Source organism: Salminus brasiliensis, chromosome 16 (assembly GCF_030463535.1).
Source record: "Salminus brasiliensis chromosome 16, fSalBra1.hap2, whole genome shotgun sequence".
Classification (NCBI taxonomy): domain Eukaryota; kingdom Metazoa; phylum Chordata; class Actinopteri; order Characiformes; family Bryconidae; genus Salminus; species Salminus brasiliensis.
Genome location: NC_132893.1, coordinates 10,777,454 through 10,849,542, shown reverse-complemented (window position 1 = coordinate 10,849,542; position 72,089 = coordinate 10,777,454).

Sequence of the window (72,089 nt, the reverse complement as noted above, 5' to 3'; positions counted from 1 at the left end):
TGTAACGTCCATCTGGTGGAGGTGAAGGTAGTACTGTGCGGTCATCTGCATCAAAGTGTGTATTGGTGTAACATCTGCAGTTGTGGTGGTGTAACACCACTGCATGTTCAGCTTCTGGGAGGGGGGGGGGGTCAGAGTAAATGTGTCATTTTCAATGAGATATCTGTGATGTTGAACACCTTGCCTCTTTAAAGCTCTGTGGTACGTTACATACCCTGTATTACTGATCAGTGTCTGATCTTCAATATCTGAAACTGTCAGCTAAGTACTGAGGTGCTTTCCTTTCTCCCTTATGGATAACATGTGCTATGTCTCCCTCAGTTTGTGCACCATCTTGAACATCAGTTTGAGATTCTAAAACCTCTTTTGGAGTCTGAACACAGCTGTTGGCTTTCCCCATGGAAATCCTCCACTGCCATTGTCTGGTCAGTCTGGGTTTGGTGTTCTGTAACACACGTAAGAAATTTCACAAGCCTGTGATTAAGGACTTTCCCTGTGTCTGTAGGGTACAACAGAGTCCATCATATCTAGTCAACTATCCAAAGACTCCCTTTCACATCTTGACTCCTGCTTCTATCTGTCATGTTTGTAAGGGTAGCGTGCTAATCTGAATACTCATCTTTTGAAAGGTTAGGCTTTCAAATGCAAATGACTGTATTGGTCATTGCAGCATATGTCCAGAATTCTTAAGGAAAATTGCTTTATACTAGCATGCATATTTCCATATCAAATAGGGTTCTCAAATTTCTCTCTGTTGCATCATTTTGATGTGATTTAAGGTGTTGGTTTCACACCTTATGCCCTTCTTACTAAGCAATGACTGACAATCCCTTGCTGTGAACTCTGTACCATTATCTGAAAAGACATTTTACTGTTCCATATGGAGAGGAGTCTGCCAAGATTCGCTCAGTGGCTTTTACAGTGTCACTCTTCATTTTCAGGAAGTACACAGACTGCACCTGAGTAATCCTCAGTAAACTTCAGTGTATCTTACCCTTGATTTTCATGCTCTCTACTGCATAATGTGAATCATAGTTACAGTGAACAAGGATTTCATGCTGTTTGAATATTGTAACACCCTGCAACCATCACCACTGTGATCATTGACCACATTCAGGTAATAAAGCCTATTGTACTCTTTAATGGGGAACTTAGTACAGTTTTTATGGATATATTCATCTTGTCCTTGTTGTAAGTTCAGAGGCTGCTGCTGTTCCATTCTGAATGCATCGACTCCAAGGTTACGTGGAAGTGATCGTGGAGGCATCACCACAATTTTTATGGTTCAGTTCTATGCACAACCCAAAACTCATTCTAAAGCGAAATACTTGACAGCTACTGTTTTCATTAATAACTTTCCAGATTTCTCAATCTTCCCATTTCACCCTAAATATATAGAGCGTGTAACAGAATCTGCAGACTGTGCTCTGTTGTAGCCTTGAAAATGTTGTAATCAGAATCCAACAAATTGGCTAGAAAAAGCTAGCACTGTGGTATAATGCCCACACATGCATTATGAACCCAGTTACTCGTAGCTGTCAACGGCAATGGTGACGCAGAATTTGAATTTCTCTGCCCCTATTTTATAGTGTTTAATATTAGATTTTCTTCTATCTGAGCCAGTTGTTGTGATCCTATTGCTCTCTGCTCCCTGTGTTACAGTACTGTACAGGTCTGTCTCACTGACCGTTGTTCCTTTTTCTGTGTTTACCCTGGAGGAACATGACGACCAGAGAAGGACGAGCTCTGCGGGGAGGTCATCAAGCTTGAACCAGCTGCTGTTGTAGAGGCCGTCCAAACTGCACAGACGGAAGATGGAGCGTCAGTGTGGCCACAAAAAAGCCAAGGGTATCTCCACCACAGTTGGTTTTCACCTCTGCTGGTTTCAGGTCCTTAGCTCTTTGCCTTCTCTTTCACCTGCTCTGTCACCGAGGACAACACCTTAGGGCGATGTTCTCATTGTTGGAAATTCTGCTTTAAAACGAGTTCTCAACGAGTAACACCACAATCTCCTTTTTTTCAGGCACCCGTTTCCTGTATGGCTTCGGCACTATCTTTCTCCACTATTCTGTTTCTGGACGTCATTTGAAAAAAGACCAGGATCACCATGATCATTGTCTGCCTTGCCCTCTTTGCCCACCTACCAACGAGTGAGCAAGCTGTTTACCCACCTTTTCACGATCCACTGCTGGCTGCGGGACAGGTGTATCAGCGCTGAATTCGTAGGGAGAGCTTTCGGGAGTGGCTGGTCCTTTACTGCAGAAATGAGCTTTCTCCCGAGCTGCCTGGGATCAATCGTTCTCTCCAGGAACAACAAGAAGGTGCTACACCAGGACTGACTGGCCCTCCCAGTCAGGTTAGTGAAATGCATAGTGGGCAGGTAAGTGTTTTACGTGATTTACTCGATTTTATAGTAATTTATTGTCATTTCTCTGTGTCTGTCTCCCACATGGTTTGTAATTGTAACACCCAGAAAATTTGCTTTTAAAAAATTCAGTAAAAGCAGTTCTCTCTTTGAATTTGGGCTGTTAAATATACAATCTCTAGCCTCTAAAGCAGTAATTATCAGTGACAGGTTTCTACAGGAGGACACAATGGGGAAATCTTTCCAGGGTATTTCACCTGAACAATGGTCCATGCTTATCAAGGCAGTGCAAGAATGTACAGAGGTTTTTAATGTCTCCGTCTGCCCCAGCTTTAAACTAATTTACCCAGCCACTTCTGCCCATCTGTGTGCCATCAGTTGAGTGTTTAAGAACCGTCTTTTTGTTGATGTTCAAATGAGCCAACAGGATTTTTAATTTCTTGTAGACACAGTGGCTCAGGTCACTACTCTTTCCGAAATGCTTTGCTCATCTTTAGGAGTACTTTTAACAGACAGACAGGGATTGGGTAATGCTGGAATTTCTATCTTCACTCATAGATTTCAATCTAGGACCTAAAACCGTCTCATGGCAATTTTGGGTAGGAAAGGTTTAAAAACATTTCTTTGTCTATTAATACTGATTCTTGTGTTTGGAACATTGCCTCTTTGAAACTGTCTGATTTGGCTCATCACCCTATTTGGTCTGTCAAGGATGATTGTGGTCTTCTAGATATGGATCCAGTTGTTTTCACAGGCCATCAACCTCCTTGTGCTAAACAATATCCTATTAACAAGGAAGCTTTGCAGGGTATCAAGCCTATCACAGAGCAGCTTAAGAATAGAGGTATCTTGGTCAAAACAGTATCTCAAACAATCCTGTGTAGCCAGTTCGTAAAGCTAATGGAACTTGGCGGCTAACTGTGGACTACAGAGTATCAGCATATAGACAAGCTAACTCGATTAGTTACTGACCCATCCACCATTTTTGATGGCATTCCCATAGCACACAGGGTTTCTTCTGTCATTGATATGGCCAATGTTGTTTGGTTAGTTCCATTAGCATCACAAAGCCAGCCATGGCTTGCATTCACTGTGGGGAATGTGCAGTATCAATGGACACGGGTGCCACGGTTTTCAAAACAGGCTGGATACATTTTGCAGTCATCTGAATCATCATGTTTTGTTGAGCAGTGAGAATGAGATTTTTGGGTAGCAAGGGACACTATGCCAGTCATGACAAAGCTTAGTTGTGGTGGTCTGGTGTGCAATATTTAGGACAGGGGGTTACCCAGGGTTCCAGAGGAATTTTACCTGCTAGACGATCAGCAATTAATGCAGTGTCATTACCAACCGCAGTGCACAAATTGTGAGCTTTCTTAGGCCTCTGTAACTACTGTAGACCTTGAATGAATTCTTATGCTGCTCTTTCACAACCACTATACAATCTGCTTTAAGGTATCCCTGGACAACATGCCCCTCTTATGCACACAGCAGACACAACCACTGCTTTTGCAAATTTGAAATCAGCCTTCATATCTGCACCAGCTCTTGGTCTTTGTGATCCAAGCAAGCCTGTCTGGGCATGAAGGCACTGGTTTTATGACATCCTGTCTGAATCAGGAACATGGTGGTATGCAGCGTCCAGTAGCTTATCATTCAGCTAAGTTAGATTCTGTAGCCTGTGTGGGTACATGTTTAAGAGCAGTACAGGCCACTTATCTGGCACTGTTGGCATGTGAGCCGCAGACACTAGAACAAAGAGTCACAGTCAAATGTCCTCATTCTGTGTCTGCACTGCTGAACAATGTCTGTATGTTTTTAGTAACGGCCTCCGGATGGGGCAACTGGCTTACAGGTTTGACAGCTCCTCATGTGGTGACTGAGAATGCACCCATGAACAACCCTTCCTCCTTTATGATGTCCTCACTGGCTAATGCTGAGGAGTGGGGCTGGGGCAACGCGCTGACGTAATGGGCATTAAATTACGAGATTACGTTGATTTGAATTACATGCATTGATGAGTCGCAAAGATGGCCGCGCCTACTGAGCCCGGGATTTATCCAAAGCTGCATCTACAAAAAATTGCCTGCATGCGTCTAAAGTGTGGGAGTATTTCAGTCACATTGCTAACCGTTTCTTAATCGTTTAGTGTAGATAGCTGGTAAGGTAGATACCTAAGGCTTTTCATGGTACTGTGGGAGCTTTAATACACACGTAGCTGGTTCTCAAATCGCTTTCGCTCTCTCCATAGATTTTCTATGGGATTGAGGTCAGGAGACTGGCTAGGCCATTCCATGACCTTGATATGCTTCTTATGGAGCCACTCCTTTGTTTCCTTGGCTGTATGTTTTGGGTTGTTGTCATGCTGGAAGACCCATCCACGACCCATTTTCAGTGCCCTGGCAGAGGCAAGGAGGTTGTCACTCAGGATTTTGTGATACATGGCCCCGTTCATCTTCCCGTCGATGCGGTGAAGTTGGCCTGTGCCCTTAAAAGAAAAACACCCCCAAAACATTATACTTCCACCACCATGCTTGACGGTGGGGGTGGTGTTCTTAGGGTCATATTCTGTATTTTTCTTCTTCCAAACACGTCGAGTTGAGTTGAGACCAAAAAGCTCAATTTTGGTCTCATCTGACCACAGCACCTTCTCCCAGTCTCTCTCAGAGTCATTATGTTCATTGGTGAAGTTTAAGCAATACTGGACATGAGCCTTCATAAGCAGAGGAACCTTGCGTGCACTGCAGGATTTTAAACCATTACATCTCAGTGTATTACCAATGTTTTTTTTTTGGAGACTGTGGTCCCAGCTGCCTTGAGATCATTAACCAGCTCCTCCTGTGTAGTTCTTGGTGATTTTTAATCTTTCTCATGATCAGTGAGACGCCACGAGGTGATACCTTGCATGGGACTCCAGGTCTAGGTCGACTGACAGTAATGTTGTACTTCTTCCACTTCCGAATAATTGCACCAACAGTTGTCACCTTCTCACCCAACTTCTTACTTATGGCTTTGTAGCCCATTCCAGCCTTGTGTGGGTCAACAGTTTTGTCCCTGACATCTTTAGACAGCTCTTTAGTCTTGCCCATGGTGGAGATGTTGGAGTGTCTCTGAGTCTTTTGGCAGTTGGCCTTTTACACAGGTGACAATTTGGGACAGGTGTCTCTCATGCAGGTAACGACTTCACTGAGATTAGGGTGTGTCAGTGGTCTGTGGGAGCCAACATTAGTCATGTTTTTTCATCAAAGACTTAGTTCCCTCAATTATTTTTATTTAAATATTATTCCTTTTCTAGATTTTCTTTTTGATGTTCCATCTCTCACTGTTAAAATGAAGCTACCATAAAAATCATAGACTGTTTAATCATTTGTCAGAGTACAAACTTTCAAAATCAGTGATGATCAAATACTTATTTCCTCCACTGTATATATAGCTGCTGAGGTCTCACGCCTTATCCCCTGCTTACAGAGCAATAACTGTAAATGTGTTGCTGTGAACTCTGAACCATTATGTGAACAAATACATTTTACTGATCCATATGGAGAAGAATCCGCCAAACATCGCTCAGTAGCTTTAACTGTTTCACCCTTAGTTTTCAGGAGGTTCACAGACTGCATCTGAGTAATCCTCAGTAAATGTCTGAGTGGATCTCCAACCCTGGATCTGTCCACAAGCTCCTTAAATCAGTGACCTCATTTAATATTCACGAAGCTTCAGCCGCATTGGTCAGTATATAATGCGGAGTCTCAGCCAATCAGGAGCCTCAGCTGTCAATCAGCAGCGTGGTCTTGTAGCAGTGTGCAGGACAAACAAGCCGGTGTGACCGAGCTCTGTAGCTCCTCTGGAAGACTGAGCTTTAGAAACTGCTCAAGCTGTGTGACTGTGGGTGCCTTTAATTTAGAGTCTGAGACACAAAGTAAGCTGCTGTTCATTTAGTTTGGGAATGGCTTAGTTCCGTTGCTATGCTAGCTTTCTCCTTAGCAATGTAGCTTAAGTATTTACCTATGCATTACTGAATCTTCATGGTTTCTGTTATTTCTTCATGTTTTGCGCTACTGAGCTGTTTTAGGTTAGTATGGATGATGTAATTCTGTGGATTTGTGCTAAATTTGTGTTCTTAGTCAACGTCCTGGTGTTTATTGAACTGCTGCTCAGAGGCTGTTGCTGTTCCTCTTTTCGTCCTTGTGGGGGCGCTAAAACCCCATAGTTTAAGCTGTGGAAACGGTCAGAGGCATGTTAAAGCTGGTGTCTTGCTAGAAGCTTTGAGTGGTAATTATCAGCTTTGTTTCTCCTGCCTGTTGAGCGTATACACATCTCTCTCTGAATGAACTCATTTAGTAGCACTATGATACAGACCTGGAACCTTTCTGAACTTTTATTTAATATTGTGCATGTATTCTGTTTATTTCAGAGTCTTTATTCCTCAGCCTGTCCTCAATTCTTCCTCACTTATTCATCATTCACCCATAACGCTGTCATATTTCTAATGCCCAGTGCTCCATGCTTCAGCCTCATTTTCAATCCAGTCTCCTTCAATACAACAATTTCTAGGAGCAGCTAGGTCAGTATGTACTAGTTCAAGTACTGCTTTTGCTCGAGCATCAGGTTCTGTTTCTACTCTGAGCAGATTTCTCTTGTCTGCAGACTTCACAGTTCAGTTCATCAATCTTACCCTTGATCTTCATGCCCTCTACTGCATAATGTGAAACATCATAATTACAGTGAACAAGGATTTCATGCTGTTTGAATATTGTAACACTGCAACCATCAGCATTGTGATCATTGACCACGTTCAGGTAATAAAGCCTATTGTACTTGGTACCGTATTTTGCACTCTTTAATGACAAAGTTGGTCCCATTTTTGTGGCCATGTCTTCTTTTTATTAGCTTTGTCTTCTTATCTTATCCAGGTGTTGTGATCCTTGTGCTCTCTGCTCTGTGTTACTGAGTTTCTGTCTGTGTATTTACTCTGAGGCGACCACAGAGAAACGAACTCTCCCGGAGGTCGTCAAGCTTGTATGGCAGATCCAGCTGCAGTTGTAGATGCAGCCAAACTCCACCGACGGAAGACAAGGCTGGAGGCTGCCTGTGACTCCTCTAATGCGGCCATCTTAATTCCAGCACTAGCGTCTCCACTCCCGCACCTGAGATGACCTGGAAGCGTCAGCATGGCTAGGAAAAGCAGAGGCTAACTGGTTCAAAGGTCCTCAACTCTTCAACTTTGCCTTCACCTGCTCCGGTACCAAGGACAACTCCTCAGGGCGGTGTTCTCACTGTTGGAGATTCTTTTGTAAAACACTAAAAAGTATCGACCCTAAAGAGTAATGTCACGGTCTCCTGTTTTCTAGGTGCCCGTATCCTGGGCGTCACCAGGTGGCTTTGGCACCATTGTTCTCCACTATTTTCTGACTGATGCAGCGTGGCCCTGAAGAAGCACTGCCGTACACTTCTGGACACTTTTTGGAAAAAGCCAGACACCAGGATCATCGTCTCCTACCCCCTGAACACTTAACGATGAGTGAGTGAGCAGTTTCCCCAGCTCTTCACACTCCACTGCTGGCTGTGGGACAGGTCAGTCTGTGCTGAGCTTTCGGCTGGGTCTGATTCTCTAACACAGATGAGCTTCACCTGAGCCGCCTGGCCAGGACTGACTTATTTATTCTTTTCACTTGTATTAAAAAGTAATATCAGTGTTACTCATAGTATTATAGACACATTCTGCAGTATTGAGACTCTGGCCCCTGCATGGTTTTTAATTGTAATGTTGGAAAATCTGAATTTATATCATTTCTTCCATCTTTCCGAGTGCAAGCATTTCTGCATTGAGCTTGGGATATTAAATATACAGTAGGGCAAAAACATATTTAGTCAGCCACTGATTGTGCAAGTTCTTCAACTTCAGACAGATGGTCAGTAATTTATGAGAGACAAAATGAGAAAGATTCAGGAAATGACATTGTAGGATTTTTTTTACGAATTGTTTTCGAAGTTATGGTGGAAAATAAGTATTTGGTCACCCACAAACAAGCAAGATTTCTGGCTCTCAGACCTGTAACTTCTTTAAGAAGCTCTTCTGTCCTCCACTCGTTACTTGTATTAATGGCACCTGTTTGACCTCGTTATCTGTATAAAAGACACCTGTCCACAGTGTCTAACAGTCAGACTCCAAACCTCCAACCTGCTTAAGCCAGTACAAGTCCAGACCCGTCTGAAGTGAACCATCTTAGTTCACTAGATCTCTGTGAAACTAAATCAAGGGCGCAGGTCTGTTTATTACATTGGTGGGGGTCATAAAATCGGTTCGCACAGGACCCCCTGGAAGCAGAGTCTTTTTACATTTATTAAAACTCTAATTGTAAAAATACAGGTAATTTCTGAATATTAAGTTATAAAAGCACATACAAGTGTCCAAAGAAACGCAAAGGGTAAAAGAGTAAATGTAAATGGTTGCAGAATTTTAAATAGTGAAATAGATTTCAAACTGGGAGCTAACCAGCCAATTAATCCTCAGAGGCCATATTGTCTATTTAAGTCAAGACAGGTTGCCAAGTAGTATTAAATTCACCACTGTACCCAATTTTAGGTAGGAGGGTTTTTCTCTTTCCATTTAAGTAATCTAAATAGTCAAGTCAAGTCAAGTCAAATTTATTTGTATAGCGCTTTTTACAACTGTTGTCGTCACAAAGCAGCTTCACATAATTAGTACTTAATAAAGAACAGAGACAGAGAAGAAAGAAGGAATAACATGAAGCGTCAAAGACCCCCGTGAGCAAGCCAACGGCGACAGTGGCAAGGAAAAACTCCCTCAGAGCTGGAGGAAGAAACCTTGGGAGGAACCAAGACTCACAAGGGGGACCCATCCTCCTCTGGCCAGACTGTTTTAAACATTATTGATAAAAATTACCAAAGCAGATACAACAGAAAGTTAATAGTGGTGATATTAATAGTGTCAGACAGGCACGAGTCCATCTAGGTTTCAGCACGGCCACCAAACAGGCAGCAGCAGCTGGCGGGTGAGCCATGGGTGGTGGCGGGTTGGGGGGGGACCCGCTGGCCGGACTGGTAGGTGGCAGCTGGTTAGATGCAGGTAGAGGGGACCTCAGCGGGCAATCTTCCTGCAGATCGGGCTGGGTGGCCATTTACTCGGGGAAGGTAAAGAGAGAGAAGTTAGTTCTAAGAGGAATTTTATGGAGTGCAGAGAATGTTGAGAATCAGCATCTGGGTATGTCTGACGACTCCGGCAGGTCTGATTATCACAGCATAATTAAAAGGAGAGAGCCAGAAGGTAACACGGACACGGGCGTACCCTGAGAACACCAGCATCTGTCTGCTCCACCGTCAACAAACCTGAGTGATCGCGTGTAAGCAGCGAGACGACAGCTCCAGCATCTCAGTGTACTACAATTCCCTGGGTCCGCGAACCCCTGGACCTGCAGCCCTTATCTAAGAAACATTAATTACCAAAAGCTAAACTAAACATATAAGTTTTCAGCTTAGATTTAAAGATTGAGACTGTGTCTGAGTCCCGAACATTATCTGGAAGGTTATTCCAGAGCTGGGGGGCTTTATAAGAAAAGGCTCTTCCCCCTGCTGAGGTTTTCTGAATTTTGGGAACGCGTAAGGCCAGCACCCTGAGATCTAAGTAGTCTTGATGGTTCGTAATATACTATAAGATCCTGCAGGTACTCAGGAGCGAGGCCATGTAGGGCTTTATATGTTAATAAAAGAATTTTGTATTCGATACGAAATTTAACTGGGAGCCAATGAAGTGCTGATAGAACTGGACTGATATGGTCAAATTTTCTAGTTTTAGTAAGGACCCTGGCTGCAGCATTTTGCACCAGCTGAAGTTTATTGAGGTTCCTGCTGGAACAACCTGACAGTAATGCGTTACAATAATCTAGCCTTGAGGTAATAAAAGCATGTACTAGCTTTTCTGCGTCTTGTAGTGATAAGGAGTTTCTTAGTTTGGAGATGTTCCTAAGCTGCATAAAGGCTGTTCTACTAATATTAGCTATATGTTGCTCAAATGATAAATCTGAGTCGAATGTGACGCCAAGATTTTTAGCTGCTAAACCAGGAATGATGGAAGAATCAGCCAAGTCTAACATTAAGTCTGATAGTTTATTTATTATGAGTCTTTTGGACCTAAAAGGAGAACTTTGGTTTTGTCACTGTTGAGGAGAAGGAAGTTATGTGACATCCAGAGTTTTATATCCTTTACACAGTCCTCCATTTTCTGTAATCTAAATTTATCTTCAGGTTTGGCTGATATATAGAGCTGTGTGTCATCTGCATAGAAATGGAAATTAACGCTATGTCTGCTTATAACTGAGCCCAGTGGTAACATGTATAGTATAAGTAATAGTGGTCCTAAAATTGAGGCTTGCGGAACTCCATATCTTACTTCTGCGTAGTTTGAAGATAAATCATTTATCTTTACAAATTGGAAGCGTCCCGTTAGATATGATTGGAACCATGATAGGGCTGTCCCTGTGATTCCAACCATTTTCTCTAATCTTTCTAGTAATATAGAATGATCTATTGTATCAAAGGCTGCACTAAGGTCTAGTAGGACTAATAAAGATACGTAGCCTTGATCAGAGGCAAGAAGGAGATCATTCGTAATCTTCACTAGGGCTGTCTCTGTGCTGTGATTGAGTCTAAATCAAGACTGGAATTTTTCATACATGTAATTTTTACTCAGGTATAAGCAGAGTTGTTGGGCCACAGCTTTTTCTAATATCTTAGATACGAATGTTAAGTTTGAGATGGGTCTATAATTAGATAATACGCTAGGATCAAGATTTGGTTTTTTGATTAAAGGTTTTATAACTGCTATTTTAAAGGTTTGGGGTACATGCCCAAGGCTAAGGGATAAATTTACAATTGTTAAAAGAGGTCCGATTATAATTGGGAGAATTTCTTTTAGCAATTTAGAGGGAATCGGGTCGAGTGTACATGTTGTACAATTAGCTGAGGATATAATTTTTTCTAGTTCAGGCTGTGGAAGTGGGTAGAAGGCTTCCAGCCTTTGTTCTACAACTAAGTTTTGTTCTAAAGCAACTACATCAGGTGACGGCCATGTTTGATTTAATAAGCAGGGTTGGATTTGTTGTCTAATATTTTCTATTTTATTATTAAAATAGTCCATAAAAACATGACTAGTTAAAGATGTTGGGATCTGGGGTTGAGTATCTGCCTGGCTTTTAGTAAGTTTAGAGATCTCATTAAAAAGAACTCTGGGATTGTTTTTGTTTTTGTTTTTCTCGATCAGCGAGGCCAGATACACTGAGCGAGCTTTAATGAGTGCCTTTCTATATTGACTAAGGCTGTCCTTCCACGCAGAGTGGAACACCTGTAGTTTGGTCGTCCGCCATTTACGCTCTAGTTTCCGCACTGTTTGTTTTTAGGTACGAGTTTGATCACTGTACCACGGTGCGAGCCTTTTTTGCCTCATCATTTTATTTTTGAACGGTGCTACTTTGTCTAAGGTTGATCGAAGGGTATTCTCTAGATCGTTTTTTAATTTGACGAGCTCCGTTTGGTCTGACGGAGTGTAAGCTAAGGTTGATAGGGGTGGGAGATTTTTAGTATACTGTACAGCTGTCATTGGTGTTATTGTGCGCTTTAGGCAGTATTGTGGAGAAGAATTTACATTTTGCCTAAGATGTAGCTCAAAGGAGATTAGATAATGATCTGATATTACTGAGCTTTGAGGTAGAATATTTAGCTGATCAATGCTAACACCCAGGGTCAGGACTAAATCTAGGGTATGATTACAGTAATGTGTGGGTCCAGTTACGTTTTGTATAATGCCAACAGAATCTAAAATTGATACAAACGCCTTTGTTAATGGATCGTCTGCTTTTTCAAAGTGAATATTAAAATCTCCTACTATTATAACTTTGTTGCTGCACACTGCCAAGTCTGCAGAAAAATTACTGAATTCTTTTAAAAATTCAGAGTAGGGCCCTGGAGGCCTATAAATATTAATCAGTGAGAAAACATTTTTATTTGTGGCCGGATTTGATATATTAATGTAGATAAGCTCAAAAGAGGTGAAGGTGTTACAGTGTTTATGAATAATATCTAGTGTATTCTGGTAGATTATACATACTCCACCTCCTCTGCCTGATAATCTAGGGCTATGTACATATTTATAGCCTGCGGGGGTGGCTTCATTTAGAGCTACAGTGAGTCCAAGAAGTATTTGATCCCTTGCTGATTTTCTTTGTTTGCCCACTAATAAAGACACTATCCTTCTGCACTTTTAATGGTAGATATATTCTAACATGGAGAGACAGAATATCAAGACAAAAATCCAGAATATAATTTTAAAGAATATATTTTAATTAATTTGTATTTCAATGAGGAAAATAAGTATTTGATCCCTCTTGCCAAACACACTCAATACTTAGTGGCAAAGCCTTTGTTTGCAAGCACAGCGGTGAGACGTTTGTTGTAGTTAACCACAAGTTTAGCACACACACCAGGGGGAATTTTGGCCCACTCTTCTTTGCAGATCCTCTCTAAATCATGAAGGTTGGTGGGCTGTCGCTTGGCAACTCTGACCTTCAGCTCCCTCCATAGATTTTCGATCGGATTGAGGTCTGGCGACTGGCTGGGCCACTCCATGACCTTAATGTGATTTTTCTTGAGCCAATCCTTTGTTGCCTTTGCTGTATGTTTAGGGTCGTTATCATGTTGGAAGACCCAACCACGGCCCATTTTCAGATCCCTGGCAGAGGGGAGGAGGTTGTCCCTCAGGATTGTGCGGTACATGGCTCCATCCATCTTCCCAGTGATGCGGTGAAGTAGCCCTGTACCCTTGGCAGAGAAACACCCCCAAAACATTATGCTTCCACCTCCATGCTTGACGGTGGGCACAGTGTTCTTGGGGTCATAGGCAGCATTTTTCTTCCTCCACACATGGCGGGTGGAGTTGAGGCCAAAAAGTTCAATTTTGGTCTCGTCTGACCACAAAACCTTCTCCCAATAACTTGGTTCATCTTTCAAATGATCATTGGCATACTTGAGGCGCGCCTCCACATGTGCTCTCTTCAGCAGGGGTACCTTTCGGGCACTGCAGGATGTGAATCCATTGTTGCGCAAAGTGTTGCCAATTGTTTCCTTGCAAACTGTGGTCCCAGCTGCCTTCAGGTCATTTGCTAACTCCTGCCGAGTGGTTGCAGGACGATTTCTGACTGTTCTCAGCATCATTGCCACCCCACGAGGCGAAATCTTCTTTGGAGCACCGGGCCGAGGTCTGTTGATTGTCATGTTATACTCTTTAAACTTTCTGATAATTGCACCAATAGTTGTTACTTTCACATCCAACACCTTACTAATCTTTTTGTAGCCCATTCCAGCTTTGTGAAGGTCAACAATTCTGACTCTGAGGTCCTGTGACAGCTCTTTGGTTTTACCCATGTTGGAGACTTGAAATCTGTGTGATCTGTCTGATTCTGTGGACAGGTGTTTTTCACACAAGTGATTAGTGAGAACAGGTGGCTTCAGGTCAGGTAACAAGTTGATTGGGAGTGTCTAACTGGTCTGTAAAAGCCAGAACTGCTAATGAATACTAAGGGATCAAATACTTATTTCACTCCATGAAATACAAATCAATTAATATATATTCCTTAGATTTATTTTCTGGATTTTCTTTTTAATATTCTGTCTCTCCATGTAAGAATACATCTACCATTAAAAGTATAGAATGATCATGTCTTTATTAGTGGGCCAACGAAGAAAATCAGCAAGGGATCAAATACTTCTTGGACTCACTGTATATATTGATCAGGTCTAATCCAGGTTTCGGTGAGGCAGAAAACATCTAGTTTCTGATCACATATAATTTCATTTACGATCACTGCTTTCGAGGATAGTGATCTAATGTTAAGTAGACCGAGCTTTAGGTCTGAGGTGCTGCTGTTATCGTTGAAATGAGAGATTTTAACGCTGATTAAATTATTAAAAACGAGCTGATCTAGATGTTCTCTGTTTGGCTTTAATTCGGCGCACAGACACAGTCTCAATACAGTGAAACCTGGGTGACGCCTCAAAGCAGCTTGCAGGCAGTCGGTTTAGCCGGTCTGTCTGCGGCCTGGTCTCGGCTCTGGATTGTCAGCAGTCCTTTACACTCCTCTGCCGACTAACTAGCAGACTATGGGCTATGCTGCACGAAAGTAAGGCAGCACCCTCCCGCGTGGGGTGGACACCATCCCTACCTAAAAAACCAGGCTTGCCCTCAAACTTTAACCAATTATCTATGAAGCCCACATGATTTTCGGAACACCACTTGGACATCCAGCGGTTCAGCGCTGTGAGTCGGCTGTAGGACTCAGCGCCGCGCCTCATTGGGATGGGACCAGAGCAAATCACGGCATCGGACATCGTCTGGGCCAGTTTAACCACCTCTTTAATATTATCCTTAGTTATTTCTGACTGCCGCAGACGGATATCATTGGCCCCTACATGAATCACTATCCTCGAATATCTCCTGTTCGCTTAAGGTTGCCGCTAATGTCCGGCGCTCTGGCTCCCGGTAAACAGCTAACGGTCACTGCTGGAGCCCCTAAAGGACGAGCTATTTTCACGTGTCGAACAATAGAGTCTCCTATTACCAGAGTACTGTGAACAGGCTCCTCAGCGGGTGTTTCGCTGAGCGGGGCAAACCTGTTTGACACGCGAATCGGGGGGGGGGGGGGAGCGTGGTGTTCCGGTGGGCTAGCTTCGGCCTTTGCGCTAGCATTAGCCTTAGCTTTCCGGCTATGCCGCCGAGACGTCACCCATTCGCCCCGCTGTGAGGGCTCTAACGCCGGAGTGGGGGGGGTGCTAGCTCTCCCTGAGGCAACGGGGGGCAACTCTTGCTCTCTATCCTTCAGTAACCCCATGATGCACACCTCTAACTGGTCCACCTTTTCCACCAGAGAGCTAACTAACTCACATTTAGTGCAAACACTATCATTATCACTAGCGGTGGGAAAAGGGTCTAGACTAAACATGCCACACTTCTCACACTCAAAAAGTCCAGCAACAGCCATAATAAAATACAAACTTACCGCTTTCAGCTGATTTAGGCACCGAAATAAGGTTGTTGTTGTGGGGTACTCCGCTTTTTTAATAAACCTGTGGACTGTAAACACAATCTAAAAGCAGTTACGAGGAAAAGCGCTAGAAAGTGATAGAAAGCAGAAAGAACAAGCTAAACACGGAGACAGTGATTCTTCCAAGGACCGGGTCTGGAGTAAGGATTTCCCACAAAGGTTTCCTTAGTCTTAGCTAGCACCTTTTGAACAAGATTTCCCCAGATAAAGCCCCTGAGGAGTCACCCCGAATATTGCTGTTGTGGGGGAAGGCTGGGTTGGCCGTTTGAAGACTCCTGACATAATTCCAAAAGACTGTCATTTTTAGACAAAACCAGAACGTGTGCCTGTGTTGATTCTGTTTGAGATCTATCACACATTAGATTCATGTTTTAAACAAATTCTGCCAGCCTTGTCTTAGTCCAGAGTAAGGAATGCACTATTTTAAATTTAATTATAATGTGTTTTAAACACATAGATGAGGAGAGTTATCTACAATATTTTACCACCATTCAGTAAATATATTGATGGACAGATGAATCCTCCACCTACTGCTGCTTTAATACTTGTAAGGGTTTCATATGAAATGAGTTCAGTAACAGATATGGTGCCAGTTACATTTTTTTATCTGTGGGTTGACTTTCAGAACCGTATCTAATAATGACGAGGAAGTTTGTGGACACAAAACTACGTAGCTGCAAATACCTGAAAAAATGAGCTTGAGGATTAAATTCAGTTCTAAGTTCAAAGGATACAAACTTTTTATCAATAAACGGATCCTTTAAGACATTTCCTCCTTTTTCTCTCCAAGATGAAAAGGCCTTATCAATGGTAGAGGTAGTGAACATTGTTTTTCATCATCAGGCTCTATGTAGATAATTCATTTAGTGAAAAGACTCTTCCAAACTGCAGCCAGATTTTCAGGGACTGTTTCACAGTCTGGTTTAGTGAACAGCTAGACAAAGATTCTGGTATGGGATTATCTGGTAACGATAAGCAGATGTAGGGGCAGTTAGAGCTCCGGGCTATTGATGACCGTGATTCTCAGTCAATTCAGGCGCTCTACTGACTCTGAGACTCTGTACCCGAGATGACCGTAAGTAAATTAATTAGGCCGCTTGCCCTACGAATTTAGATGTTTTTTAGATTTAAATAAACGGGAGGAGACGGAAATCTGAAAGCTTTTTGTATCCTTCCCCACCTAGTTTTGTCTCTGGTGAAGGAGGTGTGTTAAGGACGACTGTTAAGGGTTGATGTGGATATTAATTGGTGGAGTATGTATGTGTTTATAAATATTTATGCACCTAATTAGGGGGGGGGCGGGGGAGAGAGTGGCTGTTTTCACGTCCTTACAAAAAGAAGTCAAGTTTCCCAAGATGCTTTTATTGTTTTAGGTGGTGACTGGAACTGCACAACTAATAGCGTAATGGATAGAGCGGGACGAGAGCCTCATGCTTCATCTGCTGGGATATTAACAGATGTAGAGCGCCACTTTAATTTGGTTGATTCTTGGAGGCTGAAAAACCCCTCTAAAACAATTTACTTGGGTTAAAGTGGTGGATGGGGTGGGTCAGTGCTGCTCGTTTAGATGGCTTATATCTACTGAAAGACCACGTTAATAGTTTGCTTAGAGCCTCAATTTTTCCTGTAGGTTTTGTCAGACCATCATTTTGTGTTGGTTCAGTTGTCCACTGTGTACGGCAGCACAGAGCAACTGTGCTTAATTTACAGCTCTTGCAAGATGCTGCCTTTTGCTCTGCTTTTCAGCAGTTTTGGGAAATGTGGAGGTTAAGGAAAGGGGACTATGATTCTCTCAGACAGGGGTGGGATGTTGGGAAAGCTCAAATCTGACTATTCTGCCAACAATATACAGCCCTATCCACCATGGGAAGGAGGAGGGTTCTTTTGGACCTTGAAGCTGACTTGGCGGCGCTGCGCAGAGAACTGGGAACTTTTCTGCAAGAGAGAGCAAAAGGTGCTCTTGAGAGCTTGTTTTAAACTGTTCAGTGAAATGGATGCCCCTACGTCTTTTTGTTTTTGGATTGTTTTTGGCTGTAATGAACCCAAACAGATACATGGGTTGGACATGTCTGATGGGAGACTAACTTCCCATGTGGGGGAAATGCAGGAGAGGGCGGTTGAGTTTCATTCTGCTTTATTTACAGCTGATCCAGGTGATACTGCATGCATGAAATCCTTGCTGTTAAACCTGCATAAGTTGTCCTTGGATCAGAAGTGTAGCCTGGATCAACCAATCTCAGTACATGAACTTCACACCTCGACATTCCAGAGGGCGGGTGGATGGTCTGCCTGTGGAGTTTTATAAAGCGTTCTGGAAATTGGTTGGTTCTGACCTGTATGAAATGTTATGTGAATGCATTGTGCAGGAGAACTGCCTCTGGGCCTCTGGGCGGTTCTGTCCGTTCTCCCAAAAAAGGGAGATCTGTGTGACATTAGAAACTGGCGTCCAGTAGCTCTTCTGTGCTGTGACTACAAAATCTTCTCGAAGCTTCTGGCCAACCGCCTTAAAGATCATCTTAATCATCTTAAGTCATCCATTGTGCACACGGGCCAATCGTACTGTATACCAGGGCGCTCGATTATGGACACTATGGATTATGGATTATGTTTTTAATACAGGATCTGATCAATCTTTCCAACCTTACTGATGTAAACTTTTGCCTGATTTCCTTGGATCAGGTGAAGGCGTTTGATCGAGTGGACCATGACTACCTTTTCGAGACTTCGTGACAAACTGCTCCCCAAATCCGAAATTGGTCAGTTACCTTGAGCTGCTGTATTCTAATGTTTATTGTCTGGTTCAGGTGGGAAGGGGATTGAGTCGGCCTGTTGGTCACTGTTTCAGGATGGGGTTGGGTTAGAAAGCTGGAGGAGTGAAAATGGCTGCTCCCTCAAGTGTCATACCGGTGGTAGGGTGCTGAACCTAGTGACATCAACACTGTGGCACTGATTGATTGTTTTAAATGCTCCATCTGGTCTGCTGACTGAGGTCCAGAGGAAGAGGACTTTTTTTTTTGGACTGGATACCACTGGATGAAGGTTGCAGTGCTCAATCTACCTACTCATGAGGGTGGGCAAGGTTTGGTGGACCTTGAAAGTGGGGTTTTGGCTTTCAGGTTGAAGGCTGCACAGAGGCTGCTGTACCATGATGTGGAGTGGAGTGAGTCTGTGTGTGCTCTGCTGAGGAGGATTGGGGGTAAGGGGGCTGGACCTCCAGTTGTTCCTCATGAATCTGGAAGGATTGAACCTTGCTGGACGATGTCTTGGAGATGTTCAAATTTTCTTGGGATGGAGGACTAGGAGTGGGCCCCTGGGGGTGGGAGTAACCTATCTTTCACAATCCTGAAATAAGGATGGACATGGATCTATCACCGAGCTTCAGGAACTGCTTCATGTCAGCGGGGGACATTAAGTTGGGCCACCTGCTGATTCCAGGTGAAGGCGGATGGAACACACTGCAGCTCTTCTCGGCAGACTGGTGTGAAGTCATTGAGGCTGCTGGAAGTCACCAGCGTCCAGAGGGATGTTGGACCAACTGTCGAAAGAGAAGAGTCCTCCCTTTCCATGGCTACAAGTGTCTGCGGCTGTTGGTGACTGGCAGGAGGGTAGGGGTAACCTCCTGACCTTCTCTTCTCCGAGCCGAGGGGAGTTCTCGACTGTCAGCAGTAAGGCACTGTATGGAGTGGCTGTGAAGATGAGGAATTTTGGTGCCTTGAGGGAGGTAAGAGAGCACTGGTGGCAGGGTCTCTTGGGTAAGCACAGCATGGCAAATTTCAGGTGGCGAATTTTGTATAAACTGCCTGTGCCCAAAAGAATTCGGGACCTGCAGTGGAGGATAATCCATGGGGCCTTGGCCACGAACAAGCATGCTGCTCACTTGAACCTCCTTGTTGATGTCCATATTGTAGGAGGCCTGAGACGGTAGAGCACGTGCTTGCTGGGTGCATGTGCCTGGAACCCCTGCTGGACTTGCTGAGGGGTGTGTGCGAAGGTTGGGGACCCTTTCAGATTAGACATATTCATACTGGGTCCACGCTACTGTCTCAGCGTCAGAGGTCCTGCCTACTGAACTTTCTGTTTGGACAGGCAAAATTATCCATCTGGCTTACAAGGCGGAATAGCCTTCGAGGTGAAGGTGTGACTGACCCGGTGCTGCTGTTGAAGACACTGGTCAGATCTCGCGTCAGTGTGGAATTTGCATATTATAAACTGCTGAAGTTCCAGACTGCGTGTTGGTGATGCTGTGTGTGCTGTGGTAGATGATCAGTTGGCTGTTTGTGTGTGACGTTTGGTGGGTTTTATTGTTTGTTATGTCTGTCCGTCTGTCTCTCTCTCACTCTCGCACTCACTGAGATGCCCTGCCATCCTGTCTGGAGGTGTCCATTTATCCATGTTCTAGAATCAGGCCTGTCCCTTTACTCAGTATGGACTTTAACATGAACCTCATAACCTGCTTCTACATTATCTAGAGCTCTTCATTATCTCTGTCTAGTTCTTTGGGTAATGTTATTTGTTTGTGCTGTGCGGGTCGACCTAAGGCAGATGGGTTCCTTGGACCATTGTGGTGCTTGCTCATAAGAGGTGTGGACCCGGATCTCTGTGAAGCGCTTTGTGACATTTGTTGTTAAAGGCTCTATATAAATAAACTTAGAATTGAATTGGCAGCGTGAATCCTTCAGTACCATCATTCTCTACTGGAACACTGCTGCACGCTTCTGGACATAGTCTTCTGCCCCCTGCCCACCTATCGATGAGTGAGCGAGCCGTTTACCCAGCTTTTTGAGCTCCACTGCTGGCTGCGGGACAGATGCGTCACATAGTGGGCAGGTAAGTTATTTACATGATTTACTGGATTTTATATTTATTCTGTCATTTCTCTGCTTGTTTTAAAAAGTGATCCATCAGTGTCCCTCATAGTATCTCAGAAAAACCCTGCAGTATGGAGACTGTCTGTCCTCCACATTTGTTTGTATTTGGAGCTTCAGAAAATTTGCTTTAAAAATCTTAGTAGAATTGAAATAAATTCTTTTGCTACAACATCATTATTCAATACTGCGACTCTTAATGATATTCGAGGATTGTGTTACTGCTGCCTCCATCCTAAGGGTAGGAAAACTGGTAAATGATCATCGACCCAGATTATCAGTATTATCCTCCTGATTTCAGTGTAAAGCCATTTTCATCTAGATCACGTTTCTGGTCCATCTACAGTTTTAAATCTTAGACCCACCTTCCTCTCACTGCATGCTCAGCTTCTGGGAGAGGGGTCAGAGTAAATGTGTCATACACTGGATCTATAGGAGCAGCTAGGTCAGTATGTACTAGTTCAAGTACTGCTTTTGCTCGAGCATCAGGTTCTGTTTCTACTCTGAGCAGATTTCTCTTGTCTGCAGACTTCACAGTTCAGTTTATCAATCTTACCCTTGATCTTCATGCTCTCTACTGCATAATGTGAAACATCATAGTTACTGTGAACAAGGATTGTACTCTTTAATGGGGAACTTGGTACCGTATTTTTGGCTGTGTTTGTCACGTCCTTGGTGAGAGTTCAGAGGCTGTCGCTGTTTTGTTCTGAATGCATCGACGACTCCCAGGTTTAGCTATTGCAGTTACTCATGCAGAAGTTGTCGTGGCGGAGTCACCACGATTTATGATTCAGTTCTATGCACAACCCAAGCCTCAGGTTCTGAAGCTAAATGCTGGACAGCTAGTGTTTTCATTAATAAACTTCTAGATTTCTCCATCTCCATCTCATTTCCCCCTAAAGATCTAGAGCATGTAACAGATGATCTGCAGACTGTACTCCGTTCTTGCCTTGAAAATGTTGCTTCAATCAGAGTCAAACAAATTAGCAAGGCAAAGTTAGCACCATGTTATAATGACCACACGACCACACATGCAGTATGAACCTGGTTACTCATAGCTGTGAACGTCGATAGTGACTCGAATGGTATCAATTTGGCCAAGTGGCCATCCCTACTTTATAATCTTTTTAAGTTTGCGTTTCTGTCTCTGTGTTTACTCTGGAGGAACATGGTGACCGCGGAGGATTAATATCTCCTGACCGGCAGATCCAGCTGCTGTTGTAGAGGCAGTCGAAACTCCACCGATGGAACATGAGGCTTGAGGCTGCCTGTGACTCCAACAGTATTAACATGTAACCTATCAGACCTGTACCTTTCTTAAGAAGCTCTACTTTCCTCCACTCGTTACCTGTATTAATGGCACCTGTTTGGGGCTGTGGACAGGTGTTTTTTATACATTTAACGGGGTCAAACAGTCAGACTCCAATCTTGTGTGTCCCCCTGCTTAAGCCAGTACATGTCCAGGCCCATCTGAAGTGACCACCTTAGTTCACTAGATCTCTGTGTAACTAAATCAAGGGCGCAGGTCTGTTTATTACATTGGTGGGGGTCATAAAATCAGTTCACACAGAGACCCCTGGAAGCGAAGTCTTACATTTATGATGAACTTAAAACTCTAACTAAAAATACAGGTAATTTCTGAATATGAAGTTATAAAAGCACATACAAGTGACCAAAGAAATGCAAAGGGTAAGAGAGTAAATGTAAATGACTGCAGAATTTTAAGTAGTGAAATAGATTTCAAACTGGGAGCTAACGAGCCAATTAATCCATATTGTCCATATTCCATGTCCATGAGTCCATATTGTCTATTTAAGTCAAGACAGGTTGCCAAGTAGTATTAAATTCACCACTGCACCCAGTTTTAGGTAGGAGGGGTTTTCCTCTTTCTCTTTAAGTAATCTAAGCAGTCTTAGCCAGCCCCTTTTGAACAGATAAAGCCCTTGAGGAGTCACCACGAATATTGCTGTTGTAGACTGAATGTTTATTTTCATCATCAAGCTGTATATAGATAATTAATTTAGTGAAAAGGCTTCTCCAAACTGCAAACTGCTGTTTCACAGTCTGGTTTAGTGAACAGTCAGACAAAGATTCTGGTATGGGTAGTTCTGAGAAGAGCAACATGTGGAACAAAAAGGAACAGCCCTGATGTTCAAAGCCCAGTAATAATAGGGGGCAGTGGCAGCTCAGCGATTAGAGCTCCGGGCTACTGATGACAGCGTTGTGGGTTCGATACCTGGGCTCTGCAAACTGCCACTCTTGAGCAAGGCCCTGGCTGCTCATTGTGTGTGTGTGCGTGTGTGAGAGTGAGTTACAGGGGGAAGCCAAATTCCATCTATGTCACAAAAAAAGTCAAATGGTGAATCTGGTGTTCTTGTCTGGTACGTCGACGCTGCAATATTGTGGGGGGATCTTTTCAGATATTTCAATATTCTATGTATATGTTGTTTTCAGGAACAGACACATGGTGGCTTTTGATACTGTGAAACAATGGAGTCTATCATCTTCACACCAGCCTCATCACCGGTTGTTTACTTCAGGATTAAAGTGTTTCTCTACATTCCTAAGACTGACTGATCGAGTTGATTCTTTAAGTGCAGAGAAGCAAATCCCACTACCACAGTTCTGGAGGTTCCACCAAGATCCCAATATTCCTCTGCGTCAGAGTTTTCAGAGACAGGATCAGAAACAGACAGAGGCGGCCGCAGTCATCCCAATGAGTGATTCTGAGTCCATTCAGGCGCTCTACTGACTCCGACACTCTGTACCCGAGGTGACTGTAAGTAAATTAATTAGACCGCTTGCCTTATGAATTACGAGCTGCCATATTCTTAGACCTTTGAGTTACTTTAATCCGGATGCCTTTTGTAACCCAGGTTATAAAAGCCTGATTAAAGTACATTTTTTTAGTAAAAGTAAATAGTATTAAGCAGATTTGAGCTAATAATAATTAATTCTTAATTAAAAAATAAATAAATAGCAGATAACCTATTTATAATAAATACCTAAACTAGATCCAAGCTAAGTTGAGAAAATAATGTAAATAAAGACACTTTAAAAAAAAAAAAAAACTTTATTAAGTCCAGAAATAATTATTATTATTATTATTTTTTTTTTTAGATTATTTTACATATTTAAGCATTATGTTACACCTACCAGCCAATAAGGTGATTAGTTAGATTTACATGCGCAGGAAATTCGGCTGACCTTGACCGAGATCTTCCTGCTGGTCAAGCAGCCGCCATGAGCAGTGGTGTTCCCTGGAGGAGAAAGTGTCAGAAAGTTAGAAAGGTTGGATTTATGTGATAAAAGCCATCGTAATATCTAGCTAAGCCTTCAGTTACTTAAAGCGCTGGGTCGTCGGACCCGAAAAACACTCCGCTGGTGAAAGAGGAGCGTTATTAGCTGGGATTTACTGGATTTTCACATCGGTGAGTTAGCTTTAGCCGGCTATGCTAAGCTAGCCGTGTATTTTCTGTGGGGTTCAGTGCTGGGCATGCCCGTGCTTAGACAGCTCTGTGTAACTGTATTAAATGATTTATGGTGGTGATAACTGAGTATGCTTAAAAATGATATCCGTTGGACATTAAAACGTTTATTTTTATTCTTATTTGAGATTTCTTCAGCGTGTGTAGCCACAGGCTGGGCCGCGTGAGGCTGGAAAAAAGGCGCGTAGTTTTAGCCTCGCGCTGCCGAGAGGTTAACCCCTTAAAAGCCAAACCATGCAGTCCACTCTGCTTCTTCATAGAAGCTTCATATACTGTAAATAAGCTCATTTAATTGTTAAAGAAACTGTAAATACTGTGTATAAGTGCTGTTAAATGTATATTTCTGTGGTTAAGTTGATGTTCACAGTCAGTTAAAACTTGAAATTAACTGAGATTTATGACCTTTTATAGGTCAGGTTTTTTTGCCAGTGTTCAAATGGGACCTTTCTACGCTGGATGGCGAGCCTCTCTGAACTGGGACCGTGTGTAAAGCAGTTCACACACCCTGAGGACATCACTGACCTGAGAAGCATTCTTTTTTATTTAATGTTTTCATCTGTAGCGCGGTAGGAGGAAATACTTACCTTTCCACAGACTGGACCTTTTGCACATTCACACCTCAAACTACAACCTGTGAACCACAAAGACATTCACACACACACACAAACAAAAGGTATTCATATTGAATTGTACATATTTTTATTTTCTTTGTTTTATTAACATTTCCTATTTTTAATGAAAAAACAGGTAAGTGGATGTTATCCAAATCCCTCCGAATCTCAGTGAAGTGGTGAAGTGTTGCTTGCTTTTTTACTTGGGGTCATCTTTAGCTTGTAAGGTAGGCTGGTTTTTAAATATACTTCTAAGTAGATTCTGCTAACACTCTTGTCTTAAGGTTAACATAGAAGCTTGGTGCTTACTAGTTGATTGAGGTGCTGATTCAGGTGTAGTTTCAGGCCAGCAAATTCTTCTCCAACTTCCCCGTGGCTGTCAGATGTTCTCCGCAACAACCGTAGAGAGCTAAGACTGGCTGAAAGGAAGTGGCGGAAGTCACAACACGACTCCGACCTCCACTCCTATCAGTCTCTTCTGTGAATTGCAGAGGAGGAGCCAAGTGCCTCCAGTCTTGATAAATTAGGTGTGGTTTGTTAGACGTTATGACTCCTCACTAGAATATCAGCTGCAAAACATTTTTACCTAACTCTATTCTGTTGTACTTGAAGATGTGCTTTGCAATTCCTGTCCACACCTCTGACAGCAGCCGGAGGTGCAGATACCGATGCAGACGCTGCAATTCCGGTAACCTCATTTACCCACCTTGTTCTAATACCAATGTGATGGTAACTGGAGGACTGTGGAATTGCCAGTCTGCAGTGCAGAAGGCAGATTTCATTTCAGCTTTTACTTCTGCTCGGTCTCTAAACTTCCTGGCACTGACTGAGACGTGGATCACCCCGGACAACTCTGCAACTCCAGCTGCCTTGTCGTCTGCCTTTGCCTTTTCCCACTCTCCACGAAAGACTGGCAGGGGCGGCGGCACCGGTTTACTTCTCTCTGTGGCGCTTCACCCCGCTCTCTTTGTCTAATCTTGACATTTCCTCTTTTGAATACCATGCTGTTACTGTCTCTTCTCCCACTAGACTTCAAATCATTGTTCTCTATCGTCCTCCTGGTCCTTTGGGCAGTTTCGTTGATGAACTGGATGTTCACTTGAGTGGACTCCCTGTTGACGCCCCACTTATTCTACTCAGCGACTTCAACCTTCCATCAGAGAAACTCCAGTCTTCATGCCTTCTCCCCATCCTATCCTCCTTTGATCTCGCGTTCAACCAGTCTGCACCAACACAGAGCAGGGAACACTCTGGACCTGATCTTCAGCAGACCTGTCCCTGCTCTGGATGTGGCTGTGACTCCTTTGGACTTCTCTGATCACCACTTTCTCTCCTTCTCACTCTCCCTCTCTGCTCCTTCAACCACCACTTCTGCAAGCTCTTCCACTCTTCACCGCACTCTTCGCTCTGTTTCCCCTTCAGCTCTTGCCTCAACTGTCCTGACCACTCTTCCTCATCTTGAATCTTTCTCCTCTCTCCCACTTGAAACTGCTACAGACACACTCCTCTCATCTATCTCCACCTCTGTCGACCTTCTCTGCCCTTTCTCCCCTAGGTCAGCAAATTCTTCTCCACCTTCCCCGTGGCTGTCAGATGTTCTCCGCAACAACCGTAGAGAGCTAAGACTGGCTGAAAGGAAGTGGCGGAAGTCACAACACGACTCCGACCTCCACTCCTATCAGTCTCTTCTCTCCAGGTTTAGAACAGAAGTTGCTGCCGCTAAAGCATCCTACTACAGGGGGAAATTGGAATCATCCGCATCTGACCCACACAAACTCTTCACCATCTTCTCCTCTCTCCTTAACCCTCCTACTCCCCCACCTCCCACTACCCTGTCTACAGAAGATTTTGTCTCCTTCTTTGAAGAAAAGGTTGACAAGATCCGCCAATCTTTCCCCCTGCCTCTACCCCCCTCTCTAGGCACTGCCCTCCTCCTCCCTCTTCTCTGACCTGCTTCTCTCCTCTTTCCACAGATGACCTCCTACATCTTCTCACCTCCAGTAATCCTACCACCTGTCCACTAGACCCTGTTCCATCCCCTCTGTTCCAAACAATCGCTCCAAACCTCCTTCCTTTCATCTCCTCTATCATAAACAGCTCTTTGTTGTCAGGTCTAGACTTAATATTGTCTGATACAAGTACTCACTAAAGGAAGGCTCCTCCACCACCATTGCCAGTTTTCACCTCAACTAACTGGTGCGAGGTTATCAGTTCTTCAACCACACCTACTCCCTCACCGAGGACAGCTCCTCAGGGCGGTGTATTCATTCTTGGAGGTTGTACTGTAAATCCCTCAAAAGTATCTGGACCAGAGAAATGGCTCAATCTTTTTTTTCCCCCTCTCTCCAGGAGTCCTGGACATTGCCATGTGGCTTTGGTACCATCATTCTTCACTTTTCTCTGCCCGATGCAGTGAGGCCCTGAAGGTGCACTGCTACACACTTCTGGACACCACTCGGAAAAAGACAGGACCCCAGAGTAGGCAACTGGATAGAGGGCAGGTAATTAATTTACATGATTTACTGAATTTTATAATAATTTATTCTTTAGGCCGCGGGGAAAGACGACCCTAACAGTTTTATCAAGAAGCAGCTCAAAGTTTAGCTACCAGTACCAGTTAAGGGTCTTGTTATACTTGAATTTATTTTTAACCTTTATGGTTTTGAGTCTTGAGCTGGAACATTTTAATTGTCTAAATGGGCCTCTTAAACGTGCTAGTTTGGTCTGATTAATAATCCCATTTAAGAGATTGATATTCCCAAATGCATAAATTTTATAGAGTTGCTTCTTACGCAACTGCAAATACTACAACTAAAGAAGTTCTTATCTTAGTACAGAGGAATTGGGAGATTATGATGTTTAACTGAAAGTCCACTAGATTTGTTAGATCCATCCTTGGTTTGTGGTGGGAGCAGATAAGAATAGTCATTAATCATTTTAAATTAAACAGATCAGGGGGTGATATTTCTCAGTCAGCTGGCAGCTAGCTCTGAGCTTAAGCTATCTATTACTGCATTGTCTTTACTCGACTGCTGGCAGCATCTTAATCCGAGCACCAAGCAATAAACTTTATCTGCGAGGCACAAATATTTCAGCTTTAATTTAGGAGTGAATTAACTGAATTGTTTAATCAGGGTTCAGTGAACAATTGGAGGTTGTTTGGTAGCAGTGAATGGTTTCTTTAGGAATAATTCTATTGCATTTTCTTCTTGGCGACAGAAAAGACACAAGTATCGGGACCTTTCTTGTGCTTTTAGTTTAAATTCAAGAGCAATCAACAGTCTCTTTCTGGTGATATTGCAATACAAATAGTTTTATTTAAGAATGAGCTTAATAGTCATTTTGTCAAACCCTAAAATGAGAAATTCTCAAATATTGCAGCAATAAGGTCTCATGATGGACAACTACTTGCAGAACATGCACAAATCAATGATGCTTTTTACAGCTTCTATTCTGAATTATATAAATCAGATGTCCCAAAGGAAACCTTATAGTGCCCCCTTTTTCCATTTCTTAGATTTGCCACAAATTTCCATTGACGAAGCATCTTATTTAGATCAGGATATTTCTCCTATAGAATTTAGAGACCCTCTGTCAGGGGCAGGGGTTTCTGTCTGGGCTGCAGTTTCTCCAGGTCTCTTCTGTAGCGGATCCATACATTGATTACTGCCACTGTAACGGTGTGCCACCAAATGTAGATCTTCAGGATCTGATGCTGAACTTGTACAATGCAGATAGCATATCAAGAAGGTCAACGCCTCCCGTGAACCTGTTGTATATGTCAACAATGGCTGGTCTTGGAACCATTATGTAGATTTTGGTTTTCCGATCCCAATGCTTCACATTGCCCAGTGGCTCAACGCCAACAAAAGAAGAGAGCAGGTTTACAGCTTTGTCATTCCATTTTACAATGATGTTCCTGGTTTCAAGTGCTCCACCAATGGAACTGCTGAAAAGAAATTGTCAGCAAAATTGATTATTATTATTTATTTATTCTTTTTCCTGCTGGATGAGTTGAGGTCATTTTTAGGACATCTCCTGTAGCACCAACGTCAGGATTTTCTCCCCCTTGACACACATCGAAGTCTTAGATAGCCACTTTGCCAAACACTTGTGATGTTTTCCTTGCATGTAGCACCGTAGCTGTGATTTTCCTTTGAAAGGCACCATGATTTCATCAACTGCGTGACATTTTCCAGGAGGTATGCAAAGAAAGCGTTGGCGTAGTTTCTCTAACCATGGCCTGAGTTTCCACACTTTCTTTTTTTGCATCCTCAGACACATTGAGGTTGTCCTGAAAGTGAATCAGCGTCAGCAAATTCAGGAATCAACCCTGTGACATCACAAACTTGTGTGTATGTACATTGGGCATCTGTACTAACCCCATGTGCATGCACATACCCAGAATTTGCTTGATTTCTTGGGCGTTTGTGTTCACCGACTTTCCGTTTTTCTGCACTCTGTGCAAGTTTTTCTTCTGCAGTTTCCTGTAGCATTTCCTCAGTCACACAGTCTTTGAAACTTATATGATGTCCAGTCAAGCCTCACTTCAGTCTTCCTCAACGCATTCCACAAACTAAGCAGATGGAGGTTCAAACTGTTTTCTTTTCCACAGATGCTCCTTCCTTTTCACTTTGCCCCTTGCCGACTGCTTTGGTGTTGTCCTCTTCTGGGCCTTCATCACTATCTGGGTTTTCCCTAATCTTATATTTCTCGTCCTCCTCCTCCTCATCATCTTCCCCTAGCTGCTCCATGTCCATGAATTCCCATCCATAATCCTCTTCAGAGCATCTTCAACACTGTATTTTTTGCCATCTACAAACACATACACACAGATTATTGTGTGTATTTTCTTTGGTCAGTTTTTAGTGAAAATCAGTAAGCAAAAGGAAGTTACTAGCAATCGTACCATCGTAACACCCAACTAATCATTAATCATGATACAGCAAATTGCATGTCAAATTTTTTGCTCTAAATGTTAATTGTAATTTAAACATTTAATTAGTTTACTTGGAAAAAAAATGTATGTTGCTTGATGTTATGTATAATTCATGAAAAACAATAATCAAATTTGGTGTTTGGCATTATAGGGCTAAATACATATGCACCTTATGAAGGTGACCCAAAATTAATTACATTTTAAATGTTTAATGAATTTTGCAAGGATCTTGGGTTCCTGGGTGGTGATTTTAATTGCGTCTTAGAAGCTGGTCTGGACAAATCTTCACTCCATATGGTTAATTGTAAAGTTCTTCGACATGAGTATGCAGTCAGGCCTTCTACATATCTGGAGAGAACTACATCCCATGACTAGGGATTCTACATTTTATTTCCTCCCCATGGCTCCTATTCAAGACTGGATTACTTTCTTATTCTTGCTAACTGTATACATATGCTGTCAAATTGCTTTTATCTGACCACAGTCCAGTGTATTTGGAGGTCACACTAAATTTAACAGCATTAAAAACTCCTCAGTGGAGATTTAACACATTTACTAAATAAAGAAGCTTTTGCTTCCATGTTAAAGAGAATAACAGATTCTTGGCAAGACAACTGCAACTCTCCAGTTACCAGTGCAGTTAAATGGGATGTCCTCAAAGACAAAGACACCACGGGGCAGTGGTGGCTCAGCGGTTACAGGGTTTGGATAACGAGGTTGTGGGTTCGATTCCTGGGCTTGGCAAGCTGCCACTGTTGGGCCCTTGAGCAAGGCCCTTTCCCCTTTCTGCTCCCCGCGCTGGAGTTGGCTGCCCACCGCTCTGGGTGTGTGTACTCAATGCCCCTACCTAGTACACGTGTGTGTGTGTGTGTGTGTGTGTGTGTGTGTGTGTGTGTGTTCACTACCACAGATGGGTTAAATGCGGAGGACACATTTCATTACAGTGTACACTGTACAGTGACAAATACCTGCACCTTTACCTTTACTTTGCGAGGTCATTTAAGCTCTTATGCGTCTCTCCAGAAAAAAAAACTAAAACCAAGCCGAAACCAAAGAAAAATTTGGAAGCTGAGAAGCTGCAACTAGAACACAAACACACAGTCTGATACAAACTGGTCCCTGCTAGTAAATGCTAAATTAAAACTTAACCCTGAATACACTCCTCATATTTCTAAGTTGTTACATTTTTCTAAACAGCAATACTATGAGTTTGGAAATAAACCCAGTCGTTTATTAGCTCACCAGCTTAATTACAACAGACTGAACGATCTATAAAAGCTATTAAAACTCCTTCTGGTGAGATTTCCTACCACCCTCGCATAATTAATGATCCTTTCTTTTTAAAAATGGCTTTACACTTCAGACTGTAGCAGTTTGCATTTAGATAGATCAAATTACTTGGATAACATTTCTCTCCCTAGAATGTGCCTCCTATCGACCTATTAGTCTACTTAATGTAGATTACACATTTCTAACTAAAGCACTGTCTCACCGACTGGCAACATTTCTTCCATACATCATTAAACCTGATCAGACGGGATTCATTAAATCCAGATATGGATCTAATAACGTTCACCACCTTCGTAATATTATAAATCTTACCAAAAGAAAAGACTCCTTAGATGCTGAGAAAGCGTTCAGCAGGGTTGAGTTTTTTTCTTTTTGCACAAACTGGAGAAAATCGTATTGGGGAATAGTTTTATAAATATAGTAAGTTTGCGTTAATAGAGGCTGTGGGGTCTAAATACAACAAACTGTCTTATATCTGATATTTTTCCAATTAGAAGACACTGCAGACAAGGCTACTCTTTTTGTCTCTCTCTCCTCATGTCCTGAGCGGCCTGTCTGGAGTTGCCCTTTTTTGGTTCAGTTCCTGCGTCTTGGTATCAGGCCTGTCACGCTACTCAGCAGAGTTCCAACAGTCATCCTAACCCCTTTCTCTCTCTCTCTCTCATTTACATGTACTGAGATGCCCTGCCATCCAGTCTGGAGGAGTCCATTCATCCATGTTCCGGAATCAGGCCTGTCCCTCTACTCAGCAGAGGTTTTGACACAATCTCCTAAAAAATAAAACATCAGGCAACTATTTGTCCAAAACGAAAGCAATCAGGAATCTCTATTACTGAAGAACCAGCTACTGCTGAATTGGCAGCATATAAACAGGAACCAGCCTTTGATGTAGATGATCAGTTAACATGGTGACGTACAACCATGTCACCTACTCACGGCTGACGTTATATTTGCAGCGCTGTCTGTTGTAATGTAGGTAAATTCTTCCTCATTCAGATTCCAGTCCTGGAGTTCAGAGTGAAGACCCTCAGCTGTATTGGCTGCAGTGTGGCTCTCGGGTGAAATGAAGTGTACAGTCAGTGACCTGTACAGAGTCATATTAGTGCTTCACCACATGTCAGCTGTCTGAGTAAAACTCCGCTCTCTTGATCAAACACTCAACTTCAGCTTGAACGTTATTCTAGTAGCTCGTATGGAGAGTTCAAGGTTTGTAGCGTTTCTCTGAATGATGACTTGCAGTGCTTGCAAATTAGTAGCATTTCCACCCTCTGTGGTGATCCGTTTCTACAAAGACGGCATGTAGTTAGGCCTGTTAACATCCAACAGTTCCCCGTGTTTGTCTGGTTATAAACCAAAATATTGCCAAACTGCCGCAGTGACCCCCTTCTTCTGTATAGGCTCATCCATTTTCACAGTCTACCCGGGAGAAGGCCACATGAGGCGAAGTTGTTCATTTGCACGTACCCAGCATTCTTTAACCACATCTCTACAATCTTTTTAAGTCGCATTTTACAAAGGTAATTTGTAGCTGTAGTTAATTTTATATTTATGATGTCATCAATACTTAGATGCTGCCTTATTTGTTACATAGGACTAAATGTTTAGTTTACCGTAGAATACTTGCACAAAGTCAACGGTTAAATAAAGCCATTATATTGCACTGAACATCGTCATTGTTTAAATTATTGATATTTAATATCGTTTATCGTCCTAGTAGGCTAGTAGGGTCACGCAAAATTAGAATTTATTCAACTCGAATGGTGTCATGCAGAAAAAATCGTTATTAAAGCCGAATTATATTTCTCCTTTCTAATCTATAGTAACTAAAACAGCCCTGGATTCATTTTCAGTACTGTAAACAAACTCACCTGCAGTCATAAACTGTTATTTTTGCTGACATTAGTAGTAATGATTATAATCTACTCCCCTTAACTAACTGCAACCCTTAGCAAGCACCTTCCCCTCCACAGCTTCACAGCTCTGCTGCGCCACCTGTTTTCCAAATACTACACCACTATTGCCTGATTCTTTTGTGTTCATAAGCTTCGTCCAAACAGAAACGGGAGCTCCATACAGTGATGTCTGCCTGTGTTTCTTTTCATTGAACGTAATTTGATCTACATTTAATTGCATGTTTTTCATCTGAGTGTGTAACTGCTTTGTTCTCCTCGTAAGCAGTACTGCACATGTATATGGACTGAACATTTGTTGAAAACAAAAATAACCAGAAATAGACATTTTTGTTGATGTTTAATTCAAGATAGTTTCACGTCATCTCCAATTAAAAACCCTTGAATACAAAGAGGGCTTGTGAACAATTTTTCTTTTGTGGGTTTGGAAACAATACCTGACCAAACCTACTTCATGTTTTATTGTCTTTTGAAATGAAAGTCGGCTAATTTCACACATTTTGTACATTTCTATTTTACTTGAGTACATTATTCAGCGCGACCGGGGAACTGACGTGCCTTGGCCTGTGATTGTATTTCAGTGAGGCAACAATGCTTCGTTTTCAGTGCGACTCCGAGCTGCTGTTTCGATGAGGTCCTGCTTTGAAAGCTTGACACGTGATTCAACACAGAGCAGCAAGCCATCATTCCTACTTTATGGTCTTTAATATTAGCGCTGTCTTCTTTATCTGAGACAGTTGTTTTGATCCTTGTGCTTTCTGCTCCCTGTGTTACTGTACAGCACTCTGTCTCACTGACCGTCGTCATTTCTTTTTTCTCTGTTTGCTCACAAGAAACGGTGCGACCATGGAGGAGCAAGCTCTGCAAGGAAGTTATCAAGCTTGACCCTCAGATCCAGCTGCTGTTTTAGAGGCAGTCCAAACTCCACAGATGGAAGACGAGGCTGCCTGTGGCGACTCCTCTAATGTGGTCATCTAAATTCCACTTCACTCCTGCAGAGGGCCTGGGTGTGTCTGTGTAGCCGGGAAAACAAAGGGCTCCTCCACAACCATGCCGGTGTTCTGGACATCACCAGGTGGCTTCCCTTGGCACTATTCTACGCCCAACGCAGCGAAGTCCTAAAGGAGCCCTGCCTCACACTTTGGAAAAAGACAGATGCCGGGATCATCTTCAGTCCCCCTCCCACCTACCAACTAGTAAGTGCGGCATTTCCTGGCACCGAAGTAGTGGAACCAACTTCCCTGGGGTGTCCGAACAGTAGAGGGGCTTGCTGTCTGACGCAAACTGTCCAAACGCAGACTGAAGACCCACCTCTTCTGAGGGTATTTGGGTGAAGAGTAGAGTACTATGGTCTCGTTATTGGCTTGTGTTTAGCAGTGTCTAAGCTTAGAGGTATCTTTGAATGTTTAGTCTATTCAAACTAGCTGAGGTTATTCTTGAGTAAACAGTGAAGCTCTTGTGTAAGTCGCTCTGGATTAGAGCATTAGCTAAATGCCGTAAATGTAAATATACCACAACCAATATGAGAAAATATAAATGAAACAATGCATGTCTATCATAGACTTAACAAACTCCCTCAATACTTAAAACCCTAGTATTCTGATAGAACAGACTCATTTTAGCTATTTAAAAACAGTGTATACAGAAAGAACTCTGACATAGCACAGAACAGCAGTATTATGTCCTTTCAAGATGCATTTTTAATCAAGTTTCCATTGTCCTACACTGAAGCTGATGCCCCTTTTTGGAAAAACAGTCCCTAAGCTGCTGTTTTGCACTGTGCTGCAGCACATGTTCAACCTCCTGTGTTTGTAGGAGTTCTTTGATGCTGCTTCTCTCCTGCTTCCTCTAAAGCAGGAGGCTTGTCAGTTTGGACAGAATCCTAACCTGCCCTCTGTGCTAAGACCAACTGATGTGGACTGTAGCCATGGACCTTTTGCCTGCTGCTCTTTTCCATAAGGCCTCAGTCCAGTGCAGTATCCCAGTCACAGCTGTTGCGTCTTTACTTTCACCATAATCTCAGTGCGTGTTTGGTTGCCGTTCCAAAAGTGCATTGCTCCATGGACTGTATGCAGCTGTTGTCTTTACTTCTATGTTGAAGTTTTCCTCCATTTCTGTCTCTTCATCATTGTTGAATTCTCCTCTGTTGTCACTGAACAGTTTCTGAGGTGGAGCATGCAGACTGATTATGAACAGCGTTTCACTATTTCAGAGGACTTCTTTGTGGTCAGAATGCGGTCTGCACTAAACCGTGAGAACTGGTCAATGATGTGAAGATACCACACGCCTAGTTCGAGTTCCTGCAGATCTATTGCCCCAATTTCATTGTACTGAGATTTCAGAGGTAATACCACTGCTGGCCTACTAAGATTTAGTGTTTCTCTGCTCAGTTCATTTTTTCTGAGACTGTCAGGATTTGGTTGTCACTGAGAGATTCCAGGTCTTTCTTCTTTGATTGATTTAATTGATGTGAAAGTCAACTTTGTACATGTAGTCAAAACCAGCTGTCGTTTGTTCACATCAAGCATGCTGGATCTAGCAACTTGAGCCCTTTCGGCTGCGTCTGTTCCTCTTGCACAGAGAAGCTTCTCCCGAGGCGTCCGTTGTTCATGTCAGTGAACTGAATAGTTGGAAGGTAAGTGATTTTACATGATTTGCTTGATTTCATAACCATTTATTATTTATTTCTCTGCTTGTATTAAAAAGTAATAAATCCATGTCCCTAATAGTATCTCAAACCCTGCAGTATCGAGACTGTCTGTTGCATAGTTTAATTGTAGCGTCTGAAAATTGGCTTTAACATCCTTGTTGTATGGAGTTTCATTTTAAGCCTAGTGGCTATTTAAGTCCTTGTTGCAAATAACTGCAGTGGTCATTACAGCAGATGTCCAGAATTCTTTAGGTAATTGGATCTCTACTAGCGTTCACCGTTCCATATCAAATAGATTTCTCCAATTTCTGTCTGCAGTTTTTAGATGTTGTGATCAAGGTGCTGAGGTCTCACGCCTTATGCCCTTCTCACTGACCAATGACTGAAAAACCCTTGCTGTGAACTTTGTACCATTATCTGAACAAATACATTTACTGTTCCATTCAGTCCAGCATCACTCTGTAGCTTTTACAGTTTCACCCTTCATTTTCAGGAAGTACACAGACTGCGTATCTATAACCCTCTTTTGCACACTGGATCTATAGGAGCAGCTAGGTCAGTATGTACTAGTTCAAGTACTGCTTTTGCTCGTGCATCAGGTTCTGTTTCTACTCTGAGCAGATTTCCTTGCAGACTTCACAGTTCAGTTTATCAATCTTGCCCTTGATCGTCATGCTCTCTACTGCATAATGTGAAACATCATAATTACAGTGATCAAGGATTTCATGCTGTGTTTGAATATTGTAACACACATTGTAACCATCACCGCTGTGATCATTGACCACATTCAGGTAAATAAGCCTATTGTACTCTTTAATGGGAAACTTGGTACCACTTTTGTGGCTGTGTCTTCTTTTTATTACCTTTGTGGTGTTGTGATCCTTGTGCTCTCTGCTCCCTGTGTTGCTGTACAGTCCTCTCACTGACCGTCGTTCGTGTTTTTATTCAGAGGAACGAACTCTCCAGGAGGTCGTCAAGCTATTATGGCAGATCCAGCTGCTGTTGTAGAGGCTGTCCAAACTCCACTGACGGAAGCCGAGGCTGGAGGCTGCCCACGACTCCTCCAACACCGCCGTCTTAATTACAGCACTACCGGCGCAGCAGACAGAGTTGTCGTCTCCTGTCCCGCACCTGAGAGGGCCTAGAAGTATCAGTGTGGCTGGGAAAAGCCGAGGACTCTTCCACCACCACAACCATTTTTCGCCTCTGCTAACTTCGAGAACCTCAGCTCTTCACCTGCTCCGGCACAGAGGACTACTCCTCAGGGCGGTGTTCTCACTGTTGAAGATTCTTCTCTAAAACACTGAAATGTCTCGACCCTAAAGAGTAATGCCTCCTGTTTTCCAGCTGCCCGTGTCCTGGGCGTCACCAGGTGGCTTTGGCTCCATCGTTCTCCACTATTCTCTGCCTGTTGCAGCGTGGCCCTGAAGAAGCACTGCCGTACGCTTCTGGACACTGTTCGGAAAAAGGATCATCGTCTTCAGCCCCCTGCCCGCTTGAAGACGAGTGAGTGAGCCACTTCTCCAGCTCTTCTCGCTCCACTGCTGGCTGCGGGACAGGTCCGTCTGTGCTGACTTCGTAGACAACTGGCAGAGCTTTCCTGCGTCTGGTCCTCTTACACAGAGATGAGTTTCACCTGAGCCACCTGGGGTCCATCGTTCTCTCCGGGAACATCAAGAAGGTGTCAGGCCAGGACTGACTGACCCTTCCCAGTCACACTGTCAGGTTAGTGAACTGCATAGTTGGCAGGTGAGTGATTGACAGAATAAATGGGTGGAATCAAATAAACCATGTAACTTTTCTGCTTGTATTAAAAAGTTATATCAGTGACACTCATAGTATTTCAGACAAATTCTGCAGTATTGAGACTGTCATGGTTTTTAATTTTAATGATCTCTAGCCCCTAAAGCAGTCCTTTTCAATGAAGTTATGATTGCTAACCACCTTCGTTCCCCAGGTCTATGTGAAACTAAATCAAGGGCGTAGGTCTGTTTATTACATTGGTGGGGGTCATAAAATCGGTTCACACAGAGACCCCTGGAAGCTGAGTCTTTTGCATTTATGATGAACTTAAAACTAACTGTAAAAATACAGGTAATTTCTGAATATGAAGTTATAAAAGCACATACAAGTGACCAAAGAAACACAAAGGGTAAGAGAGTAAATGTAAATGACTGCAGAATTTTAAGTAGTGAAATAGATTTCAAACTGGGTGCTAACCAGCCAATTAATCCTCAGAGACCATATTGTCTATTTAAGTCAAGACAGGTTGCTAAGTAGTATTAAATTCACCACTGCACCCAATTTTAAGTAGGAGGGTTTTTCCTCTTTCCCTTTAAGTAATCTAAGCAGTCTTAGCCAGCACCTTTTGAACAAGATTTCAGTGTAACTGACTGTACTGCAAGGACACAGTTCTGAAGTCTTCCACCGGCGTTACATTTACTGCAGGATTAAAGTGTTTCTCTACATTCCTAAGACTGACTGATCGAGTTGATTCTTTAAGCGCAGAGAAGCAAATCCAACTACCACAGTTCTGGAGATTCCACCGAGATCCCAATATTTCTCTGGGTCCAGAGTTTTCAGAGACCGGATCAGAAACGGACAGAGGCGGCCGCCGTCATCCTAATGAGTGATTCTGAGTCAATTCAGGCACTCTACTGACTCCGACACTCTGTACCCGAGGTGACTGTGTAAATTAATTGGACCGCTTGCCTCACGAATTTAGAATAAACTGGAGGAGACGAGACGCCGTATTCTTAGACCTTCTAGTTACTTTAACCCAGATCCCTTTTGATATTTTAATTTTCACATTTGTTTTAGGCCATTGACTTTTTGCAGCGATCCGGACTCGAAGGACGAAGATGTGCATTGCCTTAAGATAATTTCAGTCTCACAGTTGTCTGAACTGGGAATCAGATTTGTTTTAAATTGGAAAATTCTAGGATATTGTGTTGGAATATTTTGATTCTCAGGGTTGTTTAGACCAGATACTTTTTTAGGGATCCAAATTTATAAAAATTCTAATTTTTAGGACATTTAATTCTCAATACTGAACTCAACTTGGAGAGTGTTGTAAAAGGGTCTGCATTTATTTTGTAGAAAAGTCTAAGATTTTAAAGCAAGGTTCAGGTTTTTCTGCTGCTAGTCCTAGTATAGGGATATTTCCACTTCTAATAGGCCCAGTAGAATATTCTTGGGAAAATGGGAAATGGGAAAATCCTCCATTTTTACATTGTTTTATTTGTCCCCAGATGATGTTGACAATATGTATGAACATATAGTGGTACAAAAGATTGCAGCTGAAACAATATCAGTATCTTATGTGTACTATGAGGATCAGTTTGCAGCTGTGCATGTAGTCTTGGATGAAGGACCGAGACAGTTGTTTAGAGAGCCAGGTGAATCACATAAATCCCTAGTCAAGACAGGGGGCAAATAATTGATACTACTTTTACACGGTCAAGATCTGAGCTGCCAAGTGAGAATGACAAGACTAAGACTAACTTACCAAACATTTCCCAAACATTTCTGGTCTCAGAATGAATGATATTGAGCATGGTAAGGCCAATCAGCTGTTTTTCTTGCACCACTTTAACCAGAGATGCCCCCCTTATTGACTCAATGTCCCATGTCCAAGGAAGCAGAAGTTATAAAGAAATGAATTCCCTTTTGGAAAATGAAGTCATTGTTGCATGTGAATCTTCACTGGTGAATAGTCCTCTGAGAGCGGTAAGTGCAGCAGTATATCCTGCTGGTCCAATTGTACCTAATCCAGCAACTATTGGGATGCAATATCTGCTGAGAATTCATCAGTTCATTCAGTTGCAGCTGGCTAGAGCTCCCAAATTTGGTCCTTATTTCATTTCTTCTTTTTGGTTACAGTGCAGTTAAGGATGTTTCTCAGCAGGAAACCTCTGCCTTTTACTCCAAACTCGTCACCAGCAAAAAAGGTCATATCTGTCTTCTCCTCGCCTCAATCCAACATGGTGGATCCTCTGGTGCACTGGAGAAGATCATCATGGCGTGGCTCTCAGCAATGCGGGAAGAATTCTTTACGCACATGTCTACATTTCAGGATGTGTTCAAAGCTAGACTATCTCATGGGTGAGCAAAGACAGCAGAATAAACTTCTAGCAGGGCACTTTTTATATAGCAGGTTATATTTGTATTTTTGTGTATTTGGGCAGTTCACTTATTTTATGTTTTTTTTTTATTTGACTCGTTTGAAAGTCTGGACATTTAGGTATAACAAGACCCTTGTCTTTATGATTTTGAATGTTTTTAATGGTCCAAATAAGCCTCTTAAACATTTTTTTCCTTTGTTCTTGCTCTATCAAAAACGAACTGACCTTGGTCTGATTATGAATCCCAGTTGAGAGATTTTGATATTCCCAAATGCAATAAATTCTATAGAGTTGCTTCTTATGCAGCTGCAAATAACAACTAAAGGAGTTCTTATCTTGGTACAGAGGAAGTGGGAGATTACTATTATAAGGAAGGGGTGAAGAAAGAAGAATAACACACATTACAACAAAAGTAAGAAATGAGAATATTGCCTTTATTTCAGTTTACGCTCCAACTCTAAGAGATACCAGTTTTTCTTTTCTGTTCGATTATCTAACAAATCTAGTGGTCTTTCAGTTAGTGGTGGGAGCAGATATGAAAAGTCATTAATCATTTATTAATTAAACAGATCAGGGGGTGATATTTCTTAGTCAGCTGGCCGCTAGCTCTGAGCTTAAGCTATGTAATACCACATTGTCTTTACTCGACTGCTTGCAGCATCTTAATCCGAGCACTAAGCAACATACTTTACATGCAAGCACAAATCTTTCGGCTCTGATTTTAGGAGTGAATTAACCAAATTTCTTCTGTTTAATCAGGATTCAGTGGACAATCAGAGGTTTATTGGGAGCAGTGAATGGTTTCTTTAGGAATAATTCTGTTTTTGGTTCTTGGTGACAGAAAAGAGAAGTATCTGGACCTTTCTGGTAATATTCTTAAATAAAATGATTTGTATTGCAATGAGCTTAATATTCTTCTAAGAGAAAAAGCAGAATTTCTTATTATAAGGGTTAGACAAAATGACTTTTAATAGAAGCAGGCCCAGTCACCTCTTGGTGCTAAAACTCAGTAATGAGAAGTTCTCAAATATTGCAGCAATAAGGTCCCAATGATGAACTACTTATAGAACATGCACAAATCAATTATACTTTTTACAGCTTCTATTCAGAATGATATAAATCAGACCAGTCCCCAAAAAACCTTAAATATTGCCTCCTTTTTCCATTCCTTAGAGTTACCACAATTGTCTACTGACGAGGCATCTTATTTAGATCCGGAGATTTCTCCTCTAGAATTGAAAGAGACCCTCTGTCAGATGAAAAAAGTAAAGTCTCCTGGTTTGGACGGCATCCTTGAGAATGCCTTTTCACTATATTGCTGGAACCTCTAGCTCAAGCAGTGCGCTGTTTTATTCCTAGCTCCCTATAATAAAGAAAGCCCAACGTCATATTTCAGTTTATGTGACGAGGTTTTGTTCTTTTTAGATAAATCAACAGATTCAGTTACCTCTGCTTAAAAATGTCAGGCCACAAGATAAACTGGGATAAATCTTCACTTCTCCCCTTAAATTTTCAGTTAGACCAAAGCATGCTACCCACTTATGTCTACCCCCAAATACCTAAAGTGGTCCACCACTGGATTGTGTGTCCCGCAGTGAGTGACTGTCCTCAAAAAAATGGTATACTTGAACAAATTAAATAGATACTAAATTGGATAAACTTGCCCTCACTGCACTCCAGATCGTATTGTTAAAAAAGAATATTCTGTCTAGACTGAATTTCTATAGTTATATGATACATTTGCTCCTGCCTATAAAAAATATTGGGATATGACCATTCCCAATACACATGCATACAACCTTGAATAAAATGATCTACTGTACAGAGGTGTAAGTCAGATGGTGTTCTTGCATTTCTAGAGTTTGAAATGTATGCTCAGACGTTTACCTTAAAACCTCGATCAACATGCCTGAGTCAAAGTGCTCATAATTCATGCTGCTCAATAGAGGAGGCTCTGGTACAGGCTCTGGTAGCCCTGTGTAAAGTAAAGGTCCTTATATTAATTTGGCATTAACAGTTGTTTAGGCAGACATACTCTAATATGGCATGAGCTCTCTCCACTCTTTCATAATCATAATTTACTGATGGGGAATGCTCCGTTTCATTGCCCCCAATGGGAGAGCAAAGGAGTTTAACCTCCAGGTGATATCTGTAGTGAAAATGGGTTAAGATCTTTCCAGGCTATCAAAGAGTAATGTAATGTGCCCAGCACCTCTTTCTTTAGGGATCTGCAGCTTAAATCAGCCCTTTGGCATCAGAGACTCACTGAACTCCAAATTACATCCCCACCTCATGCTTACAGTGCTTTACTCCAGCCTTGCTCGGCTTCCTGTATTTTTTCCTTCCTGTATTGTATTGTTTTTTACTTTAAGCCTCTTGTAGATGGGTTTGACTGTGTGTGGTCAAATGATCTTGAGTCTTTATGTTTTGAGGACCATGCATGGGAAATTATCGATTTATCTTTGAGGAATCCTGATCACCAAATAATCCACTGGATATTTCTACTTAAATTTTATCTGACATCATTAAGATGATTCCATATGCAGCTTTTCCAATCTCCAGTTTTTGATTTATGCTCCTTAGGTAAGCTTGGCACCTTTCTGCATACATTTTAAAATAGTTAATAAACATTTGTTCTCAAAAAAAAAAAGAATTTGCTTTAAAAACGTGACCGGGTCAGAGATGGCTGCTTAGACTTTTACTCCGTTTTTACACCTGTCTTTATTCACACTCCACCTCGGTTTAATCTCTTTAATGCAGTCCCACTTTTGATATACCTATGACTGATACTTCTGGGGATAAAGATTTTCCCATTTCTTTATCTACGCAGTCCCAGAGACTTAAAGACAAGAAAACAAGTTCTGGAATCCGCTGAGGGGGATGAAGCTAGCATTCCTGCTAATACTCAACCAAACATGGTTATTCTTCATGTTGAACTCAGATCTATCGGCTGATTTTAGGATAATATGGAGGGCTGTCTTCAAGATATTGCAGGCTGTCTCCTCGGTGGAGGCTTCATTATCCACTTTACACGAGGTACCGCCACAGAAGGCAGATTTGGAATAGGTTGAAAACTTGGTGGCTGAAGGTCCAAAATTACTTTCTTATTCCTACTAACCGTATACATATGTTGAAGGTCTGTCAAATTGGTTTTATCTGACCACAGTCCAGTGTATTTGGATGTAATGGTAAATTTAACAGCATTAAAAACTCCTCAGTGGAGATTTAACACATTTACTAAATAAAGAAGCTTTTGTTTCCATGTTAAAGAGAATAACAGATTATTGGCAAGACAACTGCTGCTCTCCAGTTACTAGTGCAGTTAAATGGGATGCTGTCAAAAACACTTTGCAAGGTCATTTGATCTTCTGCGTCTCTTCAGAAAGAACTCGGAGCCAAAAACCAAAGAAAATTTGGAAGTTGAGAAGCTGCAACTAGAACACACACAGTCTGTTACAAATTGTTCTCTGCTAGTAAATGCTAAATTAAAACTTAACCCTGAATACACTCCTCATATTTCTAAGTTATTACTTTTTTCTGAACAGAAATAAACCCAGTTGTTTATTAGCTCACCATCTTAATTACAACAGACTGAATGATCTATAAAAGCTATTAAAACTCCTCTGGAGAGTTTTCTTATGACCTTCGCATAATTAATGATCCTTTTAATATTGCTTTACACTTCAGACTGTAGCAGTTCACGTTGATCAGACTCTTTGTGACGACAACAGTTGTAAAAAGCGCTATACAAATAAATTTGACTTGACTTGACTGGCTTTACCAGAATTTGATCCCCTTTACAGTTGTACTTGGAAAAGGACCAAAACTGAAATTCCTTAGACATCCCATTTGCCTTGTATTTGACACTGAGGAAGAGGTTTCTCCATCTTCCTATTTCCCCCTAAAGATCTAGAGCATGCAACAGTATATAATATATCTAAATGCCTTAAATGTAAGTGTAAATATAGTAGGCAGGTGAAGGATTTAATTGATTACACCCATTTATTCTGTAATTTCTCAGTTTGTATTGAAAAGTAATATCAATATTCCTCATAGTATCTCAGACAAACCCTGCAGTATCAAGTACACTGCTCCTAAAATACACTCTAGAGTTGGAGTTACTGAGTTACAGATCCCGACAACATGCTCAGTTTAACAGAACTATCCCCTACCACCCCCACCCCATCTTAATTACAACAGACTGAATGATCTATAAAAGCTATTAAAACTCCTCTGGAGAGTTTTCTTATGACCTTTGCATAATTAATGATCCTTTTAATATTGCTTTACACTTCAGACTGTAGCAGTTCACGTTGATCAGACTCTTTTGAATGCCCCCTTTACACCAGAGGAGATCTGGGATGCTATTAGGGCCATGCCCTCGGGAAGAGCACCTGGCCCTGGCGGCTATCCAGTCGAATTTTACAAGAAGTTTTGGTCAGATTTATACCCCATTTTTATGCCCATGATTGATAATAATCCTGAAGAAAATTGAAATGCTCTACTGTTAAAGCACAAAAACCCAACAGAATGTGCTTCCTATCGACCCATTAGTCTACTTAATGTAGATCACAAAATTCTAACTAAAGCACTGTCTCGCTGACTGGAAACATTTCTTCCATAGATCATTAAACCTGATCAGATGGGAATCATTAAATCCAGATATGGATCCGATAACATTCGCCACCTTTAATATTCATAAATCTTCTTACCAAAAGAAAAGACCCTACCTGCTGAGAAAGTGTTCAGCAGGATTGAATGGAATTTTCTTTTTGCACTACTGGAGAAAATCGTATTGGGGAATAATTTTATAAATAAGAAACTTCATCACTAATTATAGTGTGCTATCTGGCTATAAAATCAATTTAGGTCTACAGCTATTCAGCTGAATGTCCCGAATTATATTAAACTAAATCTACTATTCCAGTTGACAAATTCTGGCTTTAGATACCTTGGGATAACAATTACCTCTGACCTGAACCACACTTCTAGGGTTATTGGTTGTGTGTTTTCCTCCTTCTAGATTAACCGTGTATCCTGCCGGCTCCTAGAAGACCCACTCACCAGCCCCCTTCATTCCTCCAGGATCACCAGGTAGGTCACTTGTCAGAGTCACAAGTCTCTACTGTGTATGGCCTGGGGATGAATCAGCTAACACTGACTTCATCACATGTCATCCTAGATCCCTAACTTCCCTACCATTTATTTATAATTTTGACAAAATATCTCTCTGATAACTTTGTAGTGTACGATATGTTGCTTTCTTGGAGCGATGCTATAAAATATATAACATAATTCCCTAATTGTATCTCTATATGATCACCACTCTCCTTGAATCCAGATCTACACCCTCAGCTTGGGGACATTGGGCTTAGTAATTGGACATTAAGGGGCATCGAGGATTTTTCTAGTTTATTCATAGCAGGAGTTCATTCTGTTCTCTGTATCTTTTAAATGCTGTAGATTCCTCACTGGAAGATGACACCATCAGTATTTTACATATTCTATTTTGTCTAGTTAAAGTGTATTCTGTTCTGGTCAAAATCAGATATTCCTTCCAGAAGGATGTGGTTGAAGCAGATTGCTAAATGGTTACGTATGGAAAAGCTAACCTGGGAGTTGCCTCAGAACGCTTTAAGTACTAATTATGTAAAGCTGCTTTGTGACGACAACAGTTGTAAAAAGCGCTATACAAATAAATTTGACTTGACTTGACTTGACTGGCTTTACCAGAATTTGATCCCCTTTACAGTTGTACTTGGAAAAGGACCAAAACTGAAATTCCTTAGACATCCCATTTGCCTTGTATTTGACACTGAGGAAGAGGTTTCTCCATCTTCCTATTTCCCCCTAAAGATCTAGAGCATGCAACAGTATATATCTAAATGCCTTAAATGTAAGTGTAAATATAGTAGGCAGGTGAAGGATTTAATTGATTACACCCATTTATTCTGTAATTTCTCAGTTTGTATTGAAAAGTAATATCAATATTCTACTGCTCCTAAAATACACTCTAGAGTTGGAGTTACTGAGTTACAGATCCCGACAACATGCTCAGTTTAACAGAACTATCCCCTACCACCACCCCCCCATAAAGCAGCAGCAGCTGTAAGAATCAAACTAATTGCTGCTATTTTTGTGTCTCATGTTAAGGTAAATATTGCTTATTACTATTCTCTAGAGCTTCAGAGGCATCCGTGGTGCTCTCCAGAGCTGCAATCCCTTCTTCTAGATGTGCTAGATCTTCTCTATACAGATGAAATTTGTGAACTTGTACGCCACCAATATTAAAATTCCGAATTGATGAAAGGATGAAAACATACTAGACCGGTCTGAAAGTCTTCCACCTGAACACCCAAAACTGGAAAAGGTGCTTAATCTTCTGCCTCTAACTAGGGTTGGACGTGCTTGGACATTCAAAGCTAAAAAAAATATATACCATAATCAACTCATGTACACAGGAAAGTCACATCATTTTACTAAAATATGAAATCACGAAAGTGAAATCTGACCATATCCACCGATTCAGTCACAAATCCGAGTAATCTCTTGTAAATGTGTAGCTATATGGATTTTATTAGTTACAACGGAGAAACCACTCACGTTAGTAGCTAGGAATGGGCATGAGTAGTGTTACTCGATTTGGACGCTAGAAGTCATTCAACATATCACATAGATTTTTTTGCCAAATAAATCAAAAGTTTGACTATTTTGACTCAAATGTTTGTCACGCTCTTTGGTGCTGAGGGAGTAAACTGCTGTGGCCCATCTGCTTCTCTAGCGTTAGCCAGCACTAGTCTGGATAGCTTTTCCTAGCACTAGCCATCTCAAATATCATCTTGATAACCCAGCTGAAATCAGACCACTAAATATAAATCCAAGCACTCGAATGTTTAAATGACTTAAAATGCTCATCCCCGCTAGTGGTTGTTCTAAATGATCTTGCTGAGGTTAGCTAAGCTTAGCTGAAGATCAGTGCTCACCTGTTCAGGAGAAAATCGGCCAGTTCGCCGTCCGTCTTGAAGTCCTTCTGGGCTCTAAGCTGTCTCCATTGATCAGACGCATCACCAGTATTTACTCTTGTTTTACTCCGTATCTGGTCATGGATCAAACAAATTTAGATAGAAATTGGAAATTAAAATGTAGCTAGCATCGTGATATAATGACCAGACATGTACTCTGAAACCAATCACTTGTAGCTGTGAACAAGACGACATCCCTACTTTATAGTATTTCATTTTAGCTTTGTCTTCTTTATCAGTTGTAGTCCTGTTGTGCTCTCTGCTCCCTGTGTTACTGTCTCGACTGACTGTCGTTTGTGTTTGTCTGTGTTTACTCTTGAACATGGTGACCGGAACGAGCTTGACCGGCAGATCCAGCTGCTGTTGTAGAGGCAGTCTAAACTCCATCGACGTGGCTGTCTTTCTTCCAGCACTACCTGTGTGGTGGACACAGAGGGGCGTCGTCTCCACTCCCGCACCAGAGAGACCCTGGGGGTGTCAGCGTGGCCGACTGCTACGTCCTTGAGGCCAGTGTTCTCACTGTTGAAGATTCTACTGTAAAACCCTTAAAAGTATCGAAAAGAGTAACGCCGCAGTCTCCTGTTTTTCAGGGGCCTGTGTCCAGGACTCTTTCGGCATAATCATTGTCTACTATACTTGCTGACACAATGGTCAGCTGGGTTCTGTGTAAAGCCATTTTCATCTAGATAATCATGCAGCATGTTCAGGTTCCTCCAGACTGTTTGAGAGCACACAATGATTTATTCAGTTCACAGACAAGCTTTTAACCTGTATTCGACTTTCCTTCAAATCCCTCTGCTTGCTCCATGCAGATCTCGCAATTAATTGGAGCGTTCAAGTAGGCTGTTGTAACGTCCATCTGGTGGAGCAGAAGGTTGGACTGTGTGGTAATCTGCATCAAAGAGTGTATAACTGCAGCTGGAGAAAATGTCTCCATGTAATCCACTCCCCTTTGCTTGACTGTAATCCTTAGCAACATATCAGACTTGGTACATTTCAGATCCATCTACACTGTTTTTAATCATAGACCCACCTTCCCACCACTGCATGTTCAGCTTCTGGGAGGGGGGTCAGAGTAAATTTGTCATTTTCAATGAGAGAACTCCTCTCCTCTTTCAGAGTCAACCCAAAACTGTGATTTTGTTGAACTCCTTGCCTCTTAAAGCTCTGTGGTACGTTACAGATCCTGTAGCAGTAGTCAGTTCTGGTCAGTGTCTGATCTTTAATATCTGACACAGTCAGTTAAGTACTGAGGTGCTTATTGTGCGTGTATCTCTTTTTGGATGGCATGTACTATGTCTCTCTCCCTCAGTTTTAAGTGGAATCTGACAAAACAACTGTTCTTTCATACCCTACAAAGACTCCCTTTTAACATTTTGACTCTAGCTTCATTCTCTCAGGCTTTTGTCCTGTCAACATGTTGTACAGAGTTTCAAACAGCTGTTGAAGCCCCTGTTGCGAATTACTGCAATGGTCATTACAGCCCATCCAGAATTCTTTAGGCAAGTTGCTCTATTCTAGTACACACCTTTCCCTATCAAATAGGGTTCTCTGATTTTTCTCTGCTGTATTTTGATGTGGTGAGGAAGGTGCCACATTCTCATGCATGTACTTTTCTCACTGAGCAATGACAGAAAATCCCTTGCTGTAACTGAACAAATATATTTTACTGTTCAGTATGGAGGTAACATCAGCCAAGAATCGCTCCGTAGCTTTTACAATTAGACTCTTATTTTTCAGGAAGTTCACAGACTGCACCCGAGTAATCCTCAGTAAACGCCGGAGTGGAGCCCATGACTCCTAACTATTTTAATGGAGGGAAAAGTTAGTGTGCTTACCATCGCTTTATTCGAACCGGATCTGAAGGATTTTTGCTTTCCACAGCTACAGCCCCCCAAAATAAGACCCTCACAGTAAGGTCGCACTAATGAGAGCACACCTGAATAAACTGCCAACACTCCACTTGCTCTCAAATTGTACATGGCATTCCACAGCATAACTCACCTGTTTCCATCCCAAACACAGAGCTCTTAACTTTCTCCAGCTTGAGCTTAGCTGCAGGTTTTCTCATGATGTGAACGTTTTCGACATGCAGGCTTCTTAGAAAGAGCAATTTCACCCTGGTTGTCTTCAGATATTTTCACAGGTGCATATTGATCACAGACCATTCCATAGAGTAGCTGTTCTTGTAACACAGTTCCTGATCAGTTGTACCCTTTGAGTACATTATTACAGGCTTGACTGCAGTCCAGTGTTGTTCTTTTGACTGTGATAAGTACTGTGATAATTTACTGGTGGTCCAACTTGGATCAGGTCTTTTACACATTGTAATGGTTGTGGCTTTGTAGCTCCTCTTCAGATAAAAAGAATAGTAACGAGGAGAGCACCATCCACTGGTAACAGTGAGCATTATATTTTGTTTACTGTACCACAAATTCACTGAACAGAACATCCACCAGTCTAAACCAGGGAAATCCTTGGTGTGAGTTGATTCAAAACTAAAGCTGAGACTTTGTATTTATTTATTTATTTTTATTTACATTTTTAATTAAGGTCTATTTATTCACATTTGTATCATACAGAAAGCACTAATTGTGAAAACAGCCCCCTGAGGTCCCCCACCTTAGACACCCTTGCCACATTTGGGTCAAATTTGAACTTCAGTCTTTAATAAAAATACAGGTAGTACGTAAATATGATACAAGCACACACAAGTGCCCAAGGGAAGGCAAAGGGTAAAAGAGAGTAAATGTAAATAGTGAAATAGTTCAACCCGGGTGTTAACCAGCCGATTAACCAAGTCTATTTAAGTCAAGACAACCTGCCAAGTAGTATTAAATTCATCACTGCAGCCAGCAAAAGAGTATCCGATTTTTTTTTTTTTATTCTATAAACTGCATCAAGTTGTTCACCCAATTTTTGAAGCTAGGAGTGTTTTGTTCTTTACATTCAAGCAATATAAGCAGAGGAGAATATATTTGTGGAGAAGCAAATCCGAATACCACAGTTTGAGGTTCCACAAAGATCCCAATATTCCTCTGAGACCAGAGTTTTCAGAGACAGGATCAGAAACCGACAGAGGCGGCCGCCGACATCCCAATGAGTGATTCTGAGTCAATTCAGGCGCTCTACTGACTCCGAGACTCTGTACCCGAGGTGACTGTGTAAATTAATTAGACCGCTTGCCTTACGAATTTAGAATAAACTGACGCCGTATTCTTAGACCTTCAGGTTACTTTAACCCGGATCCCTTTTGATATTTTAATTTTCACATTGACTTTTTGCAGCGATCCGGACTCGAAGGACGAAGATGTGCATTGCCTTAAGATCATTTCATTCTCACAGTTGTCTGAACTGGGAATTTCTCGGGAACCAGATTTGTTTTAAATTGGAAAATTCTAGGATATTGTGTTGGAATATTTTGATTCTCAGGGTTCTCAGAGTCAATTCAGGCACTCTACTGACTCCGAGACTCTGTACCCGAGGTGTCTGTAAGCCAATTATTACAATTGGTTGCCTTACGAATTTAGAACACACTGGAGGAGATGGGACTCCATATCAAAGGGATCCAGGTTATCCGAACAGGGATCCAAGTGTCCGAAGGTCTTAGAACACTTAATTCTCCAATTTGGTTTTGGGCAGAGTCATTCCATGGTGCAAGTAGCCTTTTCAGTGCCAACAGACTCTGTACACTCCATACAGAGCGACGATTGGATCATGGTGAAGGAGAAAATTGTTGAAATCACCTTGATAGTTGGGGCCTTGGTGGGTTCTGCACATCACACCAACTGCTGTTCTAGTAGCTGTTTCTGAATGTGTTTACTCTCTAGAAACGGTGCGAGCTCGGAGGAACACCTTGTAGGCGCTCTGCAAGGAGGTCGTCAAGCTTGACCGACCGCTGCTGTTGTAGAGGCAATCCAAACTCCACAGACGGAGGAGGAGTTCTCCAACACGTCCGTCTTAATTCCAGCACTACCGGCATGGCGGACACAGAGGGTTTTCGTCTCCTCTTTTTTCTCTGCTAACTGGTTTGAGGTTATCGGTTCTTCGACTTCACCTGCGGACAACTCCTCAGTGTTCTCACTGTTGGAGAGATTAAGCACTGCTGTCCCTCCAAGCTTGGAGAGAAGAATCTTCTTTTTCAGCTGAACAGATAAAAAATGTCACAAAATCAACATAAACATCCAAAAAGAAAATTTTATTTAAGGGCTTAAAGATGATTTTGCATCTTAGGCTGCTGAACTGCTGAACAACATTTCTTCTTCTCTTCTAATTTGTTTAAGTGGTTAGAAGCCGATACTGTAATTATCTTTTCCATTCATGAAACGTATAATTACCATCACAGTCATCCTGGATGACAAAGCAGATGTCCTTTGAGGTTGTGAGATCAGCAAACACCTCTTGATCCACATCTGTCCCATTCTCATGTCACTTTCCAAAGTGCATCACGAGGTACAGAAAATTTGTCACTGAAAGAAATAAAACTGAAAAACAATCTCTCAAATTACCCACAAAACACTATAGCTCAAATTTCATAGTACAGAAAAGCATTTTACAGAAACCCTACCTTCTGCAATTGAAATCTTTCAAATAAGCCTCTGCAATCTTTGTGTACTTTTCTTTGAGTCCTATACTGCACTTTTAAAATCATGTTGCTCTGATTGACAAATCACAAGATTTATAATTCAAAATGCGAATCACAGAAAAAAATGGACCATAGACCAGTGGTGTGTGTGATCTGCATCATCTACAATAATATCTCAATTGTTGTCATAACAGTCTGCAAGCAGACATTATGGAGTAGGTCTCTCACTTCGCAGAAACCCCTCAAAACCACGCCTTAAGAGTTCACATTTTCGCTAGTCGCTAGACATGGTTCATCATTAGCTTGGAGGTGGTTTTGCTTTGAAAACACAGAGGTTTCTCCTTCTGCAAATCAGGTCACAAATCGGTTGCAATTGAAGACAGCTTGACATTCATATTTCACCATCTGCAAACTGACCACTGTGCTCAATATGAAGATTATATATAATTAAAAAAACACTACAGGCCGAAACCAACCAAGGAGCTGTTGGACCGTAATCTGTGACAGTCTAATTCTTTGACCTCAGTAAATGGTTTGAGATTTCTACTTGTGTGCAAGGGCATTTTATGCAGATTATTTATTGTGTGCAGTCACAGATGGCCATTATCAGATTATGTGACTGCACTGTTTCTTATAGAAATAGAGTATTGACATTCTGCCATGTGACACTGCCAGAAAGTGTGACCCCTGTATACTTCTATAAGAAACTGTGTAGTCTCACAATTTACAGTTTAAGTGAAATGAAGTTGAAATTGTAATTTTCAGTGTAAAATATATATTACATTAATGTAAAATAAATTTAATGTAAAAAAAAAGATTTTGTAAAAGAGTTTGTAATGTCAATATTTGTAATAACGTGCAGGTTTTGTATTATGTTTACTTTATTTTAGTAAATAAATAAGTGTAAAAGTCTTGCATTGGTCTAGCTTTTTCTAAACACATTTTGAAAGATGCAAAGTATTGTCTAATTATCATTGTCTGCAAAATCCAAGAAAATATTGATCTGCGTTTTTGTCAAGATTGCACACCCCTACTGTACACTAACTCTTACTTCCACTAGGTAAAATTATACAATATATTATATAGCTTAACACAAACATAAAGTGGCATAAGCTATTACACCCAGTTAGCCAAGCATGTTCTATACACTCGTCGACAAAAAAAGCCTGCAAAACAGCCACTCTGTCCGTCATTTACATATTTGACTGTTAAGATGTCCTAACTGCATGTGGCTGACTGGATGGCTGGCTGTCTGTGGGCAACGTTGGTTGTCTGGCAGTGCATGTGCAGCGCTGGCTGGTTGTTTGTCTGGATGGCTGTCTTTGTCAGTGTACAAATCTGGCTGTCCGTCCATCTGTGGCTGTCTACAGTGGGGAAAAAAAGTATTTAGTCAGTCACCAATTGTGCAAGTTATCCCACTTAAAAAGATGAGAGAGGTCTGTAATAGACATCATAGGTAGACCTCAACTATGAGAGACAAAATGAGAAAAAAAAATCACATTGTCTGATTTTTAAAGAATTTATTTACAAACAATGGTGGAAAATAAGTATTTGATCAATAACAAAAGTTCATCTCAATACTTTATATATCCTTTGTTGGCAATGACGGAGGTCAAACGTGTCTTCACAAGGTTGGCACACACCGTTGCTGGTATGTTGGGTCCATTTCTCCATGCAGATCTCCTCTAGAGCAGTGATGTTTTGGGACTTTCAACTCCCTCCAAAGGTTTTCTATGGGGTTGAGATCTGGAGACTGGCTAGGCCACTCCAGGACCTTGAAATGCTTCTTACGAAGCCACTCCTTGTTGCCCTGGCAGTGTGCTTGGGATTGTTGTCATGCTGAAAGACCCAGCCACGTTTCATCTTCAATGCCCTTGCTGATGGAAGGAGGTTTGCACTCAAAATCTCACAATACATGGCCCCATTCATTCTTTCATGTACACGGACCAGTCGTCCTAGTCCCTTTGCAGAGAAACAGCCCCAAAGCATGATGTTGCCACCCCCATGCTTCACAGTTGGTATGGTGTTCTTTGGATGCAACTCAGCATTCACTCTCCTCCAAACACAACGAGTTGTTTGTACCAAACAGTTCTACTTTGGTTTCATCTGACCATAAGACATTCTCCCAATCGTCTTCCACAACATCCAAATGCTCTCTAGCAAACTTCAGACGCGCCCGGATATGTACTGGCTTAAGCAGGGGAACACGTCTGGCACTGCAAGATCTGAGTCCCTGGCGGCGTAGTGTGTTACTGACGGTAGCTCGGTAAGCTGCTTGCCTATTGCAGATTCAGTCTTCCCAGCCTGGTGCAGGTCTACAATTTTGTTTCTGGTGTCCTTTGACAGCTCTTTGGTCTTCACCATAGTGGAGTTTGGAGTTTGACTGTTTGAGGTTGTGGGCAGGTGTCTTTTATACTGTTAATGAGTTCAAACAGGTGCCGTTAATACAGGTAATGAGTGGAGGACAGAGAAGCCTCTTAAAGAAGTAGTTACAGGTCTGTGAGAGCCAGAAATCTTGCTTGTTTGTAGGTGACCAAATACTTATTTCCCACCATTATTTGCAAATAAATTCTTTAAAAATCAGACAATGTGATTTTCAGAATTTATTTTCTCATTTTGTCTCTCATAGTTGAGGTCTATCTATCTTTTGCAGTGCAGCTTCCTGTTGCTGTTTGCTGCTGTAGCATGTTTCCATACGAACACTGTTGTGTACTGCTCTGATTACGGAGTTTTACAGTTTACAGTTTTGATCATTATTGTTGTCTTTCTAATCTGCTTTTTTACTGGCTGTACACCAGTCTACTCTTACTCCAAAAGCCCTTTCTTCATTTTCTCCTTTCTTCTCTCTCCCCTTGTGCTGAGCCGCTCGCTGCTGACATGAGTCCCTTCAAGGTTGGGTGCTGGTGACTACCGTCTGGGTCAGACTCCCACTGTAAATCCCCCTATTTTGCTGCGCTCCTCCTAATCCTATTGTTTGTTTTTCCTTTCCCCTCTTTCTCGCTGCCCACTGATATGCTGTCCTGCTCTGGGTTCTCATACTGTTTTTCCTTCCCCCTCTTTCTCGCTGCCCACTGATATGCTGTCCTGCTCTGGGTTCTCATATTGAGTCATTCTCTCTTCACTGCATAGCTGTGCATATGACTATTTACCTGCATGCACTTTCACATTGCTCACTCTCATTTTTGGCTTGATGTCATCTTTGCAGCGGCTCTTAAAATTCACTATTGTTTCTTTTGTTGATTTTTATTCTTGTTCTGTCATTTGTTGTGCTATCCGGTGTTGACCAGGGGAGAACTGGTTCCCCTTTTGAGTCTTGGTTCCTCTCAGGGCTTCTTCCTCTTCTACTTTTGAACATATGAGATTTTACTTTATTTTATGATAAATTACCATAAATGTCTAAAAACCTGCTTTGACTTTGTCATTGTGTGGAGTTGTGTAGAACTGTCTATTGTAGAATAAGTGTGTAAACAAAATGAAATGTGAAGAAGGTGAAAGGAGTGTGCAGACTCCGGCTTGACTGTATGTACTCCTTATGTACTTGATCAATGTATTCTGTGTAGTTCTCTTCAAATGACCGGAGTGGCACTTGTTTTTGTTGTTGTTGTTTGGATTTTAAGATGTGTGTGATCAAAAGATGTGACCATCTGAAGAGTCAATGGCAACGGCTGGTAAACATCCTGACTCCATCCTACGTTGACAAGAGTATAAGGTGTGAGCCTAGCGCCGCCTTTGGTGCCTGCGATGACACTGAAGGGCAAAGACTGTAACAGGACAAGTCTGGACACAGCATCATTTGAACAGCGGCATTGGACTGATTGTGTTGCTTGCTTCCCACCATCTGATCAGATCTGATCCAGGACGCTTTTTCAGTTTGAACAGAAATGGACTTTTAGGTTGGGGATGTGCCCAGAACAGAAATGAACTCTGGGCTATTTTGAACACTTTCTGAGGAATATGGCCCAGAACATTGTGCACCCTTGGCATCCTTTTAGGAACCCAGGACTCTGTGGCCTGAGAACAATTTGTTTGATTGCTACAATTATTGTGGTTCCTATCATTTTCACACACCAGGACAATGCACTGCCTAATGTTTTGTCAATCCTACCAATGTCTCTTGTAATTTTCTGGGTGTTGCATCCAAACGGGCTGAGCTGTTCTCATGTTCGACACTTACCAATGCTACTTTAGGGAATGATGACATGTGGGTGTCCTATGTAGCTTTTACAGCCAAAGTGCTTCAGGACTGAAATTAGGGTTGAGAACAGCAGTCGTTACGGGATGGTTGGATTCCATGTTTGGTAACTGGGAAAGGTTTTTGGTCATTCTCTCTAGTCTGATCATATGGATTGGAATGCTTATGCTTGGTGGCTGCTGTATTATCCTGTGCATTCAAGGCCTTATTATCTGAGTGGTAAATAAGTCTGTTTCTTTCCAAGTGTATTTTGGCCACAATTCTGTTTCTACTGTAATGACCCTGATTACTTCTGCCTGTCATTTGTACAGTCCCATGCTAAAGGAGGCCTGTGTTTAGAGAAGGAAAATGTATTGTATCCAATCCTTTGAGTATAAATGTGTAGTCAGTCCTTGTTTTCTCTAAGATGTTTTAATTTGGCTTGAAACCTTTAGTGTTTTCTGCTCACCGTGAAATGACTCCCACCATACCTCATGGACTCCCTTCCCCCAACTACCCCCCCCCCCTCCCCAACCCCCACCCTCATCTAATGTTGCTGCACTTCTCCTAACTCGTGTTTTCCCTCCTTTCTTTTCTTTTCTTCTATCTCTCTCTCTCTCTCTCTACCTACCTACCAACCATATATTGAGATGCCTAGTTCCAACCGATCAATCCTGGTACCACCACTTCTCTCCACTACCCTGCTGCCTGCTGTCCTTCTCTGGGGTTTTGCATGGATTCATCCTCATCTCACTGAATGACCATGCATACCTGCCTGGACTTTAACATATCACTCACCTTCATCTTTTATGGCTTAACAGCAAATTTCCATATTCTCTTAATTCAATTATTGTGCTATCTGATGTCGACCAGAGGAGTATGGGCTCCCCATCTCAAGTTTTTTTTCCAGGTCTCTGTAAAGCTGCTTTGTGACATTTGTTGTAAAAAGTGCTGTATAAATAAACTTAAATTGAATTGATCTTTAATGATTTATTTCCTTTTAACAATTGTTCATATTTGTACACTATTTTCCTTTTTTTTTTTTTCTTATTATTGAAACTTCAAGCATATATAACCAAGTTATGATGCCAACTGCTTTAGAGAAGCTAGGGCTGTTTAAGCTTGGATTTCATAAATACTCTTCTATATTCTGAAAGCAATGTATGAAGTCTTTAATCCCTTATTTTCTACTTATATATGTTAAACATTTGCTGCCGTTGTGTTATAGTGGTTGGAGTTGGTCTCTTTGTAGTATGCCAGGCCATTTATAGCCATAAAAATATTAAACCTGAACTGGTCACTAATGCTGACAGAGGTTTCTGATGGGATTTTCACAACAGGCCAGAACATGTCACAGTATGGTAATTGACAATTGGTTGCATAACAGTTACGAATTACTTCATATTAATCAATTCACTAAAGGGGTGAATACTACATATTAATTAATTCACTAAGGGAGTGAATACTACATATCAATTAATTCACTGAACACAAATTTACATACGCCTTTATGGTAAAGTTATCTTTACAGAAAAAATAAACAAATACATAAGAGGTAATCTTCTCTTGAACTGAATTTAGAGCATATATTCACCTATGATTTTGGCTAAAATCTAAACTAAGCCTGGATGTAATTTAGTCCTCAAAAGGGGGGAAAAGACAAACAGAAGAATTGATCAATATGTAGAATTCACTCTCTGTATGTTTAAATGCACTGGAACTAAAGAAAAACGCTCTAGCTCGTCGCTGTTGCCTAGACTTTGCAAAGGCTCAAGGGAGGGTGCAGGCAGATTGCCTCTCCAAGGCTGCCTCTCCAAAGTGAGGAGAGGGTTCCAGACACCAGGTGATGAGACCTAATAAGCTGCCTTTGTCTTTGATTTAGGAGAGTTTGTTTGAATCTGAAATTGTGTCGGAACTAAGTATGAAACTAAATAATGAATGGAGGGTCTCACCTAACTCTACTTGACCAACTGTATAAAATGTGAAGAAAAAGAGAAACAAAACATGTCAATCCACCTTTCAAATATCTCTTGCAATACATTAGAAAATTATACAATAAATACAATAAAAAATATGCCAAATATTTTATAGGTTAAACAATATTTCACTGATACATGTAAGAATTATCACAAAATATATTATGGTAAGAAAAGAAAAGAAGAAATTATAAATTGTCCAGACTGACGTGTTATCCACCTTTATGCTTTCTGCCTCAGCTAACTTACTTTAGCCAGTCACTTCACTGTAAAGCTAAAAACAATGATATTATGAGCAAAACTAAGGTGATTTCTAAACAAACTTTAGACAATATTGAAGTACAAGTTAGATTTACCCATTAAGATTACATACAGATAATCTTACTTACATAAATATAATCTTACTTACATAAATATAATCTTAAATCAAAAATCAACTTCTGTTCAAATCTCCATTAGTGAGGCATTTTCACAGCTCGTCATGCAGGGAAGGCAGGTGAAGATTTTCCACCGGGGCCGCTGTTACACTCAGCTAGCTCTGTGTGTAAAATCCTTAACGTTACATCTCACTAAAATGGTGGAGGGATACATGCTGCAGGGTGTTGTGCTGCAAAAAATAGTCCCGAAAGAAAATTGTACTGTTCTCAGATCAGACACTTTTTCCCCATCATCATCATCTCTCCATATAAAACGCAGAAGACACGTGTAGCTTCTCTGGTAGGTTTGGATAGGAAATAAAATGGCTATATCTGAGTTGTAGTCATGGCGACCGACGTCTGGTTCCATTCAAGATCACTGCAAAGAAATCAGAGTGGGTCCATTTTTCTACAGTGAAGCACAATTTCACTGCAGTGACCCTGTCTGACCTGTCCAGCTCTCTGAATCACTGCTGAATCTGAACGTCCTGAACAGCAGATTCTCTATAATAAAGATCTGATGGGTTTGATCTTCTCTTACTCCTCACTCTGGTCTTCACTCTGTAACCAGGTTTGTTTCTGAGAGAACCACAAAGGTTTCTGTGAGATTTTAAGCTTTTATTTTTTAGAGAGGTGAGTTCAGGCTCCTGTAGGGGGCGCTATTAAACCCACACAGTAAAGCATCACAGTGCAGAATCACACACACACACACACACTCTCTCTCTCTCTCTCTCAATGTGAGATTTTAGCTGTTACGATTCCTTTAAGACTAAATAGACAAATAAATAAATAATTCTCTCAGCTCTTCTGTTTCACTAAACCAGCTGACCCCAGCCTGCACTGGTCTTACTGGGAGGTCTGTACTGGTTTAGAGGCAGAGCTGCTGGTAAGGGAAAGTCCAGTCAGCAGTGAACTCCTGGCACTGATCCCAGTGCAGCTGCGTCGGTGGACCTGGGTCAGAACCCTCCTTTATGACATCATCCGTGACGTCACAGCGAGGCCCAGTGCAGTGTGCCATTCTCTCCAGCAGGTCAGGGTCAGTGGGTGTCCTCCTGCTGACCTCCTGCAGGACCTTAAATAGTTCTCCGTTTAGAGGAACTTCCAGTCGCTGTTGGAACCAGTATGTTGGAGTGGGAGAACACTGAAGAACGTAGCAGCAAAACCCAACGGAGGCATCAGCTCTGTGAGTCCAAACCTGTTTCCAGTGGAGTTGAACTCTCCCTCACTCATCTCTCCTCTCATTTCTTCTTCTAGATGTTTTTATTAGGTATCTAATGTACCCTGTTAGGATCCAGAATGTGATCCACTGTGTGTGTGCCTGTCTGTCACTGAAAGAGTCTAATAATGTCATTGATCATCAGAACAGAGAGCAGACATTAACATTAGTTCACCCTAATCCAGTTGATCCCATTTAAAAAGGAGAGGTCCTGTTAAAAAAACAAAACATAATTTTTCAGGATATGAGCTCCACTTAGTCTGTGTTTCTAAACCAGAATTTATCAGAATTCTTTTCTACACCAACCTTTCTTCATCCTTTACACTTACTAAACTTGCTAAATAAATGAGCTCTAATCTGATTGTCTGATCCTAATAACATGGGCGGGACTAAAATACTATAGACAGAATAGGCAGAGATAAACTTCTGATAAACAAACTAGAAAGACAAAGAAGACAAAGACGACAGACACAGAACACAAAGAAAAGAAAAAAACAAAAGAAAAGAAGACACAGCAAAGACAAACACAACAAAGAAGACAAAGAAAAGAGGAAAAAACAACGAAAAGACAACGAGGACAAAAAAAAAGAAAAGAAAAGGAACAAAAACAAAGGAAAAGAAGAAGACAAAGAAAATACAAAGAAGAAAAAGACAAACAAGACAAAGACGAAGAAGAGAAATACAAAGAAAATGAAGACAAAGAAGAAAAAGACAAAGAAAAGGAGATAAAAACAAAGATAAATCAGACAAATAAAAATACAAAATACAAAGAAGAAAAAGATAAAGAAGACAAAAAAAGCCAAATAAAAGACAAAAGACAAAGACTATGAAAAGAAAAAAAGAAAAATAAGATAATTACAAAGATAACAAAGAAAAAGACAAAGAAGACAAGAAAAAGATGAAGAAGACAAATAAGAAGACAAAGAAAAAAAAGCAAGAATAAAAAGACAAAGAAATCAAATACAAAGACAAATAATAGAAAAAAAAAATTAAAAAGGAACAGAAGACGACAAAGAAAAGAGCAAAAAAGGAAAAACAACAGAGACAAAGTCAACCCCCCCCCAAAAAAAAATGAAGACAATGAAAATATAAAGAAGAAAAAGACAAAGAAGTGAAATACTAAGAAAACATAGAAAAAGAAGAAAAAGACAAAGAAGGACAACGATAAAGATAAAGATAAAGACAAAAGAAGACAAAGTGAAAATACAAAGAAGAAAAGGATAAAGAAGACAAAGACGAAAAAGAAGAAAAATATTAAAGAAGACAAAGAAAAGAGAAGGAAGATGACAAAATCAAAGGAAGTGAAAACAAAAGAGAAAAAGAAAAAAAAGAAGAAAGACAAAGACGAAAAAGAAGACAAAAAAAAAACAAATACCAAGAAAAGAAAAAAAGAAAAACAAAAGAAAACATGAAGACTAAGAAAACACAAAGAAAAAAAAGACAAAGATAAAAAAAGAAAGACAGAACAAAAAGAAGATGACAAAGAAGACAAAGATGACAGACAAAGAAGAAAAAATAAAGAACACAAAGAACACAAAGAAAAGAAAAAAAATAAAGAAGAGAATGGAAAGAAAAGACAAACAAAAAAGAAGACAAAGAAAAGAGGAAAAACAATGAAAAGACAATGAGGACAAAGAATAAGAAGACAAAGACCAAGACAAGAAAAGGAACAAAAACAAAGGAAAAGAAGAAAGCAAAGAAAATACAAAGAAGAAAAAGACAAACAAAACAAACATGAAGAAGAGAAATACAAAGAAAATCAAGACAAAGAAGAAAAAGACAAAGAAAAAGATAAAGACAAAAGATAAAAAAGACAAATAAAATGAAACATACAAAATACAAAGAAGAAAAAGATTAAGAAGACAAAAAGCCAAAGAAAAGACAAAGATGAAGACCACAAGAGAAAAGAGAAGAATAAAAGGAAACGAAGAAGACAACAAAAAGACAAAGACCACGAAAAGAAAAAAACAAGAAAAAGAAGACAAAAAAAGACAAAGAAGAAAAAGACAAAGGAGAAAAAGATAAAGACAAAGATAAAAAAAGAAAAAGACAAAGAAGACAAGAAAAAGATGAAGACAAATAAGAAGACAAAGAAAAAAAGCAAGAATAAAAAGACAAAGAAAAGAAAAAAGAAAAACAAAGGAAAGGAAGAAGAAAAAAGAAAAGAGGAAAAAAGGAAAGACAATAGAGACAAAAGTCAAAACCTCAAAAAAGACAAAGAATGAAAATACAAAGAAGAAAAAGACAAACAAGACAAAGACGTTAAATACTAAGAAAAAGAAGAAAAAGAAGAAAAAGAGGAAGATCAAATAAAAAAGATAAAGACAAAAGATAAAAGAAGATAAATAAAATGACATAGAAAATACAAAGAAGAAAGGGATAAAGAAGACAAAAAGACAAAGAAGAAAAATATTAAAGAAGACAAAGAAAAGACAAAGAAGGTGGATCAAAGGAAATGAAAACAAAATAGAAAAAGAAAAAAAGAAAGAAGAAAGACAAAGATAAAAGAAGACAACTATAAAAACAAAGAGAATAAAGAAGACAAAAAAGACAAATACAAAGAACAGAAAAAAAAGAAAAACCGAAGAAAATATGAAGACTAAGAAAACACTAAGAAGAAAAAGACAAAGATAAAAAACAAAGAAGAAAAAGGAAAGACAGAACAAAAAGAAGAGGACAAAGAAGACAAGTACTACAGACAAAGAAGAAAAAAAAATTGGTAGACAAAGAACACCAAGAAAAGGAAAAAAAAACAAAGAAACAAATAGAAAGAAAAGACAAACACAAAAAAGAAGACAAAGAAAAGAGGAAAAAACAACAAAAAGACAATGAGGACAAAGAATAAGAAGACAAAGACCAAGAAAAGAAAAGGAACAAAAACAAAGGAAAAGAAGAAGGCAAAGAAAATACAAAGAAGAAAAAGACGAACAAGACAAAGACAAAGAAGAGAAATACAAAGAAAATCAAGACAAAGAAGAAAGACAAAGAAAAAAAAGACAAAGAAAAAGACAAAAGATAAAAAAGACAAATAAAATGAAAAATACAAAATACAAAGAAGAAAAAGATAAAGAACACAAAAAACAAAGAAAAGACTAAGATGAAGACCACAAAAGAAAAGAGAAGAAAAAGACAAAGAAAAAAAGAAGAAAAAGACAAAGGAGAAAAAAATAAAGACAAAGATAAAAAAGAAAAACACAAAGAAGACAAGAAAAAGATGAAGACAAACAAGAAGACAAAGAAAAAAGCAAGAAGAAAAAGACAAAGAAATCAAATACAAAAATAAAGAAAAGAAAAGAGAAAGTCAAAATCTCAAAAAAGAAAAAAACAAAAAACAAAAGAAGACAACAAAAATACAAAGAAGAAAAAGACAAAAAAGACAAACACATGAAATACAAAGAAAAAGAAGAAAAAGAAGAAAAAGAGGAAGATCAAAGAAAAACATAAAAATAAAAGATAAAAGAAGACAAATAAAATGACAAATAGAAAATACAAAGAAGAAAAGGATAAAGAAGACAAAAAGACAAAGAAGAAAAAGAAGAAAAATATGAAAGAAGACAAAAAAAGACAAAGAAGATGACAAAAAATCAAAGGAAATGAAAACAAAAGAGAAAAAGAAAGAAAGAAAGAAAGAAAGAAAGAAGAACGACAAAGACAAAGACAAAAAAGACCAAGACGACAAAGATAAGAGAAGACAAAAAAGACAAATACCAAGAAAAGAATAAAAGGAAGACAAAAAAAAAAATGAAGACTAAGAAAACACAAAGAAAAAAAAAGACAAAGATAAAAACAAAGAAGAAAAAAGAAAGACAGAACAAAAAGAAGAGAACAAAGAAGACAAAGATAAAAAAGACAAATAAAACAAGACAAAGATAAAATACAAAAAAGAAAAAGATAAAGAAGAAAAAGATAAAGATAACAAAAAAGAAGACAAAGACAAAAAAGACAAAGAAAACACAAAGACAAAGAAGATGAAGAGAAATGCAAAGAAAATGAAGACAAAGAAGACAAAGAAAAGACAAACAACACCAAGACAAAGACAAAGAACACAGAGGAAATAAATAGAAGACAAAAGGGAAAAAAGAAAAGACAAAGAACACAAAAACAAAAAAGAAACACAAAAAACAGAAGAAAAAGATAAAGAAAACAAAGAAAAAACAAAAAGAAGACAACAAAAAGACAAAGAGGATGAAGACCAAGAAAATCAAATTTAAAAAGGAAAAAAAAAGACAAAGAAAGATCAAAAAGAAGACAGACAAAGGAGACAAAGACAAAAAAGAAACACAGAAACCAAGGATGAAAAAGATAAAGAAAACAAAGATAACAGAAGACAAATAAAAACAAATTTAAAAATACATAGAAGAAAAAGATAAAGAAGACAAAAAAGACAAATACCAAGAAAAGAATAAAAAGAAAACAAAAGAAAATATGAATTCTAAGAAAACACAAATAAAAAAAGACAAAGGAAACAAAAAGAAAAGCCAAAGACCAAGAAGACAAAGAAAAAAAGACGGAAAGAAAAGATAAAGAAGAATCAGACAAAGATATATAATATACAAATAAAAAACAATAGAAAGATATAATACAAAAAGATAAAGAAGACCAAAAAAAGAAAAAAACTAAGAAAAAGAAGACAAAGAAGACAAATTCCAAGAAAAGAAAGACAAAGAAAAAAGATAAAGAAGAAACAGATAAAGAAGAAAATACAAAGAAGACAAAGATAAAAGAAGACAAATAAAAACAAGGCAAAGATAAAATACCAAGATGAAAAATAAAAAAGAAAAGACAAAGAAGACAGAAAAAGACAAATAAGACAAAGAAGACAAAGAAAGGGAAAAAAGAAGAAAGAAAAAGAATAATGACAAAAAAAGGAAAAAAGAAATATAAGTTATGTATAATCTTTTCCATTTGCCCTCTTTTATCATTCCACTCTGTAGTAAGACCCGACTAAATAACAAAATGATAAGAGAAATAAATGTTAAAACTATAATAAGAATAAATAAAATAAGAATAAGAATAGATATTCTAAATGGTTCCTTCTTCACCAGTTCATCTCCTATCACTACTTCCTCATCATCGTCAATGTCAGTCCTGAGTCCAGTCCAAAAATGCAGAAATTGGACCATTTCTACTTATATGCAACAAACCCACTCATAAGGTGTCATATGTATTTCACACAGCTCACTTGATCTGACTCACCATTAACACCAAGACGCTGTTTAATTTCTCATTTTTACCTGAGGATATCCAATCTAGAAGTCCTCACCTGCTCATGACTTCTCTACACAAACACTTGGCAATAGACTGAGCATTCTACCATATAAACATCCTTTGCCAAACATCAGACTTACGACTTCTAGTTTACTTCTCAGTGGTTGGGGCAGCCCCCTCTGTATTTTAGCTTGTAAAATGGACTGTTCCATCTGATTTAAGTCCGGGTCATTTCCTGTGACATTTCTCCACACTTGCTGTGCTCTGGACACATAGGCCATCGAGTTCCCTTCTTGTCATTGATAGAGAATGTTTGTGGGGTGGTGGTAATCTTAGTAAGACACTAGTTTGAGTTTTTTGCTTCTTTACTGTATGAGTAACATTTAAACTCTTTAAACTCACGACACTTTTTGTTTTCATTGGTTGGAAACTCTGTTATGGGGTAAACACACTGGGACTGCAGATGTTTGGTTTTGTTTTTGCTTGATGTTTAGAGGAAATTGGTGTTAGGTAGGGGAAGGTCCATTGGAAGGTCCAATGGATCCACCAGCAGGAATTTGGACATTTTTTAATTTTATTTATGAGGTTTCAGATGTATTTGCTTAAGTCATATCCCTATACACATTGTCAAAGATCCTCTATTATAATTTGATCTGGAGTGCTGTAGGTGGTCGCCTAGGCAGAGGGGCTGTGAGAGAATTTTCTGTCTAGATTGTTTGATGGACATTAAGGAAAGATAACTGCCTGACAGGTTTTCACTCTTACACTCCTTAAAGTTGCTGTATTGTTCAGGTTCTGCCACAACTGTAAACATGTGTTTCTTTCTTTATTTGTTTGAGACTCCGTCTCATCTCAAAGGGGGGAATATGTAGTGTATTCAGCTTCATGGCTAAAATGTTTCATGCTAAAACTACTTAAGAGAAGCTAGGGCTGTTTAGGCTTGGATTTCATAAATACTATTGTATATTCTGAAGCAATGTAGGAAGTCTTTAATGCCTTATTTTCTACTTATATATGTTTAACATTTGCTGTTGTTGTGTTCTAGTGGTTGGAGTTGGTCTCTTTGTAGTATGCCAGGTCATTTATAGCCATAAAAATATTAAACCTGAACTGGTCACTAATGCTGACAGAGGTTTCTGATGGGATTTTCACAACAGGCCAGAGCATGTCACAGTATGGTAATTGACAACTGGTTGCATAACAGTGAATGACTTTATATTAATTCATTTACTAAGGGAGTGAATACTACATTCATTCACTGAACACATATTTACATACGCTTTTATGGTAAATTTATCTTTACCCCTTATGTATTTGTTTATTTTTTTTCTATAATCTTCTCTTGAATTGAATTTAGAGCATATATTAACCTATGATTTTGGCTAAATGTAGGTCAAACTGTGAAACTCATTTCCTTCACTAGAATGCCAGGACTGAAGAAAGTTTCGACTGCCAACTAAACAAAATCTTCTACCTTGGCACTCAGGAGCCGAGCATGCAATTCTTGTTTCATTCTATTTTTTTGTAGCAAAGCCAGCCATTGCAGTGGCTTAAATCATGCTAGATATGACTGCAGAGGAGCATTTCAATATTTCTACATCAGAGTCTGTACTCTTTTGTTGGATGCAAATGCTGACATTTATTGACAACATATACAGTGGAGGAAATAAGTATTTGACCCCCCCTCACTGACTTTAAAAGTTTTAATACAAAAAAAATAAATGAAATGTCTCATAATTTTATACCAGCTTTATTTTAAAAGTGACACATAGAATATCAAAAGAACTGAGAAAATTACATGAAATGAGAAATAAAAATTAACTTGATTTTCATTGAAGGAAATAAGTATTTGACCCCCTGGTAAAACATAATTTAGTACTTGGGGGCAAAAACCCTTGTTGGCAAGCACAGCAGTTTGCACACACTTCAGGAGTAATTTTGGCCCACTCCTCTCTGCAGATCATCTCCAAATCCTTAAGGTTTTTAGGCGTGCATTTGGAAACATGAATCTTCAGCTCTCTCCATAGATTTTCTATGGGATTGAAGTCAAGAGACTGGCTAGGCCATTCCATGACCTTTATATGCTTCTTATGGAGCCACTCCTTTGTTTCCTTGGCTGTATGTTTTGGGTTGTTGTCGTGCTGGAAGACCCATCCACGACCCATTTTCAGTGCCCTGGCAGAGGCAAGGAGGTTGTTACCCAGGATTTTACGATACATGGCCCCGTTCATCTTCAATGCGGTGAAGTTGGCCTGTGCCTTTAAAAGAAAAACACCCCCAAAACATAATACTTCTACTACCATGCTTGACGGTGGGGATGGTGTTCTTAGGGTCATGTTCTATATTTTTCTTCCTCCAAACACGTTGAGTTGAGGCCAAATAGCTAAATTTTGGTCTCATCTGACCACAGCACCTTCTCCCAGTCTCTCTCGGAGTTATTAATATATTCATTGGCGAACTTTAGGCGGGCCTGGACATGAGCCTTCTTGAGCAGAGGAACCTTGCGTGCACTGCAGGATTTTAAACCATTACGTCTCAGTGTATTACCAATGTTTTTTTTGGAGACTGTGGTCCCAGCTGCCTTGAGATCATTAGCCAGCTCCTCCTGTGTAGTTCTTTGCTGATTTTTAACCTTTCTCATGATCAATGAGACTCCACGAGGTGATATCTTGCATGGAGATCCAGGTCTAGGTCGATTGACCGTAATGTTGTACTTCTTCCACTTCCAAATAATTGCACAAACAGTTGTCACCTTCTCATCCAGCTTCTTACTTATGGCTTTGTAGCCCATTCCAGCCTTGTGTAGGTCAACAATTTTGTCCCTGACATCTTTAGACAGCTCTTTAGTCTTGCCCATGATGGAGATGTTGGAGTGTCACTGAGTCTCTTGGCAGTTGGCCTTTTACACAGGTGACAATTTGGGACCGGTGTCTCTTATGCAGGCAATGACTTCACTGAGATTAGGATGTGTCAGTGGTCTGTGGGAGCCAACATTAGTCATGGTTTTTAGGGGATCAAATACTTAGAGAGGTATATCCGTCCAGTCCTGAAGATTTTTTTGGTTTTGATCTAAAAATGGCTACGTACAACTCCTCATTATTCTTATAAAATATTTCAAAACTTTCTTGAATTTTCTGCATTTTAGATTCTAGCTCTTCTAGTCTTTTGGATTCCTAATTTTATCAATAATATTATCCGCTTGATGTTTCCCTGTTTCTTGTGAGTTTAGCTATCTTCCTCCTACCTTGTAATGTCTTTGTTTAAGGTATAAAACTGCCTCCTGTGTTTTTAAACTATATATCTCAATTCATTTCATGATTCAAGATTGGGGCATGATCGGAAAGATCTATTCTACCATTATCACTGCCCCCACCTTATCTCGAGCTCTGCTAAAAATAAGAAAAGTCTATTGTTGAGCAGGTTGAATGTGGAGAAGAGTCATGTGTATAGTCCTTACCGGACGGGTACATTTCCCTCCAGATATCTGTTGATTCCAATTCTTTCATCATCCTATTTATTTATTTATTTATTTACTGGACTTTGTTGTGCAGTCACTCTAGAAGAATCAACTTTGGTTTAAACAAACATTCCAGCCCCCACCACAAATCAGTGTACCCTGTGAGCTAGTCATCATACCAAACCATCTTTTATAGAAATTCAGTTCACTTCCCGGAGGGGCATATACAGTGCCCTCCATAATTATTGGCACCCCTGGTTAAGATGTGTTCTTTAGCTTCTAATAAATTGAGTTTTTTTTCTAAAAAATCTAGGACCTCGATGGAAAAAAGAGCAAAATCCAACCTTTAACTCAAGTGAATTTTAAGGGCGAAAAAAAATCCCTGACTAAGAAATAATTATTCTTCATAAAATCACCTGTTCCATAATTATAATTATAATTAATCCTAACATTTCTTTGGAAATAAATGTAATTAAAGTATTTCTGTCAATTCTACAGTAGTTTACGAAGTTGATCAGAGTATGTAGGAACATTTCATTAGTAATTCACAACTTCCTGTTTCCCTGGGGTATAAATATGACGTGACACAGAGGCCATTTCTCTTCAACATGGGAAAGACAAAGGGACATACCATTCAAGTAAGGCAGATGTGTGTTGACCTCCACAAGTCAGGCAATGGCTACAAGAAAATAGCCACTCACCTACACCTGTCCATATCTACTGTCAGAGGAATTATTAAGAAGTTTAAAACAACTGGAACAGTGGTAAACAAGCCTGGACGAGGACGCAAGTTTATTTTGCCACCACGCACAGTGAGGAGGATGATAAGAGAAATAAAAAGGTCTCCAAAGCTCACTGTTACAGAATTACAACAAATGGTAGCTTCTTGGGGTCACAAAGTCTCCAAAACAACCATCAGGCGCTATCTGCATGCCAACAAGCTGTTTGGGAGGCATGCACGAAAAAAACCTTTTCTCACTCACAATCATAAACGCAAACGTTTGGAGTTTGCTAAGCAGTACTGGAACTTCAACTGGGACCGTGTGCTTTGGTCAGATGAAACTAAGATAGAGCTTTTTGGCAACAAATGCTCTAAGTGGGTCTGGCGTAACACAAGAGCTGAGTATGCAGAAAAGCACCTCATGCCCACTGTGAAATATGGGGGAGGATCAGTGATGCTGTGGGCCTGTTTCTCTTCCAAAGGCCCTGGGAACCTTGTTAGGGTGCATGGCATCATGAATGGTTTGAAATACCAGGACATTTTAAAACAAAATCTGGTGGCTTCTGCCCAAAAGCTGAAGATGGGTCGTCACTGGGTCTTTCAGCAAGATAATGACCCAAAACATATGGCCAAATCTACACAGAAATGGTTCACCACACACAGAATCAAGCTCCTCCCATGGCCATCTCAGTCCCCAGACCTCAACCCCATTGAAAACCTGTGGGGTGAGCTGAAGAGGAGAGTGCAGAGGAGAGGACCCAGGTCGCTGAATGATTTAGAGAGATTGTGCAAAGAGGAATGGTCAAAGATCCCTCTATCTGTATTCTCCCATCTTGTATAACATTATAAGAGAAGATTAGGTGCTGTAGGGGTTGTACAAAGTATTAACATCAGGGGTGCCAATAATTGTGGCACACATGATTTGATGTTAAACAATTATTTCTTAATGTAGGATTTTTTTCCTACTGAATAAATTCACTTGAGTTAAAGGTTGGATTTTACTCTTTTTTCCATCGTGGTCCTATATTATTTAGAAAAAAACTCAATTTATTAGAAGCTAAAGAACACATCTTAACCAGGGGTGCCAATAATTATGGAGGGCACTGTATATATATTTAATAGTGTTTCTACTAATCCTTCTATTTTCCCTGTGATATCACAAATCTCCCATCTTAATCAGAAATATCTGATGTGTTCAAATAACAGTGTATTCCATATCAAAAGAGCAACACCTGTTCTATACAAGTGCTTGAAACCCCTAGATTTTAGTTTCACTGAGACACTACTGGTAGATGTGACTTCAAACGTATATCTCACATGAACAATTTTCAGGTGTTTTCTAAAGACTGCAAAACTTTGGAACTGCTGAGAACAACTATCATGAGCACATCAGACCAAATTTCTTTCCTGCATCTGAACCATGCAACAACTTAATATGCCGAATCAAGGTGCCAGGTGTATCATGCAGTGATCTGCAAATGTAACATTATTCAACAATATTCAAAGAACTCCGTTCTCTCTTGTGGTGCCTACATCAATACTGTACACTGTTGTCTGGAGAAATTTGTACATGCTGCTGAGTGATTCTTCATAGCTTAGACTGACTATAAAATGAACCTTGAAAAAGTTAATCGAATGCTGCCAATGAGGTCCTTCCCTGGCTTGGTATTAGCTTCTTGTCCTTGAAGTTGCTGATGGCCTGCTAATATTATCTTATTAGTAATATCTTAATTGTTGTCATAACAAATTGCAAGCAGACATTATCGAGTAGGTCACTCACTTCGCAGAAACCCCTCAAAACCACACATATTCGCCAGTCGCTTAAAACCTTTACATTTATTTCATGTTAGTCATTTTCATTGTAATATATATATTACATTCATGTAAAATAAATTTAATGTAAAAAAAAGATTTTGTAAAACAGAGAAAAAGAGTTTGTAATGTCAGTAACATGTGCAGTTTTGTATTATGTTTATTTTATTAAATAAATAAGTCTTGCCTTGATCTAGCTTTTTCTAAATACATTTTGAAAGATGCAAAGTATTGTCTAAATAACATTGTCGGCAGAATCCAAGAAAATATTGATCTAAGTTTTTGTCAAGATTGCACACCCCTACTGTACACTAACTCTTACTTCCACTAGGTAAAATTATACAATATATTATATAGCATATCCCAAACAAAAGTGGCGGAAGCTATTACACCCAGTTAGCTAAGCATGTTCTATACACTCGTCGACAAAAAAAGCCTGCAAAACAGCCACTCTGTCCGTCATTTACATAATTGCCTGTTAAGACGTCCTAACTGCATATCATGTTTTACAATAATCCAACATCTCTAATAATCCAATAGCTGGGTGCATTTATTTATTTATTTATTTATTTATTTTTGTTGTTGTTGGTCAAGGAGTGTTAGAAACCTCAAGTTAAACCTGAGACTACAAACACCAATTGTGAAATAAACTGAAAAAAAGAAATTTTGTGGTCACTACAGGAACACACAAAATCGAGGCAATCGATGTTTGCCAGGTAAAATTAATCCGGTCCAAATAGGGCTTTAAACCAGCTTAATTAGCAATACAAATGTATATTATTGAGTGTAACTACAGCTGCAAGTTATGAATGTCTTCATAATTTTACTAAAGTCAAGATACAGCAACTGTGTGTTTTAGATCCACATCACTGTCAGACACTTCTGTCGGTTACGTCTGTAAGTGACCACTCTGACTTTCTTTTTTGTCTTACAGGTTCTCAGGACTCCAGTAGCACCTCCTTCACCGAAGGTGGATCCGGCCAACAAGTGGTCCCGGCCCGGCTCCCTTTGCCTCCATTTAGCCCCCTTGACACTCACCACAGCAGGATTAAAAGGTAAGTACAGGTAACCTGTTTACAATAATACATTTAAGGTGTCCTCCACCCTAGATACTCATTTACACTGGCTGACAACTGTGTGTGACTGACTGTCTATTCATAGGCGACTCTGGTTGGTGGTCTCCATTCGCAACTCTGGCTGGCTGTCTGTCTGGCTGCCCATCCAAGACCATCTGCAACTGTGTGTGACAATTCAGACACAGTTGCACGGGTAGAGTCTGACCTGCATTAGAGAGAGTCAACCGCCACTAAATACACCTGCTGAGAATTTAGGTTTTAAGCCCAGCCCCAGAATAAACCAGTACGTCCTTAGAGGGATGACGTCAATTATGTTTAAACATGCAAACACCCACAGCGCTATTACCATACACATTCCTCAAGACATAACAGGTAAGTGATCATTCAGTTTCCATACATGTATTGACTTTCTTTTTTGTCTTACAGGTTCTCAGGACCGCCTCCCTGGCTGAAGGTGGATCCATCCAACAAAGACAAGGTATCCCAGCTCCCTTTGCGTCCATTTTGCCCCCTAACACTCGCTGCAGCAGGAGTAGAACTACATGTAACCTGTTTACAATAATACATTTGAACATATCTTCCACACTAGAGTCTTACTTAAACTTCTTTAAAGCTACCTTGACTCATCACAGCCTGACTATCTGTCTGCAACTGTGGTTGGCTGTCTTCATGCCCGTGTGCAACTCTCTTGCTGGGTGGGTGGCTGTCCATCCGTGTGCAATTCTAGATTGATGTCTGTCCAACCGTTCATGTGCAACTTTTTGGCTGGCTGTCTATACATGTACAGCTGTGTCTGACTGGCTGTCTACAACTCTGTGGCTGACTGGATGGCTGTCTCTCTGTGGGCAACGCTGGCTGGTTGTTTGTCTGGGTGGCTGTCTTTTTGTTAGTGTACAAATCTGGCTGTCCATCCATCTGTGGCTGTCTATATACTTGGCAAACTTTCTGTCTATCTTTAACTCTGGCTGACTAGATGTCAGTCTACAACTTCGTGGCTGGCTGGGTCACTGTACAACTGTTTATGGCTGTCTGCATGTCCATCTGCAACTCTGGCTGGCTGAATGTCTGTATACAACTG